This window comes from Alexandromys fortis, unplaced genomic scaffold, assembly GCF_014885135.2.
Source record: "Alexandromys fortis isolate MF-2015 unplaced genomic scaffold, M_Fortis_MF-2015_v1.1 scaffold_1, whole genome shotgun sequence".
NCBI lineage: Eukaryota > Metazoa > Chordata > Mammalia > Rodentia > Cricetidae > Alexandromys > Alexandromys fortis.
In genome coordinates, this window is record NW_026067927.1 from 29,066,151 (window position 1) to 29,136,455 (window position 70,305).

At 50.5% G+C, this 70,305-nt stretch overlaps 2 protein-coding genes across 4 annotated transcripts; one reads left to right on the top strand and one right to left on the bottom strand.

Annotated features, from left to right (window-relative positions):
• The first annotated feature begins 9,295 nt into the window (after positions 1 to 9,295).
• Card19 (caspase recruitment domain family member 19) lies at positions 9,296 to 22,315 on the top strand. Of its 3 annotated transcripts, none has more exons than XM_050144369.1 (6): positions 9,296 to 9,438; positions 16,304 to 16,446; positions 19,835 to 19,988; positions 21,245 to 21,304; positions 21,474 to 21,545; positions 22,026 to 22,315. In XM_050144369.1, exons 1-6 carry the CDS (start codon positions 9,432 to 9,434, stop codon positions 22,139 to 22,141), a joined length of 552 nt encoding a protein of 183 aa, XP_050000326.1. In that variant the 5' UTR covers positions 9,296 to 9,431; the 3' UTR covers positions 22,142 to 22,315. The 3 variants fall into 3 exon arrangements, with proteins under 3 accessions (XP_050000326.1, XP_050000327.1, XP_050000325.1); XM_050144368.1 differs by lacking the exon at positions 9,296 to 9,438 and adding an exon at positions 15,231 to 15,383; XM_050144370.1 differs by lacking the exons at positions 9,296 to 9,438; positions 21,245 to 21,304 and adding an exon at positions 15,218 to 15,383.
• Positions 22,316 to 28,534: 6,219 nt separating this feature from the next.
• Positions 28,535 to 37,803, bottom strand: Ninj1 (ninjurin 1). Its single transcript, XM_050144294.1, has 4 exons — positions 37,639 to 37,803; positions 30,983 to 31,211; positions 29,734 to 29,897; positions 28,535 to 29,194 (listed from the first exon to the last, which is right to left on the bottom strand). Exons 1-3 carry the CDS (start codon positions 37,711 to 37,713, stop codon positions 29,743 to 29,745), a joined length of 459 nt encoding a protein of 152 aa, XP_050000251.1. The 5' UTR covers positions 37,714 to 37,803; the 3' UTR covers positions 28,535 to 29,194; positions 29,734 to 29,742.
• Between the last annotated feature and the right edge of the window lie 32,502 nt (positions 37,804 to 70,305).

The window sequence follows — 70,305 nt, forward strand, 5'->3', positions numbered from 1 at the left end:
TGGAAGGAATCTACGCATGGGTTCCCACACTCAACTTCAGGCTGGGTCTGCCTCGCTACAATGGATCTCGACATTGGTCAGAAACAGCCCAGCTTTTCCCAGAACTTCGCCCACCAACTTGGACTTGGACAGCAAACGACTGTTCGGCTAAGTTTCAGTCCCTGTTTCCTGGTAGTAATCAGGATGGCAGAGGGTGGACACCCCTCCATGTGGGTACATAAAATTTTTTTAAAGATTTAATTTTTTTTGGGGGGCTGGAGAGATGGCTCAGCGGTTGAGAACATTGTCTGCTCTTCCAAAGGTTCTGAGTTCAATTCCCAGCAACCACATGGTGGCTCACGGCCATCTGTGGTGAGATCTGGTGCCCTCCTCTGGACTGTAGACATACACACAGACAGAATATTGTATACATAATAAATAAATAAATTAAAAAAAAAGATTTAATTTTTTTAAATGTGTATGAGTGTTTTGTCTGTATGTATGTGAATGGACCATATGTGGGCCTGGTGCCCACAGAGACCAGAAGAGGGCAGTGGATCTCCCTGGAGTGGCACTTAAAAGAGTTGTGAACTATGTGGGTGCCAGGAACTGAACCCAGGTTCTCTGCAAGAGCAGCGGGTGCTTTAAGGCCCCAGCCTCTTTTTATTTTTTTAGTTGAAGGCATTTTTTCACTAATTTGGCTCACTTGCCTTGCTCAACTCCTTCTTCCTCAGTTTCCCAAATGGCTGGGATGATAGTCATAAGTCATCAGGAACTTTACTATTTGATTTTTAGTTTGTTTTCGAGATGGGGGGTCTTACTGCCTTGCCCAGCTGGCCTCCAGTTTGTGTGTTTGAGAGACTGCCCTGCTTCAGACTACCAACTAGCTGGTATCATCCTCACTGTGTGACAACAGAGCTAGCCCAGCTCCCCACCTTTTAAAGTTTGTTTGTTTGCTTATTTATTGATTTTTGAGGCTGGGTTTCTTGAAGCTCAGGAAGCCCTGAACTGAAGTTGACACTGAACTGCTGATCTTCCTGTCTCTACCTTCTCCCAGCATTCTGTTTAGTTTTCCCCACCTAGCTCTGTTTCCCTATAGCTCTGCTATAGGCCGAAAGCAGCTTCTTTATTCATTAATGGTAATCACAGCACACATAGGGCAATCCCACATCACTTGCATGTACTGTAGAACACTTCCCTAGTTATCTTGTAGCGCCCTCACTTCAGCCAGCTCTGTGCTCTGATGTAGTCCAGTGGGAGAGCACACGTGAGTCTACACAAGGTCCTGTGTTTGTCAGCACCATGTGTGCGTGCATGCACAAGACGACAATTGTTTATCTTTGCTGGCTAGTGCGTGTTTAAACTTGCAAGATGACCACTCCATGGTATGGTTAAAGGGGAGATTTTTATTGTAAATATGAGAGAAAACAGAGGCATCTGGAAAAGTCTAAAGCAGAGAGAAAAAGTAGACTGAACATGGCCAGCAGACTGGACCTGGCCAGGGCTATCTGTGAGACAGGAGAATAGAGGAAACAGTGAGAGAAGACAGAACAGAGCAAGAGAGTGTGCACACATTGTAAGAAATAGCAGGATTATAAGGAGAATGAGGAGTTGGGAGGGAAGCCCATGAGCTGGATGGGGTTTAGGGGAGGGGAGGAGATGAGAAGGGTTAGGATGCTAGCTAGCATGGACTTTGGAGTGTGGAACAGGTACTTGTGATACTGAGGGAGCCTGGAAGCCAGCATGAGCTTTGATATGCTGACAGGAAGCACAGATAGCCATAACTCCCTTCTGCCAGAGGTAAGGGAAATGACTCCTTTTGGTAGATGGGAACTAGTTTCACAAGTTCTTGAGGGATGCTGGCTTTTACCTAACCATCAGAAATCCTATAGTTCAGGTTGAGCTCATTGGGCTTCCTTTTGCAGTCTGGGGAACTTGAGTTTTCTTTGGAACAACCATTGAAGCTTTTTGTTAATGAAAAGTGGTGATGTAGTCTCTTCTGTACCAGCTTCTCAGCTGAAATTAGGATGTTGTTGGGGCCCAGGAGTCAAAGGTCGGTGGGGGAGGGGATTCAGGCCATGGTAGGGGACATCTGTCAGAAGCATCTCATTTGCTGACCCAACCTGAAGAGACAGGGAGCAGTCTCATAGGCTTTACATAGGCTTCCAGCAAGTCCAGGGCCTGTCAGTTCATACCTGGGGCTAACATGTTGCAGGCCATTTTGGAGCAGCCTTCAGGTCACAATGGATTCCTGGATGGTGTCTGTCAGCTGAGTGGAAATTTTCTGGGACAGATATACACTAGGGACTGAAGGTAAAGTTCAGGAGCTTAGGGGAAAATCTTTATTTTGGGTGTGTACTGTGGTCTCAATAGTTGGGGGTATGGAAGGGTCCCAAGACTGGGGGAAGGGAAGAACCCACCCTCAGGGATAGGCAGTGGGTGGGAAAGCTTAGGCTGTTGATGACAGGAGGACTTACCTGGAATCAGTTTCGCCTGTGACAAGTGGATCTCCAAGTCGCGACTCCCTGAAGCTTATATGAGCTTTTTCACGTCTATGAAAAGATAAAAGTTTTAGATGTATTAGCATGAACACTGTCTACAATCTGCACTGAAGTCCTCACTGTTGAAAAAGCAATTGACAGTGTCTATAAACAGCTGTAGTAGACTCACACCTTGGAGTCAGCAGAAGTTTGAAGACCCAAAAGGATATAGTTCTGTGTTAAAAGCATAAACAGAGGGCTGGATATATGTTTGCAGCGCTATGGGAGGACTTTTAAGTCTACATTTAGAAAACCACCAAAGGAAATTTAAAAATGTGAGCCTGTGATTATGATAATAGTAGCGAGAGCTTTAACCAAGGCTAGATTAATAACTCATCAGCACTACATTGATAAATACGTTAAACTCTGAACTTTTGGGGCCTTAATATCATGTATCATCTTTAATTCTCTTTTTTTCCACATAGCTTAATTTGCTTCCTTAGATCCTCACAATTTACATAAATTCTAAACCTTTTTTTCCACTCAATCATTTACCACAGTGTCATAGGTAGTTGGCTATCGAGAGCAGTCATTGAAAAGCAAATTCCTTTTGTAAGAAGAATTCTTAAGACAAGCCTCTCCGCCGATGCAAATAATTCCAATCAGACCAAATTAGACTGAATAAAAGATACCCATGTTTAATGCAGCGCTCCCGGGTGGCCAGGAAAAGCATGGCGAGGGGAAAGAGAGCAGGGAAGACCACGCAAGGCCCAGAGGCCACGCGTGCCTTTTCTGGGGCGGCAGCCTAAATAGCCTGTGGGAGTGGTCCACCGTTTGGTGGGCTTTTTTTTTTTTTTTGACCCTCCCTGGGGAGGGGGGGTCACTGCTTGGTGGGCTTTCCTGGAGGTGGAGTCCTGACCAAGGCAACTCCCATGGGGAGGGGACTTCCAAAGGTGGATGCCGGGTATTACACCTTTAAATAGAGGAATAGTAAAGAAAGTTTTTTAATTAGTGAAAGCAGCATAATCACTTGAGTTTTCACATGGAAACCCATTTTGTGCAACTCTTTTTCAGTGGGAAGCATGTCAGCAAGGTAAACCCATCAGTGAGTCTGCCTTGCTCAGAAGGGGACCTACTAGTAACTCTAGAAAAACCAAAGCCTGAATTTTACATATGAGATGGACAAGGCAGCTGCAGCCTTGCGGGAAGAAGCTGTCTGGCTCAGGGCTGCTTGCTGCTGCTAACCTGATAAAGCTGTATCTTTCCCAGGTGCCATCAGCACCATCACAGAGATTTGAGGAGGTAAATTTGAGTAGGGAGTAGAATCCAAATGGCCTCTGTATCCTTAAAATGACAGAGACTTGCCCTCTACCTGGAAAGCCAAGGGGTCCTCCATTGTAATCACGCTGGCCCTGGGGCACAGGTCATAGGTCTTGGGATGTCACACAAGACAGCATTAAGCCTTCTGCTTACAGACAGAGCAGAATCGGCTTTCAGCCTCCAGATCCAGAAGGTCTGAGAGATTTTTCTCTGGAGGAGGAACTTGGGGAAACTGGCCTACGTTGGTAAGGCAGAGTAGGGCAGTAAACCCAACGTGTCCCCAGTTTGGCAGGGCCCTTGCAGCAGACGAGGCACAGGGCAGTTCTTCGCCCAGTGGGCAGCATTACCACAATTGAAGTAAATTTCAGGTGGAGTCCATTGCTGCCCTTCTATGAAGACAGCCTCAGCTGCTGCCACCAAAAGCTGGTACTTTTGTGCAGCGCACAATGCCTGTCTGTGCTCTATGCGCTACCATACAGTTGCTGAGCTTCGGGCAAGGGCCTGGAGGTTGAAACACACAGAGACACAGAGACAGAGAGACAGAGACACAGAGCTCTAGTCACTGGTAAGAAGCCCCTCTATTCAATAGCACCACGGAGGCTTATATACCCAACAGTCAGGTGAGCCAGCAGGTGAAAACCTTATCCTCTGATCAAGGCCAAGGCAACACGTGCTCGTGCTCGTGAAGCAGAGCTGGTAAACAACTTTGACACAGCCTTTAGTAAAGATCTCTAGCAGGAAAGAGCAGCTGGAGGACAGGACTTTTGTCTATCAGGAAAAGTCTTCTTCAGTAAACACTTTAAATGCCATATTCATCGCATCTCTCGAGGGGTTTGAGAAGGACATCGTCTAACCAGTATACCTGGTTTTAAACAAACTTATTTGTTTTTAGTTACCTTCTTCAGGCTTAAGTTTCACACCACAAATCCTGGAAATGAGAGTATTTAGAGACTTAGACAAAATCAAGAAAAGGAGCGTGAGAGAAGCAGCTGAGACCCCTACTGGGAATAAACTTTTTGGCTGTTTTAAACACATACTGTTTTTTCCTGTGCTGTTATGTTTTTGTTCTCCTCCTTGTCACAGAGTCAGGTGACCTACCTGACCCAGGACAGAGATTTTGGAGGAAACCTTGAAACAAGCATGCTGGGGTCTGGAGAGAAAGGGCCATAATCCAACTTTTTATAGAGTAGAACAACATAAAACAAAATTTTAGTATTATCTACACCCCAAAGACATCTGAATCTCTTAGAACTGAATTTAACAATCAGATGGTCTCTCCATCTGTGGAACAAAGAAGGCTTAGAGATAAGAGATTTTTGCGAGTGGAGAGCAAATAAAATTTAGAGATAAGGGACTTTGGGATCATTTGTCTGCATAGAAGTTGTTACAGTCTGTGAGAATTTGGAAATCTAGTGTGCCATCTTTGGCCACTGGGCTGTACTGAGGCCAAGTCATTTGCAGTAAAACAGCGAGGCTTAATGGCATCTCCGAGTTCAAGGAGGAAAAGAGATTAGAGAAGGCAGTGGGTATTCTGAATGGGAAGAGCCCATGGTTAGAGACAGGACCCAGCTGAGAATGGAACAAGCAGGGAAAAAGACATCTTTTAGAAAAGAGTGAAGGGAAGGTGGGAGAGGTTGAGTGGGGAAAGGGTCATGAACAGGAACACTGCTAGAGGAGGAATCCAATCTTAAGAAACCCAGGAGGACACAGTGAAACTGTCCAATGTCCCTGGGGGACTTAAAGAGCAGGCTCCAGCGAGCAGTTTATAGGGACAGAGACAGCTCAGGCAGCTCCTAGAGGGAGATGAAGATAAACAAGTGGCTAGCCCTGGTTAGAGACAAGAGAAAGTTCCAGGAGGGAACGGAGAGGCCAAGCTAGAAAGGAGGCAGCCAAGAGCAGAGTGAGCTCCAGGAGTGAGCTGAAAATGTGGGGAGGAGGATCAGGGATAGAAGAGAAGAGTAAGTGTCCAGGTGGCAAAGAATTCCAATCTGGGATGTCCTCAAGCGAATCAGGAGACTAGTCAGAGAGAAAAATCTCAAATCACAAAGGAGAGGTGTCCCCTTCTATATGATAGGTACCCATTAGGGTGAGACTGGGGCAACTTCTGTAGCAGTGGTAGGTGCCAGGAGCCAACTGAGACAGAGCAGGCAACTCCAAGTGACACTCAAGTACCAGGAAAGAGAAGGTGGAGGGAAGAAGCAGGCGAAGAGACAGACTCTGATATTTGGAGCTGATTATGATGGGTGGTAGAAGGCAGAGGGAACAAACAATCCGTTCCTCGGGAGAGTTAAATCAGCCGCTTGGTTCAGTTAGGAGAGGCCCAGTTCCTCATCCCCACCCCACCCCTGTGGTGTCTGATCACCCTGGCCTGCCCTCAGCATCTCCTGGGCCCCTAGCAAGAGTCTTCCTGCTGGGCAGCTCAGTGGAGGACAGAGTGAGGCAGCAAGCTTTCCTTCATTACAAAGCCATTCCTCATAACCCACAAATCCCCTAATCCACTAATTCACAGATGGATTAATCCATTTGAGAGGGCAGAGCCCTAATCACCCCCTGGCAGTCCAATCTGGTCACACCTCATTGTGTGAATTAATCTGCATGAGTTTGAGCCGCGCAATGCAAACCCTAGCAGTTGCTTTACCCAGAGTCTCCCTTATACTTTGCATGTTTGTGTGTGTGTACATGTTTGAGGATATACATGAGTTTGTGTGTGCATGTGAAGACTAAAATCTGCATTCAGATTACAGGCATATGGTGCCATTCTCAGGTTTTTTTTTTGTTTGTTTGTTTGTTTTGTTTTGCTTTGTTTTTCGAGACAGGGTTTCTCTGTAGTTTTGGAGCCTGTCCTGGAACTAGCTCTTGTAGACCAGGCTGGCCTCGAACTCACAGATCCACCTGTCTCTGCCTCCCAGAGTGCTGGGATTAAAGGTGTGCAACCACCACCGCCCGGCCCTATTTCCAGATTTTTATATGCATGCTGTGGATCTGAACTCAGGTCCTCATGCTGTGGGACAGGCTGACTAATCCCATCTCCCCAGCCCCATTCCTCCCCTTACTCCAGATGATGCCTTTCGTTTTATCTTAATTTTTGAGAGAGCCTCACCTATCCCAGGCTAACCTTGAACTATGTAGCCAAGAACGACTTTAAATTTCTGATCTACCTGCCTGCCCCCTGAGTACTGGGATTACAGGTATGTACTGCCATGCCTACTTTGTTTGGTGCTGGAGTTCTAACCCAGGGCTCCGTGTGTGCTAGGCAAGCAAGCACTCTACCAACTGAGCCTCAGCCTCTTGGTATCTGCCAAGCCTCCAAAGCTGCCTCCTTGGCTGTAAACCCCATACTAATCTTACTGTATTCAGACCAGAGTTGTCTTCTGCACCTGGCTTTTATTCTTTCCGTCTACTACAATGGTCCTGAGTAAGTCTGGCCTCACTGGCTGTGACTCTAGCCAGCTCTGGCTTTCCTTTGGCTGTCTCAAAGAAAAAGGACTTCCAGCTGCTTGGCAGGAGGTCGGGTTAACATCAGCTGGCACCCTAGAGTCTGCATAGACTTTCCACACTCACATCTCTTAAGTCCACAGGTCCTGCCAGTGGGAGAGCAGCAGTCTGTGCCCATCTCCCCCTCCCTACCTTCGAGAAGAGGCGGGAGTACCCAGGGCCCATCCCTGATTGAGGGAGTGCCTTGCACCTCGTGTAGATCCTGGTGTGGACATCAGGTGTGGTTGTAGCTGTCCTGTCATAGACTAAGGCCTTCTTTCCCTGCACGCTTGGGGTAGCAGGGCCTCCTGTTGGTGTCACTGGACCAAATGTTGTACAAACTCTCGAGTGCCAACGAGCAAGAAGCCTGCAGTTGGAAGGCCACATCAGGCTGCTAGACCTAGGGTGGGGGATTCTACACTAGGCCTCAGCTTCCATCATGGGATCTAGGAAGGTTGGGTGCACAGGAGAAGATGTAAAGGCGGAAGGCTGGCCTTCCCGATGGTGAGTCTGGCAAGGGATGCCTAAAAATGGGTGGTACAGGGAGCCCCTCAGTCCCACCCCACGACTATAGCAGTGATATATGTGGAATTATTGGGTCAATCTGTACCCAGAGGCCCTTCAGAATGGTCCCAATGTGGTCCTAGCGGGGCTCTGGCAGGACGTAGCCCGGATCTGGCCCAGGCACATGTGTAGGTCAGGTGCACACTATCTCCTGGAACAAGGTCTGTCCATGCTGTCTGTCCCTCTGCCTGCTGGTGGTGAGGAGCTCTCCAAACACCTGGCCTGTGGGGAATCTGAGCTAACCTCGCTTTCTGCAGTGTTTAGCAAGGGGCAGGAGTGTAGCGACTCCTACCACTCGGTCCAAGATTTTGGAATTTCCAGCGACCTTGCAAGTCATTCTCCAGATGCCTTTTGAACCTCCCATTCCCAAGATGAGAGTTTACAACCCTGGGGAGAACTGAGGAAGAGATGGAGGGCTCAGGGACCCAGGGATTCCTGGGCTGTCCCGGCAGTGCATCCAGACCTGGGGCCCTCAGCAGTCCTGGTCTGGTTCCAACGTCTCAAGTTACGGCTCTAAAATGGTGCGGTAGCAGCACCAGCAGAGACAGGTAAAAGCTGGTGCCTGCCGCCATTGCCGGCTGTGAGGGTCTTGCCTCTCCCACAGACCTCCATTTCCTAGCTGGGCCTGGGCCTGGGGACTTCTTGTGGTGAGCACAGGAGCTGGAAGGGCCAGGCCTACCTACAACAGAAGGGAAATAAGTGGGAGGTTGAAAGATTTGCCTGAGGCCGCGTGTTTTATAATTACGAAAACTGAGGCTCAGTCAAGATAAATAACTTCCCTAACTAGGTTGCAATGCCAGGCACTTGTCCCCTTTCGTAAATAGGGGACTTGATAAAAGGATGTCCCACCAAGCTCACTGTTAAGTCTCAATTCCTGGGTGCCAATGAACGCTCACCGCCTTTTTTTTTTTTTTTTTTTTTTTTTTTGCCAGTCCTGACCTGCTCTGTGACTTTGGGTAATTCACGTCTCTTTTTGAAAACTCAGTTTCTTTATCCGGGAGATGGGGTGGGGTGACCAGGGCGCAGCTGCGGAAAACTGAGCCACCGAGAAGCACACACCTACCTCTTAACCTCCTAGAGCAGCCGGCTCCGTGGCGGAGGAGGGGCGGAGCTTAAGGGGCGCGGACCCCAGGAGCTATTGGAGAGGCCGTGCGTGGGGCGGGGCTTGAGGTCTCTGATCCTTACTGGGACCTGAGCCGGACTGGGCTCCTCTGCCCGATTACTTAAACTGGAGGGGCGGGGCTCCGGTCACCGCTACTGCCTAAACTCCTCAGAGGCGGGGCTCACTGGGGCGCGCAGTTCGGAACACCCGGGGGAAGCCTGAGTCTAAGATGACAGGGGGCAGGTTTCGGTGAGGGGCGTGGTTTATAGTAGCGGACAGTGTTTAGCGTCTCGGTCCCGCCCACTGCTAACGCAGCCCCGGAGCTCGGCACGGAGAAGGGGCGTGGCTAGTTGGAGGGAGGGGCTTGAGACTGGAGACGTTGTCGCCGTAGCTGGGCGGGGCCTAGAGGGTAGAGGCGGGACTTAAGGCCCGGCCTGCAGCGGCGGTCACCGGAGCCGTCGGGCCGGGCGGCGGACAGCCGAGGACCGTGGGGCGGCGCCGTGTCCTCCGCCATGACAGGTGGGCGCAGGGCCAGGCGGGCGACGGGAGCCGAGTGACCTTGGTGTTAGCTGGCACGGACGACTCGGGCGTAGCGGCGCTCGGTGGCGGGGTGTCCCGGGCTCTGCGCGGCGGGCCGGGGGCGCCGGGGGTGTCGGGTGCGGAGTGGGGTCCGTCGCGGGCGTAGGAAACAGAGCAGCAGGTGAGCGCCCGCAGGGTGCACGGCACCGGCTGCACCTGCGGAGCGGGGCGGTGTCCCGGGGCGGGATGGGTCTGAGAGAGGGAAATGGTGCTCACCGCCAGTCGGCTGAGACTCTAAAGCGGTCGGCGATGGCACTCACCCCCACGGAGGCGGGACCGGCGCTGCGCTTCAGGGCTGCTTGTGGTACCAGTGAGACGCCCGTGCTTCCCGCTTGCTCGTGAGCCTGCGAGACTCCTGCTACGTTCCTTACTCTAGATGGTTCTAGTGAATTCGGAGCAAGCAATTTGCTCCGGGGACTCACCCACTTTATTTCTGATCCCAGCCAGACACAGTGACATTGCTGTGCTGAGTTTTGCCTGTAAAAGAATGCCGTGAGGATGAGTCAGCGAGGGACCCCCCTCCGGCAGAGAGCCCGGGAATGTGGTGGCTCCCAGACGCCGCACTTTTGTTCCTGGGAGTCTCACTCTTATGCTTCTTGTGGCAGAGGTCACCTGGGATGGCCCAGGGAGTCAGGGTAGCCCCAGAAGTACCCAAGGCTCTCTAAACTGGAGTCAGAATTGGTGGTGCCCAAAAATAAGACCTTATTTGCTGGAACCTGATGACTTCGTAAACAGACTAGAGGAAACCCCAACTACCACGTTCTCCTTTGTCATCACTCCGTGCCCTTTTTGTTTGGGGCTGCAAGTTCTGAGCATTATCTATGTATAGAGCCCTGCTTGTGTCCCTAATATGCACTCTTATTCAGAATGTCTATGTGGAGACATAAGGAACATTAAGCCTGTTCAGGGATGGAGAGATAAAATCTGAGGCTGGGTAAGTGCCCCCAGACCACTCTGCTGGTCAGTGGTAGGAGCAGAATGGGGGGCCTGGTCTCAGCATTCATGCTGGGCCCTGCCCTGCCTCTGGTTTACCAGATCCTCTAGTAAGTTCATTAGGATGTGTGGGACAGATCTCAGCTGTGTTGGTCTCCAAGGGCCCACTGCAAAGATAGGGTACCGGTAGAAAATGAGGCATCCTCTAGGAGAACAGGTGGAACTGGGGTAGAGGATGGGGTGTCTTTTAGCTGGGAGGACACAGCCAGCCTGTGGCCGGTGGCAATGACAAACACTTTTTCTCTATCCCATCTACTTGCTGGCTTTTTGACACCTCATCGCCCTTTTCTGGTGGGAGATGAAGACGGCAGGACAGAAGCCTGAGAGGATTGGATGGGCAGCTCTGGGGCCACAGATCCATTGTTCTGTGGTCCTAGTGCACCTGCTGGGGGCCTACCATACAAATTAATCTTTGCTTCCCCTCTCTCTCTCTCTCTCTCTCTCTCTCTCTCTCTCTCTCTCTCTCTCTCTCTCTCTCTCTCTGTGTGTGTGTGTGTGTGTGTTGATGGCTCTAGAACACTGAGAGTTGTGTCTTCACAGAACAGATAGTCACCCATGCAGTGATGACACAAGCTTCTGAAAGAGATTCAGGGGAAGTTGATGCCCAAGTTGTAGACCCCAGGAGAGTGAATTCCCAGAAGAGGGTTAAATATGCTGGGCATGAATCAACCAGGTTTTCTCAGCCTACTGCCTGGGTCCTGACTCTGTGGTTGTGAGCTGCAGACAAGAAGGCTTTGGGACCCCTATGGCAGAGTAAGGGCTTGTGGAGCCTGCAGCTTCAGGATCTCAAATGCCAGAGTAAGGACTTCGGCCTGAGCTGCAGAAGTTCAAGATGATGTGAAGGGCCATACTCATGGTACCAGCTGGCAGGGAGGGGATGTACAGGCAAAGGCTCATGGATTCTGCACAGAGCAGTTTATCTGCTTTCATCTAGTAAAGGCATTCCAGGCCTTGTTTACAGGGGCCTGGTATCCAGGCAGAGCCTTGCCGAGTCTCCGTGATACACAGTGGCTGCCTGTATGTGGTTGCATGCATAGTTTACAAGAGCCGCAGGAAACACAGGAAATGCCTTGCTCTGGTGCAGCTGGCTTCAACCCTTGGGCTGGGCCACCCATGGCAGGTGACTCAGGGCTCCTGTGACTCATGACTTGTGGGCAGCAGAGTCCCATCTTGGCTAACTAGCGGCTCTCAGGGTGGGAGGAGGCCGCTATGAGGCTCTGGCCTCTATCTACGGGTAGACCGCGCCTTTGGACCTTGGACTGGAGCCCGTTCATTCCAGAACTCTTCTGTGAGTGCCTACTGTGTGTTCAGCCCTGTACATGTTGGCACAGTGTGGGGACAGCAGACCCCTGAATTCAAAGTGATCCATATGTTAGTGACAGAACAGAATGTACCAGGGGTGTCTACAGGCATCCCCAGTGTGGCTGTGTCACCTCCATGCTAACTGCAGTTTTGTAAGTTTACCACGCCTTCATTTCCCTACCTGAGAGGGTGGAAGCTGTAGAGCCAGTGGGAGGATGGAGGTTATAAGTAGGTGTAAATAGGACCAGAAAATGCCTGGCCTGTGGATTGTTTTTTGAGTCAGCTCAGTGTTCATCTGAACTCGTTAATGAGATGCTGCAGGCGTTGGAGCCAGCCTACTTAAGGCACCTGGTAATATGGCAAGTTACTGGGTGTCCCTGGGCAACTGTTGGTAAGTCTGTCTTCTACACAGAGTTCAGGGGCTCTACCAATATTCCCAGTCCCCAGCAGCCATGATGGCGTGGCGCTGATGGCCGCAGAGAGGGGATGGAATGGCTGATGACTGGGCCTTGGGGGAGCAATGACTATCAACCAAGACAACCCTAGCCCTAGCCTCTGAGAGCAGGCTCCTGGGCTGAGGATGTGTTTGTGGGGTCTTTGGTGAAGGCAGCCCTCACTGTTATACTGTGAATCCCTGGAAAATACCCCCAAGTTCCTGGCATAGGGTGGGCATGCTCTTAGGCTATGCCCACCTGGGTAGAAAGGACACCCCCACAAGCCACCATCAAGGATGGGAGGGTGCAGGAGTCAGAAGACAGACCAGCCAGGAGGAAGGAGCAGGGGATCAGAGGTGTGAGGGAAGATCCTCTGGGCTCCTCAATGCATTCCTACTCAAGAGTTGCTCTGCTTTCCATGACTCCCCCTCCTGCCCCAATTTTTCCATAAACATCAACAATGGAAATTTCCAAATAAGTTTTCTTAATAGACTTGTTAGTTGAATTTATTTTGAGCCAAAGTCTCTCTTTGTTGTTCAGGCTGCCACACCCTTTCTCGTAGCTAGGACTGCAAGTATATACTGCCTAAGTACATACTGTCTGTGTGTATACTGCCTGGGTGCATACTGCCTGGGTGCATACTGTCTGTGTGTATACTGTCTGTGTGTATACTGTCTGGGTGCATACTTCCTGGGTGTATACTGTCTGTGTATATACTATCTGGGTGCATACTGCCTGGGTGTATACTGTCTGTGTGTATACTGTCTGGGTGTATACTGCCTGGGTGCATACTGCCTGGGTGTATACTCTCTGTGTGTATACTGTCTGGGTGCATATAGCCTGGGTGTATACTGCCTGGGTGTATACTGCCTGGGTGTATACTGCCTGGCCTTTTCGGGGGGGGGGGACAGTTGATTGAAGATTGAGCAGATAGTGCAGAGATTGAGGAAATGGACTCCCCTTCCATCCCTCATATCATTACCATTTTCTATCATTTTGTTATTGTTAGCCGAAGCCCAGAATCTGCACTAGCATCTCCTCCTTGTGTTGGACGTTCAGTGGGCTTTGACAAATGCTTTATGCCATTATACAGAATAGTTTCACTGCCTAACCCTCCCCTGTGCCCTGCTTACTCATCCCTCCCTTTCCACTCATGTCTGGCAACCCCTGATTTTATTGTCTCCTTGGTATTGCTTTTTCTGTAGTGTGGTATAATTAGAACAATAAGGCTTTTTCAGACAGGCTCTTTCACTCAATGACGTGTGTTTAAGGCCCCTCCACATCTTTTCATGTCTCTAGTTTATCCTTTCCAGTACTGAGGCCCAAACCCAGGACCTTGTGCATGCTAGGAAAGATACCACTGAAATGTATCTTTAAAATTTTTATTTTGCCACAGGGCTTCACTAAGTTGGATAGACTTTGGTTTTGTTGATTTTTCTCTCTTAAAAATGTTCTTGAGGTTGTCTTCACTCTAATTGGCTATTCCCTTCTTTCTGTTAGCTCTGTTTGACTTGTCTAGTTGTTCTAATCCCTTCCTCCTTCCCTTCCAATTTAGTTGCCGTTTTTCTTTTTTAAAGTTGGTGAGGTGTAATGGTTAGCCATTAATGCTAACTTTTTTTTTTGACGAGGTTTCACTATGCACTATGTAACTCCAGTTAGCCCAGACTCTCCATAGATCAAGGTGCCCTCAAACCCATAGAAATCAGCATGATTCTGCCTCCAGAGTGGTAGGAGTAAAGCATGTGCCACATCTGACCCAAGCTCTCTCTTTGTAAACGTGTGTGAATGTATTTATGGCTATGGCTTCTTCCTCTCAGAGGTATGCTTGCTCCATTCCTTAGGTCTCGGTGTGTTTCTCATTTGACTCAGGTGGCTTTCAATGTATTTTGTGGTTTCATTTTTGTTGGAGAAGGGCTGCTTGTTGGTTCCCAAATGATCACACAGAAACTGTATTAATCAAATCATTGCTTGGCCCATTAGTTCTAGCTTCTTATTGGCTAACTCTTATATTAATTTAACCAATTTCTGTTAATCTGTATGTCACCACGTGGCTGTGGCTTACTGGGTAAAGTTCCCAGCGTCTACCTCTAGCTGCTCCATGGCTTTTCTCTAACTCTGCCTTCTTCCTCCCATGATATAGGCCAAGCCAGTTTCTTTATTCATTAACCAATAAAAGCAACACATAGACAAAAGGACCTCCCTCGCCACATTTTGACCTGTTAGTTTAGTGGTTCTCAATCTGTGGGTTGTGACCCCTTTGAGGGTTGAATGATCCTTTCACAGATGTCACCTGAGACCATCAGAAAACACAGATATCTATATTACTATTCATAACAGTAGCAAAATTACAATTATGAAGTAGCAGTGAAAATAATTTTATGGTTGGGGGTCTCCACAATATGAGGACCTGTATCAAAAGGGTCACAGCATTAGGAAGGTTGAGAACAACTGTATTCCTACAGATCCGTAAACTCTGTATCAATTTCTAGCTTCATGTCATGTGATCTGAAAAGAACCTTCAGTTGAAATGCTTTTAAATATTTTGAGACTTATTTGTGGCTTAAGATCTGTATGTTTTGTGATCGAGAGTATGTTCCATGTGTACTTGGGAAAGGTGTTTTTTTTTTATTGCTGGGTAGTGTTTTCTGTGTGTGACTTTTAGGTACAGTTTAGATACTGTTCAAGTCTTCCATTTCCTTATTGATCTTTTATCTAGTTGTCTGGTCTGTTGTTTAAAGTGGTATATGAACATCTTTAAATATCATAGAGCTGTCTCTTTCCCCCTTCATTTCCATCAATATTTCCCCATCGGGGCTCTGATACTCGGTGCAGGTGTGTTTATAGTTGTTACATATTCTTGATGACTTAACCTTTAATCCACATATGCTGTTTGTCCTTTAATCCCTTGCACCAATTTTGACTTAAAGTCTATTTAGTCTAATTCTAATCCAACCACCGTGTTCTGTTCTGGTTTATGTTTACAATCAAGTGTGTTCAACCTGCTGCCTGGGACCACATGTGGCTGGCTGAGGACAGCTGTGACGGTAGCCAGCACAAAACTGCAAGCTGACTTCACAAGAGGAAATTGCTCTTGAGCATGATGTTTGTAGATGACAACTTCCCATGCTGAAGTGTCAAAGGGTTGGACACGCCTAGGTGGGCTGTCTTTTTCCTCACTTTACTTTCAACCTGTTTGTGTCTTTAGGTCTTTAGTGAGCGTCTTGTCAGTATTTAGTTGGAGCATTTTTTTTTTTAAGTATATGTCACATTTTATTTTTCCAAGGTATTTTTTTCTTTCTTCTGTCTTCACAAAGCTGCTTCTTTACATGAAGAATGGGGTGTAGCACCAGCAGGTCTAAACCGTGGTGGGGTGTTTGGTCCTCGCAGGCTTCGTGAGATCGATTCCCGACCACCTTGCTATGAACAGTACAGCTCACGCAGTAATGCAGCCTGACACAGAGTTTGGGAAGCACACAGGCGTCAACCTTTCAGATTAGCTTCTGACAGCAGCGGTCTCTACAATATTCTGGTTTCAAATGACAAACTTCTTAATGGCCTTGTCCTTGGGCATGCACCAGGTCCAGTTCATGCAGCAAATTGACCGCACATGGCCACAACTCTTTTTGGCATGACTGCTGTTTCTTCTTTTGGTCACCTTGGAGCCAAGACCAGAAAGAGTGGAGCATGTTTTTAAGGCCATTCTGCCAATCTTTGCCTTTTGATTAGAGAGTTTATCCTATTTACATTTAAAGTAATTGCTGAGAATGAAAGATTTGTCACTGCTATCTGTATTTTGTAGGCATTTTAGCTTTTACAGCCCTTGTTTCTACCTTTGCTGATTCCTTTTGTGTTTAGTTAATGTTTTGTGGTAATATTTTGATTCTCTTATTTATTTTATGTGTATTCTGTAGATTTCTTCGTTGTGGTTAACACGAGAGAGAATTGTAGCTGCACCCTCCAGAGAGACTGCTGCCCTTCCAGCAGGTGTGGGCCTCCTGTGGTCAGCACCAAGGACGCCGTATTTGGTGCCTCTTAAGGCTGCACTGGCTCACCCATGCTATCCATATGTGTTCCAGATCAGACTTACTGTGACCGGCTGGTACAGGACACACCTTTCTTGACCGGACAGGGTCGACTGAGCGAGCAACAAGTGGACAGGATTATCCTCCAGCTGAACCGCTACTACCCACAAATCCTTACCAACAAAGAGGCGGAAAAGGTGCTGAGGGGTGAGCGGGGCCAGGGTAACCACTTGGGCATGCCCCCTCTGTAACAGGTCTTTCTCTCTCCCTCTAGTCAGGTCTCAAATAAGAACACAGAGACTTTTGTTAATTATGAAAGCTCGGCCTTAGCTTAGGCTTGTTCTTAACTACCTCTTATAGCTTAAATAAACCCATTTCTATTAATCTACATGCTGCCATGTGTTTATAGCTTTTACCTCTCCTGCATGTCCTGCTTTCTGTGTCTGACCGGCCACTCCCCCTTTCTTCTTCCCAGAGCTCTCTCTGTCCGCAAGTCCCACCTATACCTCCTGCCCAGCTGTTGGACATTTAACTTTTTTAAAAACCAGTCACAGTGACACACCTTAACACAGTATAATCAGATATCTTGCAACACTCCTCTCTGAGCTGGGAGAAGCTGGCATAGGCCTTGAATTGTTTTAGTGTAGCAAGAGGCTACTTGTTTGTTTCCCAGCCGCCCTGCAGCTCAGACCCGAAATAATCCCACAGAAACTATATTATTTAAAACACTGCTTGGCCAATGACTCTAGCGTATTTCTGGCTAACTCATATCTTAAATTAACCCATCTCCATTAGTCTGTGTATTGCCACGAGGCTGTGGCTTACTGGGTAAATTTCTAACGTCTGTCTCCCATGGGGCTACATGGCAGTGTCTCCCTTGACTCTGCCTTCTTTCTCCCAGCATTCAGTTTAGTCCTGTCCTCCCCAAGCCCTGCCTAGCTCTACTCTGCATTATAATGGGAAGCCAGTTTCTTTATTCATTAACCAACAAAAGCAACACATAGACAGAAGGACCTCCCACACCATCTCAGGAATGGGAGTCACAGCTGCACTTGGTCAGCTGCAAGTGGCCTCCTGTCATCAGATCTGATGCCTCAGTTTCTCCAGATGGTCCTATGGTGGCTGGCCCTTCCAGAATTATGAGAAGGTTTGCAGGAGGTGATACACAGTATCTTAGAGTTGCTCTTGCTATGATAAACACCATGACCAAAAGCAATTTCGGGATGAAAGGGTTTATTTGGCTTATGCTTCCACATCCATAGCTGAAGGAAGTTAGAACAGGAACCCAAACAGGGCAGGATCCTGGAGGCAGGAGCTGATGCAGAGGCCCTGGAGGGATGCTGCTTACTGGCTTGCTTTTCATGGCTTGCTCAGCCTGCTTTCTTATAGAACCCAGGACCACCTGCCCAGGGATGGCACCACCCACAATGGGCAGGGCCCTCCCCCATCATTGCTCCACAGGCTTATCTTACAGCCCAATCTTATGGAAGTATTTTCTCAGTTAGGGTTCCCTCCTCTCAGATGACTCTAGTCTGTGTCAGGTTGACATAAAATTAGAACACACAACAACATAATAATAGAAGGAGGGCAGAGGAAGGAGGGATCGGAAGTCTGGATCTGGAATTGGGCAGATAGCTCAGTTGGTAAAATGCTTTCTGTGCGAACACAAGGACTTGAGTTTGGATCCTGAACCTGTAAGTGCAGCAGACACAGAGACATAGAGCCCAGGGGCTTGCTGGCTAGCCAGTTTAGCCAAATTGTGAACTCCAGGTTCAATGAGAGATGCTGTCTCAAAATAGTCAGGTGCAGAGCCATTGAGGAAAGCATCCTGATATCAACCTCTGGCCTCTGCATGCACCATGGGTGGGCACCTAACCCACACGCACACCACATGTGTACTCACACACAGAGACACAAGCACACACTTATCTACACCCACTCACACCTCACATATACACACATACACCCCTATACCATATACACACCCCACACATGTGTAGACACACAGACACACCACATACACATTCCACACACATGTAGACACACACACACAAACATGTAGTGATATTTCATTTGTATTTTAATAAATAAAGCTTGCCTGAAGATCAGAGAGTAAAACAGATGCACTGATCAGCCTTACAGACTAGGCAGTGTTGATACACACCTTTAATACAGTAGCCACACTAGTTTGCTATAGAAATCAGGCAGTGCATGCCTTTAATCCCAGCACTAGAGAGGAATATAAAGCAGGAGGAGACAGCTCTCAGACACAGTCTCATTCTGAAATTCCTGGAGGCAGGATTGCCATTTTGAACTAGGTAGAGGTAAGAGCCAGTGGTTGGCTGCTTTGCTTTTCTGACCTTCAGGTTAAATTCCAATATATCTCTCTGAGTTTTTATCAATTGTGTATCACAGACACACACAGATTACACACACACACACACACACACACACACACACACACACACCAGAAGTCTGGACCTACTGGTACCCTGGAACCACACCATGGCTTTTCCAGAGGGTCAAAGTATGAAAAGACTCACTGTCTTTTGCTCGTCAGTCTTCCTTGCATTTGTAAGGCCAAAAGGCCCAGCCTGTGATAGGTGGGCAGGGGAAGCTGACCTCATCCCACAGCCAGGCTTGACCTGCCTGCTCAGCAGGCTTGAGGGAGACTGGTCCCACTGGGAGCTTGAGCATCTGTGGAAGAAGCATGCTATCCACTTGGCTCAGAGACCGGAATGTGACCTGGTTCCCCTGAGCCAGGTGAATAGCACACTCTCTCTGGGTCATCTCTGCTTCTTACCCACAGCCCTACAAATAGTTGAAGTCATCACGCCATTTGGCAGAAGGAACTACTGAGGCCTGAGAGGCATCACAGCGCAGACACCATGACTGTTCTGCCGGAGATAGCACTTTAGATACAGTCCCTGGGCTTTGTGTCAACTTAAACACTTAGTGTGAGCCACCCAGTGATTTTAAAAAGTGACAGGCTCAAATTCATCTCATTGTTGCAATAAGAAATACATAAACTTCAGATGCTTATACCTCAAAGGGGGAACTTGCTTCTCAGAGGCCCTACTGCTCCCCTTATCGCTGGTCAGTTTTCAGCTGTAGCCACCAGGGGGCAGCACAGACCACAGCCTCCGGGTTCTGGATTCAGTGCCAAGTGGTCTGTCCACTGACCTTCACAACCTCATCAGAAGAAACTGTTCTTTCTCAACTGACTTTTGAAATACTAGACTCTTGTTCCCACAGTCTGAAAAGTAAGAGCAACTGTCACAGATGCCGCCATTCGTTCTCTGTAACCACCCACCACGGGGGATTATTTTCTTTTTATGAAAACTGCGTCTCAGGGGGTTGAAGTGACTCACTGAGGCCACATGGGAAGAAGCTACACCGAGTGTAGCCCTGGAGACACAAGGATTAACCGAGACTTAGCCGGCAACTAAGTACTCCTGTGTTGGGTGCCACACGGGTGCTGTGAGAGATTGAGAGCGTTCTGAGGTCTGTGGTACTGAGGCTGGGGTTCCGAGGGGACCACCTCACAGCTGCCCCCCTTCAGCCCACCTTTTCTTCTGCCCCCAGTTCCGGAACCCCAAGGCATCTCTGCGTGTGCGGCTCTGTGACCTTCTGAGCCACCTGCAGCAGCGTGGGGAGCGGCACTGCCAGGAATTCTACCGAGCGCTGTACATCCATGCCCAGCCCCTGCACAGCAACCTGCCCAGCCGCCACTCTCTTCGTAAGTCCCTCCCCCGCATCCCTACCTGCAGTACCTCAACTCACCAGGGAGGGCGCCAACTGCGAGCAGCATGGTGGTCCTCAGAGCCCACCTGGGCTTCTTTTCCCTCTCCGTTCCTCCTCAGAGACCACCTAGGGAGAATAGCACAGGCTGGATATCAGTCTGTCTCTCCCTCTGTCCTTTCTCCCTCTCTGTCTTTCCCCTCCCCCGTGCCAGTTTTCATACAGAAGCCAGTGCTCCATGTATCCTGTCTGACCCCCTTGTTTACCATGTCTGTGTCTTCATTTCTCAGTTCATAGCCCCGTGCTGCTCCTTGGTCATCCCAACGGGGAGTTACCAAGCCCACGTAGACCCCAAGGCTGTGTCTACCTTTTGTATCCACCGGTCTGCTCATGTGGGGTTTCTGTAGGGCATCCTTGGTTATAGGTGTGAGTGGTTGGTGACAGACAGAGTGATCTCATAGCTGTAGGTGACAGGTAGGTCCCAAAGGTCTGGGATCACTGGAGCTGCTAGGACCTGGAAGTTCACAATAAGGCCAGTGTGGTGGCTCAGCTCCAAAGTTCTGTGCTTAGGGACCTGAGAGGAGGCTCTGCTGCTCCAGACAGACAGATGAGGTGACTCTGCCCATGCACTCAGCTGGAACCCTGGGCTGGTGTTTTTGATCCCAAGGAGTCTTCCCCAGACCTCACATGGCATAGTGGGAACAGTTGAGGACAGACTGAATTGGCTTTCTCCCCCATCTCTACGAAAACTGCTTCCCTGGGCTTTATTTAGAACCCAGCTGGATCTAAGCCATGTCCCTACTGGAAATGGAGCACTTTCTGTGGTCCGTGGGTGCCCCAGGGTCTGTGTGGCATGCCATCTGTCTGCTAACCCCATTGGGAAGTCTAGGGAAAAGCTCTGGCCTCCTCTGCCTGCCATGACAGTCCCTATGATGCTAGCAGGTGGTTCTTGATAGTAGGTACTTGTCCTGCATTTGATGATGTGTGGCCAAGAGGACACAGTAGCCTACTCCACACCTATGATATCCTAGAAACTGGACCAAAGAAAACCCAAATTTATGCAGAGTTCTCTGGAGAGCTGATCTCTCTATGTGACCAACTGGGCCAGTCCAGGGCACCAGGTACAGTGCCAAGAAGAAACATGTGTGAGCCCAGCACCTTCAGGAGGCAGAGGCGCCTCCTTGGGCTTCCCTGGGGACAACCCCGCTCTCAGCTTAGCCCGCTACTAATTATGCTCTGTAATTTTGTTTCCAGAAAACTCAGATTGCAGAGAGCTCGACTGGGGCAGCGAGAGCCGTGAGCTGAGTGACAGGGGTAACGCCCCTGCCACCTCCTTTTCTTTCCCTTTTCCCTCAGGGCTCTGTCTGTGTCCCAGGGGCTTCTCCATCCCACATCGGGTTCTATTCCTGGCTTTCTGTTGGGGGACAGCCCCCCTGTAGTCCTCAGCCACTGCTACAGGCCATTCACACTCCTTTCTCCCCAGGACCCATGAGCTTCCTGGCAGGCCTAGGCCTGGCGGCAGGCCTGGCCCTCCTCCTCTACTGCTGCCCTCCAGGTGAGTGCAGGCCCCCAACGCTCTAAGCAGGCTGTGGGAATTGGAACTGGACAGTGACGGCTCATCAGTGTCATGGGCAGCCACAGAGCTGAGAGTCGGAGAGCCCTGCCCTTTCTGTCATCTAGGCGTACTCTCTCGTGAGACTTGGTCTCCCCACCTGTGGCCACTTAGAGGCCTGCAGCTTGCAGCTAGCCTTGCCTGCTCTACCCCCTGCCCTGCAGTGCCTGAGTCTGGCATCTGGGAGGACCTTTGGGATATGGGCTCACACAGCCTTATGCACTGAAGGTGTGGGGGGTCACCCGGGCAGGAGCTAGTGGGCTCTGGGGTCAGACCCAGTTCTGATCTCTAAACCCAAAAGTGAAGACCATGTGTGAGTAGGGGTGAAGACAGGGCCAATGTCCAGCCTGCTCCAGCACTCCCAGAGCCGAGTCCCCCCTCATGGCTGGTCCTTGGATTATCATTTCTCCCTTTGTCTTCTAGACCCCAAAGTGCTTCCTAGGACCCGTCGCATCCTTGCCTTCTCGCCCGTCATCATTGACAGGCATGTCAGCCGCTACCTGTTGGCCTTCCTGGCAGATGACCTCGGAGGGTTTTAACAAATCCAGACGCTGGGCCTTACCTGCTGCTTAACCAAAGACTCCCCTGGCCACCCACTGTGGGGTCTGCACTTCTTTTTCTAAATACTTATTTTTCATTATTTATAATTTCTATGAGAACACATCACCTTCACTCTACAAGGTGCTTAACATGAAATGTTCCGCATCTGCCTATCTCATGTCCTCTTCTTGAGCTGGTTTTGTGTGTGTGTGTGTGTGTTAATGTTCTAACAGTGGCTGTTCACCTAGGACTGACCCAGATGCTCCTGGCTTTGAGTCCAGCCTTGGCCCAGTGCCTCCTCCAGGTCCCCATCCCCAATCCCTCCCTCTTCGGATATCCCTCTTCTCCATCATCTACACACTGGAGATGTCCCACACCCTCCCCACCTTTACCACGTAGGCCTGCTAGGCCCCTCCCTGCACAGGCCCCTCCTGTGCTGTCTCTTAGCCTTCCTGGTTCTTCCTGCCTGGATACCCTTGATGACCCCATCACTGTTTTTTGCCATCTAGCCCACAGGGGATGGGGAGAATGGCAGTCCCTCTCTGTTGCCGACTGGATCCCTGGGATAGTGGTAGTGACAAGAGCCCACGCGTGTCAGCACTCAGAAACACCATTTCCCTCAAAAGCCTCAGAAAGTGTGGACCTTTCTCTTCACTTTTCCCCTAAGGAGGTGAGCCACTGGCTGTTGCAGCCCGGCCAGGATAAAGGGAAATGGACAGTAGGTCAGGGCTGAGATCAGTCCATCCTGTTCTTTTCTGTGTCTAAGGAAGCCTCATGGGCTTACCTTCCCCAGAGCCCCTGTCCTCTGCCTGGTGGTCACTGTCCAGCCACTGTGACCTGAAAAGGAAAGCCCTAATGGAGCCGAGCCCTGGAGCCCAGATCTGGCCAATATCCAGTGTGGGGATGGGGTCGGTACTGCCACAGACGGGCTGGGTGTGGCTGGAGACCAGGCCTCAGCTGTGTGTGACTCTGTAGGAAGTGCAGTCCTTGTCACTGACCTACCAGAGCCACCCTGCCCAGGCAGGAGGACATCCAGTTCATAGAACCGTCTAGATCCCTTAGAGATGAAGAAAAGGCATGGTACATTTGAGGTCCTCAGCACTGGTCTCTGACCACAGCCAGCCCTCCTGAGACCACGTGTCATTAGGCAGAACTGCACACGTCTGGTGGGAGGGGTGGCTGTATACTCAGGGGCAGGTACCATGACTCCTCCCATCCTTTCTTCCATGAGGGAAGCCAACAGTCAACAAGCCAGCTGACCTTTTGTGAGCAGGCTCAGCCAAACTACTGAAGATGGTGGCAGTTTGGCACAGAAGACAGTCCTATACAGCAACATACGTACAAACTTACATACATGTTCACAGCACATACATGTTCATAGTACATCCATACTCATGCTGTGTACATGTTCACTCACATATATGCCATATGCACAGATACACAGGTCCATTTGCATGCATACTCTATACATGCAAGGCACCAGACACGGGATATGAGTCAGGACACTTACTGCGCCCGGGGCCGGTGCCTGAAGGGTTTGTTATTGAGCGGCTCCCAGCCAGTTCCTCCCAATCAGGCTTTTTTGAGGAAACAACATTGTCAACTCACAGAGTCATCATGAGTCTGTGTTTTCAAGAGTCACTGAGTTTCCAGAGTTACACGTGCTAGGTTGTGGAAGTTACCCAGGCAGGTGCAGACTGAGATGACCCAAACGTAAACGTGGGACGACTGGGGCACGGTCCCCAGGGAGAAGTTCCACTCAAGTCTCAAGCTCATAGAGCACATGAGGGCTCTGGTCGCCAATCTGCTGACTGCCTGACCCGGGCCCTAAAACTGGTGCTTTGCAGGCATAGAGCACATGCTCTATTGGAGAACTGCCGGCAAAGGCGAAGGAAGGCTGTTTCTTCAGTGCCTTTCCGTCGTCATCCGGGACACACTGTGCCCGGTGAGAACATGTGGCTTTGGGGCCAGTGCTCAGTTACCATCTCGCTGCCCCACCTCAGAGCTGCAGGAGCAGGGAATGTATTTACCAGCATCCAAACTTAGTTTGTACCCCTGTAACACAGGAACCCTACTCTGGGCTCCTCCTTATGAGAACCATGGCCACAGAGAGCGCTGGGTGAGCTGACCACTCTACTCGAGGCTTGCCCAATATATGACACAGTAAAGGTGACAGATGCCTGGGTAGAAGTGGCAGCCCCTTGTGTCAATTGTGTGGACAGGTCCTGGAAAGTGGAGGGGGGTCTCTTGGGGCACTGAAACCCTAGCTTCTGTCAGCCAAGGGCTGGGAATGGTGTCTGGGAAGGTCCTGGGCCTGGTCTCCATTTGACTCCACTGTGATTGTCCTTCCTTAGAGACACCTCGAAGACCTGTGAGGCCTGGTCCCCTGGCTGTACAGGAGGCCGATACCCTAATGTAGGCCTGCTTAGCTTTCCAGGATTGCTGACTTCCTTCTTCTGCCCATGACCTTCTAAGGGCCTACCTTGAGGCCCTTAGCCTGACAACCCCTGGACATAGGCTGTCCCTGAATGCCCCTCCCAGCCACTTGAGCCCCATCCTGTAGCTGGACTTAATGCCTGTGGCTGAGGTTTTCAACGTCCTGGACTTTAGTTGCCGCCTTCTCATGGGCTGGTTCTCCACAGGCCTTCTCCCTCAAGCTGTATCCCATGGAAGAGAGAGTACAGGAACTCCCTTACCTGGGCCTCAGCATCCTGATAGGACCCTGTCCTTCCTCCTTGTCACCTTGTGGCCTGGAATGAGTTAAGTCTACAAGGAACAAGGGCCACAGCTGGCCATTTGTTCATTGATGCCCCTTGAAACACAGGACAGTTGGGGTCATGTGCTGGCACACTACAGTGTTAGGGATTCCTGTAAGGAATGAGCCGTTCTCTGTGGGCACCCCTTGTCACCTGTCCTCTGATGCATCCTCTGTGTCCTAGGTAGGATGCCACTGTCTCCTCTAGGTTGTCTAGGATACTCAAGCAAAAACAGGGTCTGCTCCTTGGGCGCTGTTCCCAGAAGGGAAGGGGCTAGCGAGGGTAGCGGAGAATGGAGGAGTTAGTGGTGAAGGAACCAGTGTGTGTGTGGGGGGGGGGGTTCTGGAGTGGAGTGGATGGAATGGGACAGAATGCTGAGCAAGCTGTGCACAGGTCAGTGGGGACACAGGGACACATGAGGGTGGAGCCCAGAAATGCATCTGCAGCTTACACAACCCAAGCTGACGATTTGGGGGTGCGCTGACTCTGCTTCTGTGTGGTGGCATTATTTCTAGTTCCTGCTGGGTCAGCCGCTGCAGGCTAGGCCATCTCCCCTTTGCAGATGGCTTGTGAGGCCCTGCCAAGGTTCCCTAGCCACAAGTCCAATTAGCCATAGACCATGACTCGCTTGAGGGGGTCCTGGGCACTTACCCTCCTCCAGACCAGATGAGCTGGGACAGGCAGACCTGTTGTTCTTCCCACTGATTTTAGCAGCTGAAGGGCCCTCAGGGCGATGGAAAGCTGGGGGACACTGTTCTGTCCCATCATTGCTCAATTCTCTGTCTCTCACCTATATGGTGGGTGAGAGGGTGGGGGCATCTAGACACAGGAGGGTATGCATGACAGGCCTAGCTCAGGGAGGTACTGATTAAATCACTGTAGGGCACCCTCCCAAGGTTTTTACTTTTTTGTGGAATTTTTCTGTTTTTTTTTTCTCCTGTTGTTGTTTTGGCCTCTCTCTCTCTCTCTCTCTCTCTCTCTCTCTTGTATTTTGAGACAGGGATTCACTGTGTAGGCCTGGAATTTGCCATGTAGACCAGGTTGGCCTTGAACTCACAGAGATCTGCCTGCCTCTTCCTCCCAAGTATTGGGATCAAAGGTGTGTAACACCACTGCCTGGCTTTAATCTGACAGCAAGTCAAGATTCTGGTCCTATCTTGCTGATGACCAGGGCAGCAAGGAGGGTTTGAGTGAGGCTGTGTTAGAAGGATCCTTAAGTTCCATTTTGCAGTCGACCTGGCAGGTAACATGGGTGCGATGGAGGGTTACCTGGGCCTGAGAGTGGGTGGTGGCACCCACTGGCAGAAGACAGCCTCTGGGGTTCTTCCTTCCTCCCAGATTAGTGGCACCGGAGTCAGTGCTTTCCAAAAATTAAGTATTTTGGAAGGAACAACAGAAAGCTATGAAGGCAGAGGGGTAGGAAATGGAATTAAACCCCTAATGAAATCAGGGGGGAGGAAAGATACCTGGGTAGTTGGACAGGGGTAGGCTGAGCGTGACAGGTGTGGGAGAAGGAGACACCTGCAGTCCAGCTGGATAGGACCAGCTCACATTTCAAGCAGGCGCTCCTCCTAGTCCAGCCCCACTGCATAGAGTGCTTCTTAAAGGACACGTGGTAAGGACAGAAATGCCACAGCAACAGCGTGGGGACCTGATGCTTAGACACTGCCAGCGTTTGCCACTGACTCTGGGGGCAATGGTGGGTGGAGGGCTGGCCCAGGACAAGGTTTCATCAAGAGAAGCAAGGGAGCTGGGGAGATCCTCCGCTGTGCAAGTATGGGGACCCAGTTCCCAGCACCCCATACAAAGCTTAGCATGGCCGTGTGTGCCTAGGGTCCCAGTGCCGAGGAGCTAGAGACAGGATCCTTGGAGCTTGCTGGTCAGTGATAATGGAATCAGTGATTTCCAGGATCACTGAGGAACTCTGCTTCAAAAAAGGAGAGTGATTGAGGAAGACACCTAATGTTGACCTCTGACCTCCACATGTGCATACGCATATGTGAGCACACACACACACACACACACACACACACACATACACAGTCACACATGCGCATAGAGTAAAAAGCACAGAACAGGATATACCCATTTCTTCCAGCTCCAGCAGAGCTCCCTGGCAGAACTCTTATTTCCTGGGTGCCAGTGTTGGCCTTGCATCAGATTACATGCTGGTGGGGGACAGTTGGCATAGGTGTCCGGTGTGAGGGAGTCGTCTAGGACAGAGCCATGGGGAATGGGAGGAAGCACAAACCAAGGGATAGAGATGGTGGAACAGGGACACACCCACCACGTGATGGCTGTTGGGGGACAAGGACACACACATCAGGAGATCAGGCTGTGAGGGGTCCTCTTCTCACCAGGGGCATCAAGGTGGTCAAAGGTCAGCTCTAAGCACAGGTCCATAGCAGAGAGGGCTACGTGCTCACGCTGAGCCACCCTGACCAGGGACTCTGGCTTGGGTTACAGCCTAACCTCGGTGAAACCACTTCAGAGCCCCTCAGTCCCATCTGGGGGTTTCCTCTTTTGATGAAGAAGGAACTAAGTTAAACCATGTGTTGGTCAACATCCGGCTGCTGAGTCCAGGCACCCAGGAGGCTGCTGGCCAGTCCACATGGTGGAGGGCACACTGGGATAACGCCAGGAGGTATGGCCCTGAGCCAGGTCTGGTGAGACCCAGGCCCTCACACAGGACTCTGCTGACTACACTTGGCAGCCTTCTGCTTTGTGTGCCCGCAGTTTTTTTGTTACAAATGATACAGGCATGTTTGTTTACATGTTTACAACATGTTTAAACAGGCATGTTTGTTTACAACATGTTTGTTTACAACATGTTTACAACATGTTTTGTTACAAATGATACAGGCATGGAACTGAGGTTTACAGGGCAGTCATTGGGTGTATCAGACTGATGTTCATTTGGGAAGACCAGCAGTTTCTAGTACTTGGCATGCCAACACTGGGCAGTCAAAGTGCAGAGAGTTGCTGTGTCCTTCCAACATTGTACCCGGAGGCTGGCACACTCCTGGGCAGCTGGGGCCCAGGCACCTGCACTCCTCCCAAATCCTGAGGAGGCCAGCAGAGCAGGCTCCAGAACAACAGAGAATATGCCTAGTAAGACGTTCAGTGTGTGAGACTGTTCTATGAACTATTTTTGCAACTTGTGTGTGTGGGCGAGCACATACATGCAATATATACATATGACATTGTGCGGCATGCGTGTGTAGAGCCCAGATGTCAAAACCAGGTGTCACTTTAGCTGGCTGGTCAGTGGACAACAGGGCTCCTCCTGCTACCCCAGCACTGATAATCCCAGCACAAGCCACTGCACCTGGAATTGTACATGGGTGCTAGGGATTTGAACCTGGGTCCTCAAGCTTGTGCAGTAAGCACTCTACCATGGAGCTATCTCTCCAGCCTCTCCTGAAACTGCTCTGTGCATAAAGGCTGTTGAGCCTCAGATCCCAACTTCTGTCTCAAAACCTACCCTAGAAAGAGGGAAGGCTGAGAGTTCAATCAGGTATTCCAAAGAGGATAAAGACCCTGGCTAGAATGTGCTGATGCCCCTGCAGGGAGGGGCTGTCTGGGAGTGGAGGGTGCTGCCCCAGGAGGGGAGGGTGGCACATGGAACCCAGCAGGGAAGCATATAAGCTTTATTGTCGTTCCTGATTAGAAAAGTGGGGCCTAAACCCCTGAGTAGGGGGCTAGGGTTCTTCCCAGGTCACTGCTGGCAGACAGTACCAGCATGACCTGTAGCCCCCATTGGCATGGCTGCCTCTTAATGATTGGCAGCCAAGCCCAGGCACTGAGGCTTGTACTGGAGCTGACGATACCGTTGGCTGTCCAAGGTCCGGGGGTTAGGAAACAGCAGAGGCAGCAGTCTCCAGAGTGACCTGTGCAGGCTCCATGGGAAATAGGGACAGTGATGCATCAGCAGAGGGAGGGGCATATCCTGGTCCTTCTGGAATGTCCTGAGACAGAGGCCAGTGCTGGCCCCTCATCGAGCCCAATCGTGGACTTGCTGCATGTCCTTGGGTGGGCAGCGACCATTCTCCAGGCATGGGTTTCTGTGGGGCTGTCCAGTTCTAATCTTCATGGCCGTGCATCCAGATCCCACATGCCTTGGGTGGCTGCCCACACAGCAGTGACAGTTGGATGGAAGTCCATCCCTGTCCATGGTCCAGCGGTGGCCAGCGTGGGCTCTGGTGGTTTAAGGGAGTGCTGTGCACAAAAGGAGAGATGCCTGGAGGGCACGGCAGCTGCAGGGGTCTGGACAGCTGGGCTGCGGGTCAGATAACTCTGGAAAGACGAAAAGAGGCATGAGTGCTGCAAGGGCCAACTAACAGTGCCCCAGGCTGGACGGGGTGTTGAGTCCATGCCAGTGACCAGCTTGTGGGCATCAGGGCTACTTGGTCTTGGGTGTAAGGATCTATCCACCATGGGCAAGATGCTGCAGCCCTTTCACAGTGAATACAATATTCCTGGGTCTCTGTCGGGACTGAAAGACCAACCTATCATGGTGACCATGGTCACCCACCTAGCAGAAGCCACTACTCCAGCTGTCAGCAGCAGCAGCAGATCATGCTGTCAGCAAATATTTGAAACCTCTGGAGATAACCATGAAGAGTATCTCCAGAGCCAGGAGGACTGGGGCCAGTTTCCACAGGCCCTAGTACCAGCCTCCTGGCCAGATGACCTACATACTCAGGAAGCATCAAGGACTACATTCAGAAGATTAGTAAGCAGCCTGGCCATGCCACATGAGGGGACAGCCAGCCTAGAACCCACCACACCCTACAAGTCTCCCATGGTGGTGGTAGCAACAGGTAGCAACTCACCTGGGTGCCCTACTGCCGGGGTGCCACGTCCATTACAGGCTTCTGGACCCCAAAGGCCGTAATGAAGATGTTGACCACCACGATGATGAATACCAGTCCCGTGGCCAGGTTGTTAAGGAAGTCCAGCTTGGCGTGCTTGGCTGGGTTGTTAAGGTCATACTTGACTGTGGGCGAGAGGGAGTAGATGCTGCCCAGGGAAGCCTGGACCGGATCAAAGTGTCTCGGGAGTGTGCTGAGTGGACGGTGTAAGGCTCTTGGCCATATTTAGTGTTTTGTTCCCCATTCAAAGATTGCCTGCTTTGCTAAAATTAGGCATGGATGTCCTTACCTTCTATATTCCCCACTTTATCCACGAGGAAAAGAAGCCCGGCAGGTTATGTGCTAAGCTAACGACACTCTGAATGCCACCAGGCCAGGTTTTGCTTCAAAGGCAAAAGTGCTGAACTCAAGAGCCTTAGTTTATGGAGCCTCCGATCTAACCTAGGCTGTGCTACTATACCCATTGCACGGGTATGGACCATGGAGTCCCGGAAGGTCCCCTCATTAGCCCAAGGTCTCACTGTCAGAAAGCAAATCTGGAACCCTACTTGTTCCTGATGACATCCGCTCTAACCCTGGCAACCCCAGGCACTTTCCTATCTGCTATCCATCTGTGCCTACCAATGCAAGTGGGTCACCTGCTGAGGGCACATTCAGTGATTAAGTTTGGGAACTAGTGGTTACACTCTACACTTTGGGTTTTTACTTGGGCATCCTGTCCATGGAGACAGTGGTCCAGGTCCAAAGTCACCTTGTGGGCCCAGAATCATCTTATCTCCAGCATCCCCTCTTTACCTCATGCCCTAGCATCTCCTCTTCACCTCCCAAACCAGAGTCCCCTTATCACATCTTGACCCAAAGTCTCATCCCTGCTTCCTAGGTAAGGGTCTCTTTGTCTCCTGTGGAACTTGGCTGCTCTTTGTTACTGGACACAGGCAGCAAAGTCAGGCCTGAGCTGGTCTGGGCAGGGAGGACTAGCTGGCAGAAGCTATCATGGCAGGGAACCCACTCCCTCTTCCCTGCACTATCCCATCTTCCAGACCCCAAGAACCCTAAAGTTTACTCTGCTTTCAAAGGACAGGGTCAGAGGGGGAGAAGCCACAGCCTGGACCAAAAACCTGGCTACCTGAGGAGAAACCACTACCCCCCACCTACCCCTATGCATCTCCCCACCCATCCCTGGGGCTGTGCAAGTAGCCACGGACCCTACCCAAGAAGATGAGCAATACGCCCACTCCGATCTGCAGCACGAGGGAGATGGAGATGAGGACCACGAGGGGCACGAAGAAGGCAAAGTCATGGCCCTGTTCCACCACGGCTTTCAGCTGCGATGCGTTGGCCATGAGCAGGGCGATGTCTAGCATGCTCTCCGCAGCACTCTTCTTGTTGGCATAATGGTTTACATTGATGGGCCGGTTCCTCCAACCCCAGCGGGGTGGCTGTGGGGAGCAAGGCGGTCAGCAGGGCAGGGTCAACTTGGGGATCTGGGTCTTCCCGGTGCTGCGGGGAATTACCAAGGTCCCTGCAGGTAGGGCTTCTGATGCCCCAACCTTGGCAAGTGCTCACTACTCTAAGGAAATTCCCTGGAGTAATGTTCTAGAGAGAAGGAAGCCAGAACACCATCCTCAGCACACACTGGCCTCCAGCTGAGAAATACCATGGCCCTCTCTATCCTGTGCAAGAGCAGGTAGTCCTCCTTCCCTGGGAACCCTGGGCCTCCCTTTCCTCAGAGTCTACGTTCCTGACTGGTATCAGGAAGAGACACGAGGTAGGAGTAGACAGGCTCCTACATGCTGGCCCGAGGCTTGAACTAATCTTTCCTGGGCTGAGTTCAAAGGTCTGGTCAACCCTGCCTTGGCTCACCTCCCAGGCCCAGCCTCACTACCCTCAGTGCGGCTTCACATACAGACAATAACCCCAGCTTCAGCGTCCCCTACAGAACGGTCTCACCACCCAGTTTAGCTAAAGCTACTCATGGATATGTGGCACCAAGAGCACACAGCAGGTGTTCAACAGATGCCCCACCAACCTGCATGCAGTAGAACAGGATGTCTGTCTCCTGAATTTTCAGAGTAACAGCAGAGATAGAGTTCTGAGCTCCTTTCAGGGTGGGCAACCCTTGGTGGCCTTCTCTCTTCTCTTATGGCTAATCTCAGTCCCTGTTCCTCCCTGGAGGCCACTTCCCAGGTCACCTCCCACCTCTCTTTCATTGCTAGTCACAAAGGACCCTGTAGTCTCTCTCTACCCACAGGGCTTCCCCTTCCATGCTCTGAGGTTCTCTCTGGATGTCCCTGCTTCCAGTATACCTCCCTGATCCCCCTGGTAGGACCTGTCCCTCTCCTGTACCAACAGGTCACCTCTCTGGCTGGCTTGCTGCATTCTAAGGCACCTTTAAGTGGCTAGTTTTCTCTTTCCACTGAGCCAGTCAGCTCTCTCAAGCTGCCCTGGGCCCCTTCTCAGCTACCCAGGAAAGTCTCACCAGACCTAGGCTCAGCCTTTTGTCCGCTGGTGCCCCTGAGCCATCAAGGCCCGCATCATAGCCTCCAGGGATGGGCATGAGGCTCAAAGAGGTAGCCAGGACCCGCTGTTGGCAGTCAGCCACCTGGGGCCACCCTGAAAGATCCTGTTTCTAGACTCATGAAAGATACAGGGCATGGAGGCGGTGCTGTGGGGAAGGCGCTCACTGCACTCAGGTGACTATTTTCTTGCAGGCTGAGAAGCCCAAAGCAGATGCCACTGCACCGGCAGAGAGCAGGCCTCTACTTGGACAGTGTGCGTGCCTGAAATTTTTTCTGAAGTCATGCATTCAAGAAGGAAGGCAGTGTGGGTGGTGGGAGGAAGAGGTGGGCTCTGCTGCCTGAACCTGGGCTGGAACATCCCAACCCCTGCTTTCAAAGTAAGCTGCCCTTCAAATAGCAAGCTCCTTTTGGTAACAATTCTTACTCAAGGGCACATTCCTTGTGTGTGAGTATGTGTATAGGTATGGGTGTATAATTTTACATGCATATGCAGTTGTATGTATTGTAGAAGTTTACAAATGCATGGACATACATAGGTATGCACATGTGCTCGAGTACTGTGTGTGCGTGTATGTGCAAGCCCATGTACCTCATAACACATACATATACGTATCTTCACATAAGCACACACAGATAAATGTGCCTACACATGTATGCATACATACATAAACACAGAAAGTGGAACTTTTGATAGCTTAGCTGGAGGAGCAGAGAACTCCAACTCCAGAGAATGGATGAATGATGCAATAACAGCCGCAGGCTAAGCTTGCAGGCTGCTGGGCGGCAGGAAGAATTCCTTCTGATTCTGAACCATTTAAATACTTGGTGATCACATCATCACAAGGAACAGATACATGAAGGAGCTGTTTCATGTCCCTAACCTCCCCCTCTGCTCTCAGGACTCTTAGTCACAAATTCCTATGTCTCTGCTGTTCTCACTCAAGGGGTAAACTGAGGCTCTGCACTGGAAGCTTCTTTCCAAAGCTACACAGCAGTTGGGGGCCAGGCTACAATCTGAACTTTGGGGCTCAGAGTCCTGGCAGCTGAGACTCTAAGAGGACAGTTCTCAAGGGGCCCTGTGTCTAGTTCAGGACAGCCAGTCCTGGCCTGTCTGTGTCTCACATACGCCACGGGGCTTGTGGACCTAATAGCCTGGGATGGCTCACAGCCCCTGGGACTGACAGAGGCTATGATCCATCAGCCATCTGCTTCCCTCTCACCCTGTAAGATGATAAGGGCCTCAGGCTGAGGCACAGGCCCGAAGGCAAAGCAGGCCTTTGCATGGTGTTAAACTCCACCTCCCACAGCCTGGCTCTGTGCCCCCCACATTCTGTAGGTCTCCCCACCTTCACATCTGGGGATGCCCTCTGGGAAACCTGTCTGCCACTGAGTACTGGGACACACCACTCTTCTCTGGGGATCGGGAGATGGGAGTCTCTGGGGGCCTTGTAGGATACCTCCAGGGAGAGGAAGATCCACATTCAAAGCCAGGATAGGGCTGCACCTGCACACATACCATTGGTGTCCACCCTCTGAGGCCTCTGGGGCTTCATGCAGCTGGGAAGGGGCCCAATCTGGGGTCTGACCCTGAGTCGTGCTGATGGCCTCTCCCAGGATATACAATAGGATGGATCCAAGGGTGGCTGGGCCACTCAACCACAGATCAGGGAGCCCTGCGGGCCTAACTAGTTGCCCGAGCATGCTAGAAAACCCTGCCATGCCTGTGCCAGTGACCTGGGCAGATGAGGGAGAAAATATACTGGTTAATATGTCCCAGGGCTGGCAGGAGTTCCCTGAAGCCTCAGAGGCAGCTAGGAACTGACATCAAGTAGGCTGTTTTCCTCTAAACACCAAAAAGGAACATTGTGCAGTAGTCAGCATATACAGGGAGCTGCACTTGACAGGGCCTGTCTCATGGATGAGGTGGGAGGGGAGTGGGCACCTAAGGGCTGGCTTAGTCATAGCACAATGAATGCTATGGACCCCCCAAAGCTTAGATGGGGATCTGTGCCCATCAGCTTTATCCATAAAGCAGGGTGTTGTCCCTTATATACACACCCTGCCCTTCCCAATCTCGCCACACCAATGGCTGGCAAGGTGATTGTTTATCAGTAAAACAGATGTGAAAATCCAGGGGATTTTATACCATGATTTCAGAGGTTCATGATCTGCTGGGGCATGCTGCATCAAATGGCAGGGCCAGGATGTACCCTTACTCAGTGCCTGGTTCTCCCCGGTGACAGACTTAACTGTAGTCAAGGAGCAATACCAGCATGTGAACAAAAAGAGAAACAAGGAAAAGAAAGGCCAGGCTACACAGGCCCTCCATGAGGCCAAAATGTCCTAGGTGACCCAGAGGTCTAAGTCTAGATAGATCCTTGATGACCCCACCCTGGACTGCTCAGAGACCCTGTTACACACCAGCAGATGGTGGGGGTTACTGTGGCACAGGGGCAGGAGCTGCAGACCCACTCCTAGGCCAGATCCAGCAGGAAGCCACCTGTCCCTGTCCGAATCTAAAGCCCAGACTTCGGTGCCCCAGGCTGCACTGCCCTTGTCGAGGGAGCCTAAGTGTTTCCTGGTTCCACATATGCATTCTGGTCAGGAAACTCCAGTGAGGGAGCAGGAAGGATAGGAGGCAGGGTCCCCACAGCCTACTCACTTCCTGTGGCTCAGAACTGACCAGGAGTTACCCTGAGGCCCACTAGGGTGGCCTTTAGAACTTGGCTAAGATCCGACTGTCCCAGGATCTGCCAGGCAAGCAGAAATAAGGGAAACAGAAAACTTCTGGCAGCCGAGGCCAGGCAGAGGGAATGGCCGTGTGCATTGGTACAATGACATGGCCTGGAGACCTAAGATATGGCCATTGATACCTCAGCCTGGGTTCAGTGAGGGGCAAGAGAGCAGGGTGGGCACTGCAGGGCTACGGCCCAGCTCCACTCAGTCACCACCCCCCCCCCCACCACAGGGTCTAACATGAAGCTATCCCCAGCATCATCACATGGGCATGGTGTTTCTGCACTGAACTGTATTTACTGTTCCACAGCTGCCAGGCAATAGTGAGCTAACTCACAACAACTGCCTCGGTCTGGACATGAATGAGGCCTTTAGGCGCCTGGCTCTGGGGCACCTAGCATCTGGAGGGGCACGCTGAGTGATGTACTTCAGAGGACCCACCAGGGCAGCTCTGGGGAGCCTCTGCCACCTGGGAGGTTAGGGTGCTCCTTTTTTCAAAGGCAAAACTGAGTTTCCCTTGAGGTTCCACCCTAGGGACAGCACTGTCCTCCCCAAGCCTCTGTGGGTGTCACCATGAGAATGCCTCCGTAGCTAACACCACTGTGCGCTGTACTCTGTTGCAAGCATTTCCTCTGCATCAGCCATACAGTTCTTATTTAGCAGAAGCCCTGCTACCACGGCATTTCATAGATGATAAACTGAGGCACAGAGGGCTGACACGCCAGATATTTGGAGGTAGGGTCCTGAGGTTGGGAAGGGGGGCAGGGCATTGAGTGGGGCAGCCTTTAAGGCTGGCCACACACCAGGGAAGCATCCTGTCCCCAACGACCCTAAACAACCCCCCCCCCCCCAGCCCTGTATGTTCTCAGTAATCCAGACTCAAGACTCTACTTGTACTTGTACGGATCCCTCTTCCTGGGTGCTCTTCCACTCAACGAGAGGGCCAAATCTGTGTCCCTCCAGCAAGCCAATGCAGGCGACTCCGTCACACAGGAGCCTTCTCTGGCCGTTGCTCCCCACCAACCCCCTGTCAGGCAGTAGTTTTATTCCCCTACCTGTGCTCTTCAATGAAGCAGTGGGGGATGGGGGTATCTGTCTGTCTGTCTGTCTGTCTGTCTATCTATCTATCTATCTATCTATCTATCTATCTATCTATCTATCTATCTATCTCTATCTCTTTCCCAGAGCCAAGACAGGGACTCCCAAGCACCTAACCCATCTCTCCTGTGTATAAGCCCAGACTTCCCTTAGGAGGCACACTTCATCCAGCTGTCTGCAGAGTTCAACAGACATAGCGCTGAAGGGAAGGCACAGCAAGGCCCGGGGCTGGGACAGGCAGGGTTCCCTTCAGACCAGCTTCTAAACCACCTGTCCTACCCGCTCCAGATCTGCATCCCCTGGCCTTAAAGGCAGAGAGATACCATTGGTTCTTCTGGTTAGATGATGTTTTTTTTTTTTTTTTTTAAAAAAGCCCAGAGAGATTGAGGACCCTCTCCAGAACAGCCAGGTGTCCCTTGTCCCACTGCTCCCAGAGTGCTCGCAGGTCTCAGCTGTCACACCTGAACGAGTCCCAAGGCTCTTCTAGTCCCATTTTCTCCTCTCATCCAGGGACAGACGGCTAGGCTTCCACATCTTGCTCCTCTGGTTCCTCTTCCCTGAACAACACTGTTCCCACAGTATGAGTCTGAACTGGGGCAGAAGGTCCCTGTTCCAGTCTATTTTGCCCCACGGGGAATTGTGGAAAATCCCAGCCTGGTGCAATTCCCCACCCCCACCCCAGGGTGGGGTGTTGGAAAAAGAAGTAATGTCCAAAGTCAACAAGTCACAGAGGGCCAGAGGGCCATGCGGGGTGATACTAGTGAAGGCTGGGCCCTGGCATGCTCAGGCTCTGCCCTGGAGGTAGACTATGAGGTGAGGGGTGAGGAAGGACGATTCCCTCAACATGGGGCATCCGACCACTGCTGTAGCCTCGGCAGAACAAACTCTGGGCAGGTCCTTTCAGTCCTAGAGTGGACACCCTGAAGGCTGAGAGGGTGACGTTCTGTTTTTCATAGGCAGGTGACCGCAGCAGGGCACAGCCTCGGGTTTCCCCTACCACTGCTGCACGCAACCGTGTGGTCACCATGTGGTGACGTAGCTGTCTGCCTGGTGCTGGCTTCCAACCAGGAGGCGGTGACTCCTTCTCCCGCCCACCCCAGGGCACGCAGGAGGAGACAGCTCCCAGGCACTGGAAGTTGGAGGGCGGTGTGGGAGGAAAGGAAAGTCCGGGAGAGCGGGATGCCAGCCTCCTCCACCCGAGGAGTGTGGCCAGTCAGACGTGGGGTTCTGCACAGCGCGGCACGGCCCGGCACCGCACGGCAACCGCAGCACGCTAGACCTCCTGACGCCTCTGCCCACCTGCTGTGCTGGCCCCAGACCCCACCATTTGTGCTCCGGTCAGATTAAGCACGACTTTGCCCGGGGGCAGCGGCCACCACCACCACCCCGCAGTGAGGACGCCGGCGCGCACCGGGCCCGTCACCCACAGGTGCCCGCTGCTGAGCCGGGCCCAGAGAGGGCGGCGCCAGCCAAGGTCACACAGCGGCCGGGGCAGGGGGTGCTGGGGTCTTACCGAGGCGTCGGGGGAGCCGGGGGAGCCCGGGCGCAGGTCGCCGTTGAGCTCGTACTCCTCGGTGCCCGGCTCCATGGTGCGGCCGCCCGGGCCGCCCAGCACTCGGCCTAAGCGCGCCCGCGCCTCTGCCGCGGGCTGCGGTTGTGCGCCCGCCCCCGGCCGGTCCCGACACGCCCCCCGCGTGCGGCCGCCCCCAGACTCCGCCTCCACTCGGGGCGGGCCCAGGCCTAGAGGCCGGATGCTGGAATCGCGTTGGTCCAGGATAACCTCGCTCGCGTTTTGATGCCCGCAATTCTCAGGCTCCTCATGGATGTCTGGGACAGGTAGCCCGGCGCCTGTCCTCGCGATGGCATCGGAGAGTCCCCAGGAACCCCGTCTCAACGTAGCTGATCAAGCAGGCCCCTCTCCGAGCTTTGAATGTGAGCACTTAATCTTTAAAAAGTGAGGCCAAGGGTGTGCCCGTTGCTGCCCCCTGGTGAGGTTTTCCCCTGGGCAGGGCGCACCCTGAGGCTGTAAAGTCCCAGTATTTGCCAAGTACTCAACCCAGGAAAAGGGTGTCAACAGTCACTCTGGGACACCTTGGCACGTGGCTTTCCACTTTAGGGACCTCAGCTTTTTTGCCTGGAACATGGAGATATGAATGAGGGCCTCCTGCGCATTCTAGAAGCCCGAGGGAAGCAGAGAGGACCGGTAATGTACCAGCGTTAGTGTGCGGGGGAGCTGGCATCATGGTCCTGCCTGGACCTGGCACTGTGTACTCAAAGGGTAGAAGGAGCTGTTTGACTTCTGCAGGCTTTGGCTCAGTGGATCCTTGTGTCCCAGTAGCATGTCCTGAGAGTTCCCCTAGCCTAGAAGCCAGGTGGAACATGGAGGTGAGAGAACGTTGTCTTCCAAGGAACCACCCGGTGAGGGAATTGAGGGTATTGGCCTGCTGCTGTTTCTTCTTCCTCCTGACTTTGACCTCGCTCTCGGGCCCCACTTTGCGTTCTCTCCTGGTGTTTGCTGATACCTCCCTTCCCTAGCGTCCTAGAAGGAGTCAGCAGACCGTGGACCGATTAGAAAGATTAGTTGGGCCCAGAACTGGCATTCTGTGGCCAAGAGGCTCATTCTCTCTCTATGCAGCTTCTTTCCAGCTTGTGTTGTAGTGTAAGGCTGGCGTTTGCTCAAGGCCAAGTAATCCTGTTTGTCATTGTTGTCGTCCTACCCCCACCCCCAACACACACACCACCACCACCGCCACACCAACCAACACCACCAGGAGGAAGATGAGGATTAGAAAGGTGCCTGGCCCGTGGTGGTGGGTGCAGGCCTTTTATCCCAGCAGCGGGGGCAGGCAGATCACTGTTGAGTTTGAGACCAGCCTGGTCTACAGAGTTCCAGGACAGCCAGGGCTACATAGAGAAACCCTGTCTCGAAAAACTGAAAAAGAAAAACTAAAATATAAAAAGAAATGGTGTTTGTGTTGAAGAGATGGGTCAGTAGTTAAGCACACTGACTGCTCTTCCAGAGGACAAGAGTTTGATGCCCAGCACCCACAGCCATTTCTAGCTCCTGTTCCAAGGGATCCAACATTCTCTTCTGGCACACATGTGATGCACAGACATACATGCAGGCCATCCACATGAAATAAAATAAAAATTATTTAAGAAGAAGAAAGAAAGAAATGGTGTCTGAGGTTACCAGTATGCCAGGTCCTGTTGCAGGCATAGTGGAAACCTACCCTAAGGAGTAGGTGGACAGTCAGACACCAAGTAAGAGATACAGAGGACAGCGCTTTGTGAAGCTGGCGCCATTACTTCTTAAGAACAGGACTAAGGGCTGAGGAGCTAGATCTATGGCTCGGCAGTTACGAACCCTTGTTGTTCTTGTGGAGGATGAGTGTGGTTTCCAGCACCAATCAGATGACTCACAAGCACCTACAATTCCAACTTTATGGGGTCCAACACCTTCTTTTGGACATGCATTGATGTGTAATTTATTTATTTATTTAACAAATAGCAATTATTTAACTATTTACTTACTATGTAGCTCTGTCAATCCTGGAACTTACTATGTACATCAGATTGTCATCAAACTCATAGAGATCCACCTGTCTCCCGAGTGCTGGCCTTAAAAGAATGAGCCACCATGCCCAGCACAACTTTACACATACATACATACAAGGATGCAGAGACAACTCAGTTGGGGAGGTGATTACTTTGGGTGTGAGGACCTGATTTTGATCTCCAGAATCCACCTAAAGTACCTGGCACTCTGGTGTGTGCTTGTAATTCTAGTGATGGCAAGATAGGAGCAGAGAAACAGGTGTATCCCTGGAGCTCATGGCTAGCTAACCTAACCTTCTTGATGGATTTCCAGGCCAATGAGAGACGCTGTCTCCAACAAAAGTGCACAGGGCCTAAGGAATGACAGACACCCAAGCTTGTCTCCTGGCCTCTTCACACACGTGTGTCTGCCCTCACACAAGAACAGCCCTGGGAAGTAGGCACAACTCCTCCACACCTGGGAAAGGTCCAGTCAAGAGCTCTCAGGCCAGTAGGCCGTACTTGGAGCTCCTGGAGGCGCAAATGGCCTGTCTGCCCAGTCCCCCTCCTCAGCGAATATTTCCTAGCGGGACAGGTGGTCTTCCCAAGGGCATTGGAGACCAGTAGCTGCTCCCGAATGCTCAGCTCTCAGGTTAGTTTTAGAAGGGAAGCCGAAGGCACAGAGAGTGCGAATCAGCCTAAAGTGTTTATCTAAAAATGGGATTTTCCACTAACCAGCAGCTTCAGGCCCTGCTGTGCACCTCTGTGTCACCTGAGGTCACAGGGGGCTAAGGGCAGAGACTCGGGACAGCAAGGGGCCAAATTCTAACGTGGCACTCTCTGGTTCCATGACTGAGACTGATTGCTTGGCTTCTGGCTCTCCCAAATGTTCCCTCCTCAATGCTTTGCCCATTTGGGAGTCCTGGAGGTCAACACCACAGGTGCCTGTGGTGATATTTTGTTTGTGCTGTAAAGCTTGCCTGAAGATTAGAGGGCAGAGCTAGCCACTAATTAATTATAGAAGCTGGGCAGTGATGTCACGTGCCTTTAAATCCCAGCACTCAGGAGACAGAAGCAGACAGATCTCTGAGTTCAAGGCCACCCTGGACTATGTGAAATTGATCTAGTCTAAAAGGGAAGCAGAGTCAGGCAGTGTGTGTGTGTGTGGGGGGGGGGGTTACACCTTTAATCCCACCCAGTACTTGGGAGTCATACACATTTAATCCCAGCACTAGGGAGGTAGAAACAGGAAGAGATATGGCTGGGTGGAGAGAGGAATATAAAGTGGGAGGAGACAGGAGTTCAACGCATCCGGTCTGAGGATTTGTAGAGACAGGATCTTGCCCCCTACCCCCGTTCTGAGGATTTCGTAAGAGGTAAGAACTAGTGACTGGCTACTCTGCTTCTCTGATCTTTCCACTTTCACCTCCTAATATCTGGCTCTGGGTTTTTATTATTAAGACCAATTAGAATTCATACTACAGGCACCTACCCTGGGAGGCAAGGGAGTCACACTACCTATAGCACACCCTGGATCAAACCTGCAGCCTTGCGCGTGTTAGGCAAGTACTCCGCCATTGAACTATATTGCCAGCCCTCCTGGAAAGCCAAATCTATGGTGTGGACACCGGCTATGAGCAGACATCTCTAGTCCGTGTGTGGGACCAGCCGCTTCCTAAACTTGTAGGGCTCCAGGAGGCAGGGTGGGCGGGGTATGTGTCTGTCAGGCTGCTGGTGGTAGACAGGCAGGCAAGCGCCCCAGGCACCACTGGAACCTATTCTGTCCTTAGAGCCCCTGGGCAACTCCAGCTGAGCGGCCCTACTCCTGTTTCAGAGGAATACAGGAGGACTATGATGGAGCAATCCAGCATCCATTCGCACTCTGTGCAATCACTCGGTGTTCCACCCACAGCCTTGGGCAGTGCTTCTTCTCCCCCAGCCTCAGTTTCCCCATTCGTCAGTGGGACAGAGTAAAGGCTAAGACGTGTTAGCCGGCTGCCCTTTTAAGTAAGTCCGCAGAGGGATTCCCATGTCCGTTGTGTGATCCGTTCTTGCCTAGGACATGTTGCCTTTCCCTCTGGGCTCAGGGATGTTTACCATACTTTCCTCTGCTGGATCTGACCCAGGATGTGTCTTAAAGGGACAGCACCCGCTGTGTCCCTGCTCCCCATATGTTTTCGAAGCCTGAGTGGACAAGAACAGTGGCCTGAGAGAACGGAGCCATCTCCTAGATGCTGGCCCTGAGCTGATGGTCCCTCTGAAAGTGACCATTGCGAGTGTCCTCAGGAGAGAATCTGAACAGGAAAGGGACCGTAGATAGTGTGGCTGAGCTCTGTGGACACACAAGCCCCACACAGAAGCATGTCTGTATTTGTTTGCACAAGGGCACTGAGTCTTTGCCAAGTAGCTCAAGGCCAGTGTCTCAGGCTACATCCCTAGTGCTGGGAGACTCTCATGGCCAGTGTCTCAGGCTACATCCCTAGTGCTGGGAGACTCTCATGGCCATTGTCTCAGGCTACATCCCTAGTGCTGGGAGACTCCCATGTGTCATTCAGGGCTGATAGAAGCAGGAGGGTTCGTGTTGAGTCCAGTTCAGCCACCCCCACTCTGAACGGTGGGATTTGGGGTTGCATCCTAGTCTACAAAGCAGAACAGCTCTGAAGAGGCCATCTGAAGGTTTTCTGTTCAACTTTCCCAGTGGTGCTACTTCCAGCAAGCAGCTCTATCCTCCTAGCTGAAAAAGGGGCCTCAGGGCTGGGGTGATGGTTCAGTCAGTAAAATGCTCTCCTTGCCAACATGAGAACCTGAGTTCAACCCCCAGAATCTACTTTTTTTGGTTTGGAACTCTGTAGAGTACCTGCCTCTGCCTCCCAAGTGCTGAGATTAAAGGTGTGCGTCACCACTGCCTGGCTCAGAATGCACATTTAAAAAGCTGGGCACAGTTGGTTTGTAATCCCAGCACTAGAGATGTGTAATCCCCAAAGCGGAGATGTGGTGACAGACAGATTCCTGGGGCTCACTAGGTAGCCTGTCAGCCTAGCCTACCTGGTGAGCTCTAGGTGGGTGATAAATCCCGTCTCAACATAAAGGTTGCTGGTACCTGAGGCCTTAGAAGGCTGAAGATAGGGACAGGCATTTTCACAGTGAGCAAATGCAAGGTGACATTTCCGTGTGGAAATAGGGAGGCCAGAGGCCAAGATCTAACCATGCTAGCTTTGGGGGAGATGGGTGTGTCCCCCACAGGCCTTACAAGTCACTGCACTGTGCCACAGAGGCCTTTGCAGGAAAGCTGAGCCCTTCCCTCTTACCACGTGCCGCAGGTACCTGGATGAAATACTGTGTTCAGTCCTCAGCCCCACACTCCTGAGTTTAGCTTCCTTCCTGCTGTCTGGGAAATGACTGTAATAGCAGCCACATTGGACCTTGAGGCTATCTTGGGCCTGGAAGCCTTGGATAGCAGAGCCAAAGATAGAAGCAGCGCCTGGCGGTTCTAGCACAAATCCTAATTGGTATTAATAATAAAAACCGAGAGTCAGATATAGGGGCTAATACTGAAAATCAGAGAAGCAGAGCAGCCAGCCACTAGAGAGTTCTTTTACCTCTACCAGTGCTCAGGCCGAAGGGGTGATCCTGTCCTCATGCTGCATTTCCCGACTGCGTCAGTCTTCACCAGACCTCAGACTGCCTTTAGCTTATATATCTTTTCACCAGCCATATCACTCCTGTCTCCACCTCCCTAGTGCTGGGATTAAAGGCATGTGACTTCCAAATACTGGGATTAAAGTTGTGTGCCATCACTGCCTGGCCTCTAGTGGCTTAACTCTGCACTCAGATCTTCAGGCAAGCTTTATTTGTTAAACCGCAAACAAAATATCACTACAAGCAGTGAGGCACACACTTTAATCCCAGCACTTAGGAGGCAGAGGCAGGCAGATCAGGCAGTTTGAGGCCAGCCTGTTCTACACAGTGAGTTCCAGGACAGCCAAGGCTACACAGAGAAGTCCTGTCTCTAAAAACAAAAGAAAACAAAAGACAAAACCCCAAACAAGCAAACAAAAAAGAAGGCAGCCGCCTGCGTTCTCAAAACTCGGAGCACAGGTTCCTCCCAGCTTCCCCTCCCTAGCTTCTTACTGTAGGGAACACATTTTCTTGTTTTGAAGGTGCTGTAATTTAGTCTTCTTTTGACACTCATTGGCTGAACTCAGCTATAGTCTTAAAATCTAAAAGCTAGCAGGAGATGGTAGAGTCCTTCCTTAACATACATGCATGAGGCCTTAGGTTCGGACCCTAGGATTGTTATGTTTTTGGTTGTGAGCATAGCCTTTAACGGCTGAGCCATCCCTCCAGGCCGACCCTAGCATTGTTAAAATCAGTAGTGCATGCCTGTAATTCCGGTACCTGGAAGGTGTAGGCAGGAGGATTATAAAGGCCAGTCTGGGATATATGAGATCTTGTATAAAAAAAGCAAACAGAACAAAACAGAAAGGCAAGTCAAAACCCTCTGAAGGCTTGCTGGGAAAACCTTCCCATGCCTCTGAATACACCCTGCCTCTGTTCTGCTCTTTCTTTTGTTCCTTTGAGACCTTTAAACCTGAGTGCCATTGGGCTCCTGTCCAGTCCGCAATGTCTGGCTGTCACCTGATGGCCATGCACCTGTTCCCTGGGGACCTCCCTGCACCTGGGTATGGGCCTGAAAACACTGTAACTGTGTGTTTGTGCAAGTGTTGTGTGCCCCATCCTGACCAGCGTCTGGCCACAGCCTGGAAGGGAAGGCACCTGAGAGCTCAGATGTTGACTCTCCACCGTCTGGTATCTGCCTAGGGCATGGCTTGGCTACATCCTCCATCCAGCCCCAAGGCACGGCGCCAGGTGTCCCTTGGCCCAGGCTGTGATTAGCAAACCACTAATGACAGGGGCTGTCCCCTAGGCTCTTTATTCTTGGCCCTGACATGGACTGCGCTCGGGTCACCAAGCCACTGGTCAGAGTGTGGGAGTGATAGGTGGGTAGGTGGCCTGTGGCTTGGCAAAGGATCTCTGCAGGCAGGCCGTCTCTCCCTGTACCTCCTGCTTCTCTCCTGAAGATGCAGATTGAGCTGGGCATTAGCTATTGGACTCAGCCTGCCTGGGAGCTGGCCAGACTGGGCCATGAGGAGGTAGTGTCTCACTAGTAAACATGGTCGAAGTGCTCAGGGACTCACAGGAACTATGTCAGACACCAAGAGGAAGCCCTTGGCTGGCTGTCCCAAAAACATTCCCAGAGAAGCCTGGGTACCTGGGCTTGCCTCTCTGCGCATGGTCCTCCCCCAAACTCAAGTCCTTCAGGACTCAAAACACCTATTTTCCCATCAACCCCGTATCACTGAGACCCCTTCCACAGATGAGATGCAGGAGGACGAAGGGATACCTTCTTGCCTGACTGCAGCTGCGGAGTGTCTATACTATAATTGGCTTTCCCCACAAAAAGCTGAAACTACTTCCCACTGAGAAATGAATGAGAGGTGAGAGGTCCAGGCCTCATCATGGAGGGGTTAGGATGGACACAAGGTCAGATTTAGGCGAAGCTCTTTGCTTGGGATGGTTGTGCGTATACAAGGGGGAAACTGAGACTTGCTACTGAGACTGAGATCAGTTTCTTTGGCCTATTCTGGGCATGCCTTGCCTGCCATATTCAGTTGCTTGGATCCACCTCACAGTTCTTTCTGCCTCCCCCGATGGCCTGATACCCACCTCAGCCCTGAGAGTGTCCAGTTTGTGCTCCCACAGAACCCCCAGTAAGACAGGGCTTTGATCCAAGGCTGTGGACACCTACTGCCACCCTCTGCCCCTGTGCTGTGGCAAGGACAAGATCAGTTGACAAGATCAGCAGTGTGCCCTGTGCATGGGAACACCATCAGCCCTTTTCCTGCAGGGCATGTCTTTCTTAACCTGCCTTTGATTTGGTCTGTGGTTTTTAAGCTCAGCCGTACATCAGAAGCAGGCAACCCCACCACCACCAGGGGTGGGGACTGCACACAGGCCCAGCCCAGCAGTCATACTCAGTCCAGGTTGGGGTAACCACTTTGAGCAAGTGCAGCGCCTTAGCAGTCCCAAAGTGGAGGCAGGCCCGGGGCTCAGTCGGGGAAGGGCTTTCTCTGGGTCTACCACGGCAGGCAGGGCTGTGCTCCATGAAGCAGACTGTCCATGTCTGATGCTTTAGAGGAAGCAGGTGTCCCTCCGTGGTGGACAGTCAGGATTCATGGGTGTGGCCTGTTCGAGATGAATAGCCATGAAAGTGCCGTCATTGGTTACCTTACTGTGTTTGACTTGAGAAGGAGAGAACCTAAGGAGAGGCACCCATCCTAAGCTACACAGGTTGGCTGGCACCCTTGAATATAAGTTGGTGTAACTGGGACAGGTCTGGGACGCTGTTAAGGCTCAGGCTGATGGGACATGCAGTTTAGTCAACAGGCCGTGACTGCTATGTCATGGGTTGGGGGAGCCATCCTAGGATACTGTATGGATTGAGAACATGACTGCCAGGTGAAGGGCAGGGAGCTTGATCTTCAGTGTGCCCTTTGCCCTATAACCTTGGTATCACAACTGGGCTGCTCACTGTTATCTGAATGCTCATAGCTTAGTGGTCCCTGTCTCATTTCTTTCCCTCACCCCAAGGCTAATAGAAGACTTGGGAGTTGATAAGCTCAGACATGAATACAGAGGCTTTGGGGCCTCAGGCCTTAAGAAAGAGCTCCCAGAGGGGAGGCCAGGTGTACCCCTGCAACTCAGAAGGGTACAGAGCAGGCCTGAGTGTGATACACATCCAGCCTGTGGGTGTTGTCTCGCTCCTCAGAGCCCGCTGCCTCTGGGCGGCTTCCCAAAGACCACGTTTCCTGTCCTGGGCTCAGATGGCGTCGGCTGGCAGAGAGCCTGGCCCAGCAGGCCTGTTGCTGGGCATCTCCTGAGTGGATAAGAACCTTCTAGCACAAAGGGGCATTTATGGACAGGGATGGCATGTCTCCATGTGAGTACAGGGAGGACAGAAATAGCCTTTCACAGAGAACCAGCAGGGCTGGACTCGCCTGCCCTGGATAGGGGCAGGTCTCCAGTTCCTTCTTCAGGCTAAACATCTTGTCTGGGGTCACTCGTGAGATACTTGGCCCTGGGCAGGAGACTCCAGAATAGCATCTGCTGATATCGGGCAGGGTGCAGAGATAGGAGGGGAGGGGGGAGTAGAGGAAACACATAAGAGACGGGGAGGGGAAAGCAACAGAGGCCCAGGTCACATCTCTGCTGCGACACTATGCTTCAGTGATTCCGCATGACACAAATCACTTAGGTCTGGCCCTTAGGTTACCTCTCCTCTCTCTAAACTGAGAGCGGGTGTCTCACACTCTGGATGTGACGTCTGAGTCCCTAATAGTGTCAGCTTCCCTAGGTGTCCAACTTGGCCTGTGTTATTTCTTCTGCATTTATTGTTCCTCTGAGTACATCCAAAAAGAATGACATCTCCTTTGATGCCATCTATTGGTAACAACGCAACAGACTTGGAAAGCTGGGGAGAAATGGGGTTCAGAAGTGGGGTTCAGGGTTCTGGCTCAGAGTCATAGGGATGCCTCTGGTGGTGGCTTTCTTACTAGTAGAGTTCTGAGGTGGCCAGGACATCCCAGTAGAGGAAGGAATCAGGTGTGTGTGTGTGTGTGTGTGTGTGTGTGTGTGTGGCGCACACGCACGTGTGTATGTGTGTGCATGCATGCGTGCGTGCATGTGTGTATTCTATCTTCTGTCCTTCTTCTTAGAAACTACTGAGATTATTTGGTGGGGGAGGGGGACTCCACTCTGATGAGCTTTCGGAATGATCAGTTCTCAAAGGCCATGCCCCTAGCCACTAGGGTTGGATTGAGTTTCCACCCTCTGTGTACATATTTACATGGATGTATGTATGTGCAGGTACACATATGTGTGCACATGCTTATGGAGGCCGGAGGTCAAATTCATGTGTTATTTCTCAGGAGCTCTCTACATTTATTTTTGATGTTATTATTATTTTTGTTATTTTGAGACACATTTCACACACACCCCCCCATCCCTGGACCATGCGGAGTAGGCTAGGCTGGCTGATATTGAGCCAGGGATCCACCTGTCTCTGCCTCTTCAATCCATACCACCACCAATGGCTTTTTTACTTGGACTCTGGGGACCAAACTCAGATCCTGGTTCTCACAAGGCAAGTACTTTACCAACTTCACCAGCTGAGCCATGTCCCCAGGCTCTTTCCACCCTTAATAGTACCACACATTGACAAGTAGATTTCAGCACATGCAACCCAGAAACACACCCCAACCACAGCCAAACCATAGTCTATCTGTAGGGATTTTATAGCATCTATGTAATGATACAGGTCCTGATAGAGTGTGTGTCCCGATAGAGTGTGTGTCCTAATACAGTGTGTGTCCTGATACAGCATGTGTCCTGATACAGTGTCCCGAGAGATGAATAAGTTGTCTAATTCTTAGAAACAGAGACTGAAAACTTAAAGGCTTAGCTGGTTCAGAATTTCTTTTTCTTCAGTACAAATAGAGGTTTGTGATAAGCCTCTCCCCAGATCTGGGCTCTTCTCTCTGCTTTTGTAGAGTTTAACTTCTGCCCTCAAAGTAGCCTTAGGCATAACAACCAGGGAATAATTTAGGTTCTCAAGAGTGGGAGTGACTAAAGAAGACTCAATTATATATTATATTCTCCTGGTGGAATGTGACAGTTACTGTAAATGCTGGCCATTGAGAACAGGCAGCCGTGTAGATGACTGTTTACAGAAGACTCCAGGGAAAAGACAGGCTATCCAAACTCCTGTGGTTACTGCTGCATTACAAATGTGTGTGGGAGACTGAGAATGGATAGGACAAGGGTTTGTTTTCAATGTCATCCATCTATCTGTCTGTCTATATATATATATAAATCTACCTAGCATCTATCTCTCTGTCTATCATCAATCCGTCATCTATCTATCTATCTATCTATCTATCTATCTATCTATCATCTATCTATCCATCCATCTATTCCATCTATTAATCCATCATGTATCAATCATCTATTTATCTATCTATCTACCTATCTATCATCTATCTATCATCTCTGTCTATGTATTATCTATCTATATATTCTATCCATCTATCATCTACCCATCAATCAACTATTTATCCATCTATATTTTTTTCAGATGGGATCTCATTATGTAGCCTAGGTTGGCCTCAAACTCACCATCCTCCTACCTCAGTCTCTTGCCACCAAACCTAGCCAAGTTTTCTGTCTTTCTATTTGTATATATGTGTATAATGTGTGTGTGTGTTTGTGTGTGTGTTCAGAGGGCTTATGTATACCATAGAGCATTAGTGGAGGTATGAGAAAAGCTTTGGGTGTTACTTGGTCCTCACCATCTAACTCACTTGCGATGCCGTCTGTTGCATGTGTATAGCTGCATACAATTAGACTAGCTGGCTCTTGACCTTCCTGGGATTCTCACCTCTGCCTTCCGTCTTGCCATAGGAGCACTAGGATCCTAGATGTGAGCTACAGCCCACCGACTTTACATGGGTCCTGGGGATCAAAACTCAGATCCTGATACTTGTGAGTCAAGTGCTTCATCCACTTGAGCTGTTTCTCCTCAACCGCCCACCTTCTCTTCTTTATAAACTTCCCCAGAGCTTGATTTATATTTAGAAAACAAAAGTGAATGAGGGAGGAAGACTACTCCTGCCCAGGAATAACAGATGTCCTCATTCAGTAACCAGCACCTGGGCCTGGGAGGCGTCCTCAGCAATGTTTATGTCTGACTCTTGCCCTGTGGCTTGGCCAGAACGGCACTGATCTTGGTGCAGCGGGCCCCATGGTGCTTGTTCATTTGGCTGCGTTCTTCAGGTGGCTCCTCCTGCTTCCTGGACCACAGCATCCTAGACATGTTTTTTCCACAGTGGCTAACAGAAGCTCATAGAAACACAAGCAGAGCGTGACTGCGGTCACAACTGGGAACCAGATGCCCACTCTCAGCTGACACAGAAAGCCCTTCCCCGAAGGGCAAGAGGCAGGATACCTGCTGTTCTGCCAGCAGACCCAGAAACACCTTTTCCTGCCCAATTCCTATGCCTCCTATGAGGATCCATTGTAACACCAGAGTCCCTCCATAGATGCCCCTCTCTCCCTAAACCACGTCATGTGGCTGCATCGTTCCAAGCCATAACATTTATTGTTTTGAGACAGGATCTCACTGTGTAGCCAAAGTGGACTTAAAACTCAAGATCCACCCCCCCCCCCGGCCTCATCCTCTCAGAGGGATTCTGGGAATATCATGGTGGTTTCGCATGTCAGAAAACTTCGTTTGTGGCATACAACCACAGACAACTCCATTCTACGGTCATTTCCTGGCTTATCCAGCCTGGTTGTCATTGTTAGCATCTCTTTGTATCTTGTTTGTCTTCTGAAAATGATGCAGTGGCCATCTTCTGGTAGCTAATTCTTTGTACACATCCTTGACTGCTTTAAGAATTCATTTCTAGAAGCAGAGTTTTGAATGGGTGGCCGGTGGTCCTTATTCCTGTGTTTACACCTGGGGCATCTCCCCTTGGGGTAACATGGGGCTGGTCTGTGTGGCCATCACATTGCAGCAGAGGTGACAATGAGTGGCCCGTGAGGCTGGACCATGAAGTGCGCTACAGTTTCTGCTTTCTGTTCCCGAGTCACTGGTGCTGGTAGGATGAGCTGCCATATTGGGAAGAGACTCAGGCAGCCCTGAGGAGGCACCCAAGTGGGCAGAGCAGGAGCTGGGGCCAGCAGCAGCACTAACTTCTCCCAAGGAAGAGTTCCTGTGGACTCCTGGGTGATCAGCCCAAGGCTGTCTGACTGTGGCCTCCATGGGACTCTAGCCAAAGCCATTGGACTGAGTCTCTTTAAAACTCCCAGCCCACAGGAAGGGTTAGAGGTGGTAATTGATTATGGTTTTAGAGTGTGCAGCAAGAGATAATGAAAGCAGTGGGTGTTGGCGTGGAAGGAAGCCAAGCCAGCTGGAGTGCCAGCAAATCTAGACTCTCTGTGAGTGAAACAGCCAGGACCATGTGACCTGCGGGTCACAGCATGGGTAAGAGGGCTTCCTTGCTCATCTTCAAGACTTCAACCTGGATATGTACGCTCCTTCAGTACTCTGGAGCCCAGGTACTTGCTACTGCCCTATGGCTACAGGGGGTGGTGGGACTCCGGCCATTGCAGCATCCTGTGAAGGCCTCAGAAAGTCAGGCTGGGTTGAAGGGCTGCCTCTGCTAGCTAGCAGCGGGGTCCAGGTAGCTGAGGGGTGGGAGCAGGTGCAGACTGCTGCAGCAGCTCTTGAATTTGTCCCCAACCCCAGTGGAAGCTAGCAGCAGAGGGACCTACTGTTCAGGGAGGGCTTCTTCCAGTGGTGGATCCTTTTCCTGCTGGGCGGTGTCTGTAACCTGCTCACTGCATAGGCAGGTATATATGTATGTGCACAGGGGTATGGACACATACACATGCACACACATGCACGCACACATACACACATACACGCACACATGCATGTGCACGTGCACACACACACACACACACACACACAAACCTGTTGTTACCACTTCTGCCACTACCTGCATTTGCTGTCAAGGACACTAAGAAACTAAATCTTTAATTTGTCCCACGTGGTGGTTTGAAAGAAAATGGCCCCCATAGGCCCATAGGGAGTGGCACTATTAGGAGGTATGGCCTGGTTAGAGGAAGTGTGTCACTAGCAGTGGCCTTTGAGGTCTCAGATACTCAAGCCTAGCCAGTGTGTCTCAGCCTCTCCTGTGAAGCCCACAGAGGTGGATCTGTTCCACTTTGACTAAAGGTCAGAGAGTTCAGACCTATTCTTGCTCCTTCAAGGTTCTCTGACAGGAGGTTTGACCCAAGGTGTGCCTGCTACCAGGACGTTTTTTCCTAGGGTGTGGTTACTTGGTGTTTTGGGTACTAAGCAGGTTTGTTCCTTTGTTCCTTGTATCGTGGAAAAGAAGCCTCTTGCCTCCACCCCTCTTTGGATTGGGGTATATAAAGCCTATCAGAAATAAACACGGGGCTAATCTAGGCATTTACTGGATGCCCTCCCAACTCTGTCAGTTATCCCTTGACTGTTTCTTTCTTAATCCTCATGCTTCCCTCCAAACATGGATGAATAAGCCAGGCGGGACCTGGTAGTTGTCGCCTGGACTCAGGACATGGCAAATGACCCTCAGCATGGGGCTTACGGCATCTTCCTGCTGCCTGCCTATCAGGATGCAGCATCCTCAGCTCCTTCTCCAGCACCACCATGTTTGCCTGCATGCCACCATGCTTCCTGCCATGATGATAATGGACTAAACCTCTGGAAGTGTAAGTTAGCCCCAGTTAAATGTTTTCCTTTATAAGAGTTGCTATGGTTATGGTGTTTCTTTGCAGCAATAAAACCCTAAGACATTCCATGTATGTATGTATGTATGTATGTATGTATGTATGTATGTGTATGTGTGATTTATTTATATGTGTATGCACACCTGTGTGAGTATGCTCATACCACAGAATGGGTGTGAAGATCAGAGACCACTTTGTGGAGTCACGTTTCCCCTTCCACTGTGTAAGGGCCAGGGATTGAGCTTAGGTCATCAGGTTTGATGACAAGCGTCTTGTTGGTTCAAGAAAAACAGATCGGTAAAGTTTTTGTGGAGGAGAATGAAAACAAGAAAATGTGGAGTAGGGGAGGGGAATAGGAAGGGAAAAAGGACAGGAGGGTTTAGGTCACCTTCTTCTCAGGCAGGGACCCCCTCATTGCTCTGTAGAATAGGGCTCATCTCCTTCCTGGTGGCCACAAACTCCCACACAAGTGAGGTCTCCTGGACTGGTCAATTGCCCTTCACAGTGAGGGGCTGGGGATGGCTCCTGCGGACATTCCTGAGGCAGGTGGATTCTCCTACACCTCCTTGCTCATCTTCCCCTCTCGATTTTAGTAGCTGAATTCTAAAATTTTATGTGTGTTGATGGCTGCCCCAAATTCATACATTTCTGTGCCTCTCTTTCAGCCAGGCATTTCCACGTGATTAAATTCTGCTAATAGATGTGAACAGAAATGATGCATGACCTTCATTGCTCTTCCCTCTTCCTTTAACTGCTAGGAAGATGCAGTGGCAGGATCAGAGGCAGCCATTTTGGACAATGAGATAGAAGCTGTGTCTTAGGAGGCAGAGCAACAAGGTGGAAAGAACCTGGGCTCCCGTGACTTCCTGGGAGATGGCTGCCATTCTTGCTCAGACCTCCATGTGAGCAAGAGTGTGACAACACGCTCAACTTTTTAAAAAAAATTTTTTTGTTTTGAATTGTTTTTTGAGACAGGGTTTCTCTATAGCTTTGGAGCCTGTCCTGGAACTAGCTCTTGTAGACCAGGCTGACCTCAAACTCATAGCCATCCTCCTGCCTCTGCCTACCAAGGGCTAGGATTAAAGGCACACGCCACCACCGCCTGGCCACACACAACTTTTTACATTCATCCTGGGAACCAAACTCAGGTCATCATGCATGTAAGGCAAGCACTTAGCCAATAGAGCCACCTTCCCAGTCCCAACAGCATATTTTAAGACACCTGTGTGTAAGTTCATGTGCAAACCGTGTATTAGTACCTGAAAAGCTACTCAAGAGAGGGAAAGTTAATTTAAGATTACAACCTAAGTACACAGTCCATCATGGCTGGATAGCATGGCCACATGCAGAGAATGGGCAGGAAGTAAGACCTGGCTATCACACCTCAAGGCCTGTCTCTGGTAACACTTCCTCCACTGCCTAAAGGTTCCATGTCCCTGGTTGGGGGGGGGCATTTCATAGTCACACCACACACAACACATAATTTTCCATTTCTCCTGGATAAATGGAGTAACAGTTCTTGGTTTAATAGGAAACATGCCTTTAGTTTCATAAAAAATTGTCAGGGCACTTTCCAAAGTGGTTGTACCTCCGTAAAGCCTCAAGAAAGGAGCATCCCCATTGCTCTGCATGGCCTTACATATCCTTAGATGAGCTCCAGTTAGCACTTCCCTGGTGGCAGACGACACCAAGCCTTCGGTATTAGATCTTGGTTTTTGCTGTTGTTCATTTGTTTGTTTTAGTATGTGTGGGTGTTTTGTCTATGTGCAGGTCTTTGTAACATGTGCATTGCTAGTGCCCATGGAGCCCTTGAGAGGGCACTGGATCCCTTGAGCTGACATGTGGGTGCTGGGAATTGAACCTGGGTCCTCTGGAAGAGCAGCCCTGAGTCATCTCTCAGCCCATTAACTGTTCTTACAGCTGCTGCATCTCCTATTCCTCTTCTTTCTCTCATCCTCCTCCTCCTCCTCCTCCTCCTCCTCCTCCTCCTCCTCCTCCTCCTCCTCCTCCTCATTTTTCTCCTTTTCTTTCTCCTCTTCTTTTTTCTCCTCCCCCCACCTCCTTTTTGTTACTAGGTGTTGAACCCAGGGCCTCGTACATGCTAGGTGAGGCTGTATCACTGAGCTATATCCCCAGCCCCACCCCCACCCCTATTTTGAGGCAGTTCTTACCAACTTGTCCGGGTCTCCCATGAGCTTCCTGCCTTCATTGGGTACTGGGATTACAGGTGTTTGTCTCAGGCCTAACTTCCACGTCTCTCTGTGGCGCCTAAGTCTAAAATCTTTGTTTTACGTCTATTCTGTGCTGGTGGTTTCTTCAAGACTTTACTGACAAGTCTCTTTCCAGTCCTGTATCCTTCCATCCCACCCTCCTTGTGCCAGAGGCTAAGACTGGCAGCTTGCTTGCCTCCCTTCTCTCGTTTTCTTAATGGTGGCTTTTGATAACTTGAGGCTTGAATTTCATGAAGTTCAGTTAACCACATTTCATAGTTGCCCTTTCCGGAGGCCTCTTTCTCCTGCCGGCGGCTCAGTTCCAGGCCAGTTGGCCCAAGTCCTCCTGGGAGGTTCCAGGGTACTACAGTTACTTCCCGCTGAGCGCTTCACCAGGCTCTACCAGCAGAGGGCGCTGGGGTGCTGCGGGACGCCAGGCTGGGGCCTTTTCCCAGGGCTTCCATGCTCAGCGGTGCTCAGAGCAGTCCTGGCTGGCTGCAGGTTTCCTCTGGCAGAGAACCACAGTGAACTCCTCCCAGTCTGCCTGCCCCTCTGAGTGGCCTCTCTGTGAGGCTCCGTGTCGGGTGTGCTTACCACTTACCAAGTATTTTATTTTATTTCACAATTTTACCTTTTTGTGTGTGTGTGTGTGTGGGAAGCCTATCTCTGTACCCTTTCACCTTGCTCTCCTCGTCATCTGCTGATGGACACACGAGTTGTACGCATTTCCAGACTCTGTCATGAACACTGGGTGGACAAGACATGCTATTTCAGTGAGCGCAGAGGTGACAGCGAGGGTGTTACTCCCTGGCACCTACCCAGCGTTAAGACAGAGTGAAGCTCAGAGTGACTGGGGACGGAACCTTCCAGAGCCTGCGCACGTACTTAGAAGTCATGACTTTGGGACTTTGGCTCAGCGGGAAAGTTGCTGGTTCTGGCCTGGGGTAGCATCGGGCTGGGATTCTGTGCTCCTGACTCCCATCCCCCCCCCCCCTTTCAAATGTCTCTCCTTTACTGGTTGGCATAAACCTGTTTTAACAAAGAATTCACTCTGAGAGCCCAAGACAAGAGCCTCAGACCCTGGACTGGGAAACAGGGGGCTCTAGTCCCCACACCTGGCACCCTGTCTACCCCAGAGGCTGCAGTCCAGCATTGGGCCTCCCACACACAGCCCATCTTCCTGTGGAGCTGTTCCCGCCACTGGCTGCCATTCTGTTGGCACCCAGAGGGCTTGCCTGCCACCCAAACACCAGATGGCCCGGAAAAGGGGGCTGGTGCTCACATCACCCAGAGGAAAAACGAATGCAATTGGCAGAGTCTGTGGTCAGAAAGGCGTGTGGCCGACACATGGCATCTTGCTAGGTGATGCCCTGTGCCAGCTGGGACAGTCATTGTGTGGGCAGCGTGACCTTAGAAGGTCAATAGCCTATGACCTCACAAGGCCTGAGCTTTAACTGGGGCCAAGCAGGATTTGATGTTTCCTTGTTACTTTGTTTCCTAGGCTCCCAGGATTCCCAGAGATGCAGCCTAGATTCAACCCTCCCAAGCCCTGGTCATAGCTGTGTGGTGTGGCCAGAGGCTCAGCTGGTACACTACACAAGTCACGCCCCAGCCCAGGAATACAGTGTACTGCATACATGCAAATGGGTGAGGGAAAGCCATTGGGTTATCACTATAACACACCCCTGTTTTTAACAAGTTCTAGAAACTTCTGTAGCTCACATTGTGCATACATATTATAGTGTAATTATGCAGCATGGAATTTGGTGGTATGCTGTGAAGCTGTCATCTTGCTCCTGATGTCCCCAGTGCTGTCAGAGGCTGTGGAGGGCAGTGGGTCACAAAGTGGGCCCGGGGACACCATCACTGGGACTGTGTTCAGAATGTGTGTTGTCCCAGAAATCTGCATCTGGGAATCTCAGCGTGCGCTCAGTAACAGTCTGCAGGAGCTGCAGCACTGATTGATGCTCGAGAGCCCTGGTCTGCCCAGGGCCAACCTGATCCATCCTTCTCCAGGTCCCCAGCATACCGTGGAGACCCATTGCTCGTGCCATCTGCCTCAACTGTCCCTTTAACAACCCTCAGCCCAAAGGAGTTCCCCTCCCCCCCTTCCTTATCTCTTTTCCTTCCTTCTTTTTTCTGCTTGCAGTATTGGGGACCCAGAACTGCATACAAGGCAAGCACTCCACTGCTGAACCACACCCTAAACCTTCACTGGGTGATTCCAGATAGGTGCTCTACCTCTGAACTATACCCCAGTTTCTCTCTAGGGGAAGTGTTGGGCAGATGCCCTGTTGCCAAGGTACACCCAGCCCCTCGCTGGGGGCTCTTAAGTAGGTGCTGGCCCACTGAGCCAGCCTCCCGCCCCTTCCTTTTTCTCTAATAGCCAAGTTGCAGTGGAACTCGCATGGCCTAGAGTCCACCCACGCAGAGCGTCCCTTTGAATGGCTTTCAGTGTTCACACTGAGCTGTGTCTGCCACCAGTCGCGGGATGTGCTCAGCATCCTCCAATGCGATTTCATTTTTGGAATGGCCATGTCAAGTGACTCTTCAGATTCTAAAAGGACTCCACCTGCTCAGCCCGCACCTCCCCCAGGAAAGCACTCTTATTTTTGTATTCAGGTCTGCTTCTTCCCAGAGTCTGTCTGTGCCAATGTGTGAAACAAACACACAGAGAAATGTTCTTTCCATGTGTGCGGATGGAGGGAAGGCCTTCCTTACACTCCTAGACTTCTGAGTCCTTCCCGAGTGCCTCTGTCTGGTTATGCGGCTACCCAGATGCCTGCTGCAGGTTCCGCTCACTGGGATGGGACCAGGCAGCTCACAGTCCCCTCTTCTAGATTCCTTAGCCATCAGCTCCTAACTGGCTGCTGTAGAAGGGTGACTGCCATTTTCCTCCTTTGCTCCTTCAAACCCCTGACCTACGTGTCAGGGTGAAGGCCTCAGGCACTGACCTGGACCCTGTCTGACTCAGCTGACCTGGTTCCAGGAGCCCAGGAGTCCACTAGGGCAGTGCCTCTGTCCTTCTTTCCTAAGCAGAGGTCTGTCTGTGTGCATCCTCACAAAGGTTGTTGAGTGGATAGATGAATGAACCCCTCAGTCCCCTCATTTATCTGAGGCCTTTAATTTTCCTGAGCCTTAGCTACCTCTGTAGAATGGGACATGCTATGTAAAAATGGCCTGGGAGTGGCGTGGGGGCATCATATAGAGTTCACACTGCTTTTCTTTCCCATCTGGGAGCAACAGAGGCCACCTTGTCAGGTCCTAACCTGAATGTCCTGGAGCTAGGCAGCCCTATTATAGCAGTGCAGGGGCAGGAAGCCAGGCCCCACCTCCAAGGATGGGACAGCAGGGTCTGCGATACCCATGGCTGCCGGCAGGGGTCGCGGTGCATCGGGTTCTGAGGACTCAAGGCGGTCTCCGCAGGGGTGGAGAAACTAAGCCAAAGGCTTATGAAGCACAAGCAATCAAAGGGGTGGGTTGGGAAAATAAACTGGACTCCATAAAAATTCACAACGTTTGAAAAAGAAGGGTAGCAGTATTTGCAAATATAATATCTGATAAGGATTCATAGCGGGGTTTACAAGGAACTCAGAAATTAACAATTTAAAATAACATTTCTTTCTTCCTTCCTTCCTTCCTTCCTTCCTTCCTTCCTCTCTCTCTCTCTCTCTCTCTCTCTCTCTCTCTCTCTCTCTCTCTCTCTCTCTTTCTTTCTTTCCCAAATCAGAGCAGAAGCAAAGATGGAGGGCATGTGATGCTATCATTTTCCTGTTCCAGCATGTGAGAATACATTTCTGTCCGTGAAGACTGGGGATCATAGTCTCTGTGTATAAAGATGATGTTTATGAAATACTTGATGCAGGATATCCNCTCTCTCTCTCTCTCTCTCTCTCTCTCTCTCTCTCTCTCTCTCTCTCTCTCTCTTTCTTTCTTTCTTTTTTTTTGATTCTCTGTGTGGCTTTGGAGCCTGACCTGGAACTAGCTCTTGTAGATCAGGCTGTCCTCAAACTCTCAGTGATCTGCCTGCCTCTGCCTCCGGAGTGCTGGGAGCTAAAATAACATTTCTTTTTGGGGAAGTATGGGGGCACATTGCATGCCACTTGGTGCACATGTGGCTGTCAGAAGACAATTTGTGGAGCCAGTTCGCTCCTTCTGCCATGTGGGTCCCTGGGATCAAACTCAAGTCTTTAGGTTTGGCAGCAAGCACTTTCCTCTGCTGAGCCATCTGGCCGTTCCTACAAGGACTGTCTCTGGAGCTGGAGACGTTGTTGGACAATATGTAGACAGAGTTCACTGTTGAAATAGCATCGTGGAAAGCTGCTCATTCTGCTGACATTCTGAAATCTTTCATCATGTAAATAATTTTCATGCCTTGCTCTTATAATAAACGATGGTATCTAAACTAATGAAATATGTATTTGTGCATGGGCACATATACATAACACACTCATGTGCACACACTCAGGTGCACACACACACTCATGTGCGCACACACACTCATGTGCACACACACACTCGTGCACACACACCTTAAGGACCAAATCCACTTGTGGACATAGGAGCCAAATAAAAATGGCTCCGATAAAGATTTGCAAATTGAACCAGCTTGGGATGTGGTGGGGAGAAGCTGGGTATCATTCATCACAGAACAAAGAACACAAAAGCACAATGCTACCACTTCACAGATGGCAGAATGGCCAGAATACAAATGTAAATAAAGCCAGGCAGTGGGGGCACATGCCTTTAATCCCAGCACTTGGGAGGCAGAGGCAGGGAGATCTCTGTGAGTTTGAGGCCAGCCTGGTCTACAGTGCGAGTTCCAGGACAACCAGGACTATTACATAGAGAAACCCTGTCTTGAAAAACAAAAACAAATTATTGCAGATTTATTCATAAGGCATCAAAAAAGGAATAGAAACAACTGAAAATCTCCATCATCTGGTGCGCGGGTGCACAAAATGTGGCGTAGCCATCGTTATCATATTATTCAAGCGTGAGAAGTGCTGCCATCCTGATGTTTTATTGGCGGGTGAATATGGAGGTCTTGAAATCATGTGACCTAAAAGAAACTGAGTGAAGAAAAGAAGTAAAAAAGAAAGGACACGACTGCGCCTAGATGTGGTGAAGGAGAACTTTTGTTGTCGATAAAAGGGAGAGGAAGACAGAGGGGAAGACAGCAGGGGTGTCCAGAGTGGACATGACCCTGAGCTGGGCCATGTGAGAGTCGTGGGGAGGAGAGACAGACAAGAGAAAAAAGCCTAAGAAACAAAAATGGCTGGATTCTATAGGGAAGAGCAGCTGCGGGGAGGGCAGTCTAAACTGGAGAAGTTTAGGGTAGGGGGCAAGGTATGTCAGCCATACCCTGTAAGAGGTAGGGGCTGAGGGATGTTGGGAGAACCTGGTGGCCAGTGTCCACTTGGATATGTTAATAGACACCTCAGTTAGCCATTTGTCCCCAGTCTGAGACCTAACAGAAACCAGACACAAAAACTTATGTTGTGTGGTCTGTTTACACAAATGTTCAGAACTGAGAGTTCCATTGAGGAAGCAGGATAGTGGCTGTCAGAGGCCAGAGGGGGAGCAGAGGGTCTTCTTTTGGGGCGGTGACATGCCTTGGTCTTAAGCAGTGGTGATAGTTCCTCGGCCTTGTGAATGTCCTATAACCCAGCGAATTCCTTTCTTTGAAAAGACACAGGCTGTCTGTAATCCCAGGGATTGGGAGGGTGAGCAAGAGGATTTTGATTTAGAGACCAGCCTGGCCTACATAGCAAGGCCTCCCTGTCAGGTTTATTTTATGATGTCTGAATTGCGTCACAATCCTAAAAAGACTTGTTTAACGTGAGAGCGTGTTGGCTCATTTCCGAGACACACAGGACTTCTGGCAAACCCCAGTACAATGGCCGGCATTTCTGTCCCATTCCCAGGCATGTTCCTCTTCCCGGCCGAAGCCTCTCTCTGCAGCCTACGAGGCTGCAGCCAGGGACTGACAGGGCATCTGGGACAGGGCCGTTCCCTGTCTTAGGGCTGTGATGTGGGTTAGTAACACACACAGCCATGTGTTGGGGTCTGGGAGGGGCTTCACACACCTGCTAGACTGGTGGTTCTCAACCCTTCCTAATGCTGTGACCCTTTAATACAGTTCCTCATGTTGTGGGGACCCCCAATCATTTCATTGCTACCTCACAAATGTGATTTTGCTACTGTTATGAATCGTAATGTAAATATCTGTGCTTTCTGATGGTCTCAGGTGACCCCTGTGAAAGGCTTGTTCAACTCCCAAATGGATTCATTGAGAACCACTGTGCTAGAATCTAAACTTCCCTTCATGCTCACACGACACAGGCACATTCTGTGTGTGTGTATGTGTGTGTGTGTGTGCGCGCGCGCGCGCGCGCGTGTGCCACGGCATGCTTGTAGAGGTCAGAGGTCAACCTTGGGTGGTGGTCTTCCCCTTCTGCTTTGTTTGAAGCAGGGTCTTTTGGCTGTTTTGCTGCTATGCTGTGTACTTCAGGCTAGCTGGCCCTGGCACTTCAGGGATTCTCTTGTTTTTGCCTAACATTTTCACGCATGGGTGCTTGGATCGGATACACGCTTCAGTAGCCAGCTTTTACGTGCTTCTGGGGATTTGAGCTCGGGTCCTCGCACTCTCACAGAAAGTCCTTTTCTACCCCCTGAGCCATCTCCTCAGGCTGATGCGGGCAGGCTCTTAGAACTCCGAAGTTTGAGAGTGTGCCTCGGAGGAGTATGAATATATGCCCCTGAGCCTAGGGCGGGGGCTCAGAGGCAGGGTGCGTATGCATGCCTGAGTGCTGCCGGAAAAAAACAAATCCCCCAAAGGAATGACGCCCCATGTTGCAGCCTGCCCTCCTGAAGGCCCACCCAAGACACCAGCTTTCAGCAGTTTTGATGGGTTTTGCCTCATCGCTGGCATGACCCTCGCTAGGGCAAAGGGAAGCCTGTGAGGACTAGTCCTGGGGACCGAGGCCTTGAAGAGAGTATGCCATAGTAGTGTGTCAGGGCTGGAGCCTCACAGGAGGCGGCAGGAGATGAGAGAAGTTGCTGGCATCTGGGCTTGACCCCCAGCGTGTCTCAGTAGGTCACTCATACTGCTCTGGTCCCTCCCCTCCCCACCCTACCCCTTCTCTCTTTCTTCTGTCTCTCAGCACACTGCTGGTCCTTTTATTCCCTCTGATCCTGCCCTGCAGGTGAGGAGGGGTTCTCCTCATAGTGGTGGGTGAGGCCTCCCCATGGATAGGAGGTGTGAGTGCAGGGGGCTCAGCTCTCCCATCTTGTTCTAGAGCAATCAATCAGCAGGATGGGAACACACCATGAGATAGCCTGGGCTGCATGATCAGACAGCTTCTTGTGGTCCCTGAACCATGAGTGCCCCTGTGCCTCCTTCAGGGCAGCATCCTCACCCATCTCCCCAGCCTCTGAGCTCACACTTCAGCCTGGCTAAGACCGACTGTTTAGTTAGGGTTTCTGATGCTGCGACTGAACGCCATGTTGGGAAGGAAAGGGTTAACTTGGCTTACACTTCCACTTTGCTGTTCATCACCAAAGGAAGTCAGGACAGGAACTCAAATGGGGCAGGATCCTGGAGGCAGGAGCTGATGCAGAGGCCATGGAGGGGAGCTGCTACCTGGCTTGCTTCACAGGACTTTCTCAGTCTTCATTCTTATAGAACCCAGGACCACCAGCCCAGGGATAGCACCACCCACCATGGACTGGGTCCTCCCCCAGTGATCGTTAGTTGAGAAAATGCCTTACAGGTAGAAATCATGGAGGCATTTTCTCACCTGAGGCTCCTTCCTCTCTGATGACTCTAGCTTGTGTCAAGTTGACACACAGAACCAGTCTCTGGTATATTGTCTATGATAGCTAACTGCTCGTCACCTATGGGACAATAATGCCTGCCCTCGTGACCTCCCCTGCCCTGCTTTAAAGGCTACCATGAGAGGACAGTTGCAGCCCGTGTGTCCTGGGAACTGTGGTATTATTGCACCATGACACCAGGCTGGCCCCCAGCACCCACGGGAGCCTTGAGATCCATGAGAATACCTAGACCTGAATACTTGCACCCAGAGTGATTCTCCATTGGCATTGGTTCATGAGATGGGAGAACCTGTGGTCTCTGCCACTAGGGCTGGCCTTGACAAACATGGAGCTGGATGCAGGCAGGCTTGGGTCCCCTGCTTCTTGCTGCTTGCTGTTGGGCCCCCTAGAAAGTGCCTGGTGGCCAGTAGAGTAGGGCAGTGGCCAATGGGGACTAAGAGGCCATCAAGCCTTCTTCTGTCACTATGGTCCAGGAGACAAGGAAGGAAAGGGTGGTTAGCTAATGCACTCAGCTGTCTGGGTACAGAGGGGAAGACTCGGGGGAACAGAGGTCCTGGCTCCATGAAGATGTGATGGCTAAGGCTACAACCTGACCTGAGACATTGGTCCCAAGTTTTACAGACATTGCTTTGTTCTTAGTGTGTGAGCAGAGCCCAGGTTCTGTATACAGAGGGTAAACTGAGGCTCCATGGCATCTCTTCCGTAGGCAGGTGTAGCTAGGTTGGCCTGACCCTGAGTTAGGACTTAGATCAGGGCCATTGGGCCCAGAGGGAGGGCACGTGAAGGAAGGCCGCTACTTGACCCTGACTTAGGCTCAGAGGTCATCCTAAAAGCCAGCTAGGTCTCCACGTAGCTGAGACCCAGGAAGGTGGAGCCAAAGTGATTTGCCTCTAGTTGGCTCAAGTACCTGGGTTTAGGTGCTCTGTCTGACCTGGCATGGCCTTGGGTATCGTAAAGTTTCTGTGGTAGTGGTGAGGGTATGGGATCAAGGCTTTGGCCAAAGAGGTTACAGGGATCACAGAGGGATCTTCTGTGTGTGGGGTAGCTTTTGAGGCAACGAGCAGGAAGGGCATTGAGAGAAGAGAGAGGGGTAGATTCAAGGTTCCAGCAACACCCTCAGTGTCAGCTTCCCTGTATATCTGCAATAGCTACATAACGGGTGGGAAAGGGGCCCATCCAGTGTGGCAAGATGAGGGGCCAGGACTAGCCACATGGACCCCAAACCTCCCTTCTCCCTCCTCCCCCAATCAGGAGTGACCATAGATTGCATCCTCAGCACATGAGGAAGGGGCCTTACATTCAGCTTATGGCTGTCACCTGTCCTGTGGGAAGGTGCTGTGTCCAGTGTGAACTTCTGTGTTCTGGTTGTTGCCCTCCCCGACATGGCCAAGACTTTTGCTGGAGTCCAGAGCTCAGGGCAGGGTGGAGACAGGACAGTTTGCACAAGCAGTTGGCTGGGAGGGGACGTAAGAACGGCCCCTGACCCGGAAATTGCCTGCCGTGTTCCCTGACATGGAAATTGCCACTTCTTCTCCTAATCCCCAATTCAATTATCGCATTCTGTGGGCAGTACCGTGGAGACGGATACTCCCCGCCTTGCTGGCACACGTGCCAATTGGTATAACCTCTCCCAAAGGGCAATTTGGGAAAAATCTATCAAAATACAGCTGCATCAAGTTTTCAGCTTGATAATCCTGCTTCTGAGAATTCCTCAGATGGGCTCAGCACGTGTAAGCCACAGACTCACTGCAGACAGGCGGGTGACTGAAACCATTGTCTTTCTGGACAGCAGAATATTCTCAGCCATCCAAAGAACTGGGATTTACAATGGAGAACACAACAAGAGGACAAGCAGAGAATTCTGCCTGTTGTCTCAGGTAAACAAAACGAGGCAATTAAGAACAAACCAGAGGTGGAGCTGGGGCGGTGGTGGCGCACACCTTTAATCCCAGCACTCGGGAGGCAGAGGCAGGCGGATCTCTGTGAGGCCAGCCTGGTCTACAGAGCTAGTTGCAGGATAGGCTCCAAAGCTAGAGAGAAACTCTGTCTCATAAGACCCAAAAGAACCAGAGGCAGGGCCTGAAAAGCTTGTTACTTTTGCAGAGCACTGGAGTTTAATCTCCAGCATCCATGTGAGACAGCTCTTAGCTGTCTGTAACTCCTCTTCCACTGGAGTGGCACCCTTTCCTGGAAAAAAAATATATAATTATAAGTCCCAGTAGGCACTCAGAAGGCAGAGGTAGGCAGATCTCTGTGAGTTCAAGGCCAGTCTGGTCTACATAAAGAATTTTAAGACAGGCAGCCTACTAAGTGAGTCCCAATAAGGACAAAAACTCTTAAACAAACAAATGAAACAAAACAAAACAACAACCAGAATCGGTGCTGTCTGCCCGTGGCTATATAGTGGCAAACTGGGTGGGGGATGCCAGAAAGAAATCTCTATTACCCTTTTTTATATTTTGTTTTTGAGTCATGCGAACTATCTAAGTCTATTAGAAATTTAACATCAGTGACAGTAATAAGTGGAAGATTTCTCCCAGCTTCTCTTGGACTCTGGGAAATTTTACAGCAGATGTTCAGTGCTGTTTATGAACACACAGAACAAGGTGCAGCTGTGGCAGTCTGTCTGTAAACACTAGAATAGCTCACAGGAAGAAAATAGAACCCACACACACAGGAACAAGCCTTGCTGACATTCAGTGCATGGTCCTATAGCTCTTGTCTCTGAGCTCATTATTTTTTTTAATATTAACTTTGTTTTATTTCTGTGTGTGTATGCCATGCATGTGTGCAGCTACCCATGGAAGCCAGAAGAGAGTGTCAGATCCCAGAAGCAGGACTTAGAGGCATCTGTAAATCTGATGTGAGTGCTGGTGTCTGAACTCCTGTCCACTGAAAGAGCAATAAGCATCCTTAACAGCTGAGCCATCTTTTCAGCCCTGACATCGTTTCTTTTCTTTCCTTTCCTTTCCTTTCCTTTCCTTTCCTTTCCTTTCCTTTCCTTTCCTTTCCTTTCCTTTTCTTTTCTTCTCTTTTCTTTTCTTTTTTTTTAAGACAGGGTCTCACTATGTAGTTCTGGCTGTTCTGAAACTCACTCTGTAGACCAGACTGGCCTTGAACTCAGAGATCCACCTGCTTCTGCTTCTTGAGTTCTGGGATGAAAGGTGTGCACCAGGCCTGAGATAATTTTTTTCACCTGCCCCTTTGACTTTTTCCCCCATGGAGCTTTTCTTTTTTCTTTTTTTTTTCTTTTTGTTTTGTTTTGTTTTTCGAGGCAGGGTTTCTCTGTGGCTTTGGAGCCTGTCCTGGAACTAGCTCTGTAGACCAGGCTGGTCTCGAACTCACAGAGATCCGCCTGCCTCTGCCTCCCGAGTGCTGGGATTAAAGGCATGCGCCACCATCGCCCGGCCCTGGTGCTTTTCTTGTAATGCCAAGAGCCCAACTCAGAGTGTATCAGTTAGTGCTTGCTGTGTAACAAATGTCACACACACACCTGTGACTTAGGGCAGGAACAGTTTACTTCTGGTACACTTTACTGAAGGGCCATGTGATAGCCACTGTCTGTTCCCCTATCTTCCCATCCCAGAGCCTAGTCTGAGTACAGTGGCTGAGATAAATGCCAATGATGTCATAAGCTCTTATAGAACTGGGTGCACAGCCTCCAACACTCAGATCGCAGGGAACAGCAAGGGTCTTAATTGTCTCTTTTGCTGAGTTGAGGAGCATCTGTTTCAGAGAGGGGCAGCTTAGGGGTGGTTGACAAGATAAAATAAACACCCCCCTGGAGGCAGGGCATTCAGCCACTCTGACTCAGGGAGCAGGAAGTCCAGCGTGTACCGCTCTTTAAATCACAAGCCTTCTGGCTCTGACCAATTCCCTGGCCTTGAGAACTCAGAGGTTCCGTGTTCCAGCTGTTATGGGATGTGATAGCTCCTCCTTTCCCTGGAGCCTGAAACCACTCCCCACCTTCCAATCCTTTGAATAACTTAGGTTTCACTACCTTATGATTACATCTTTGCCTCCTCTGAGGTAAATCGCTAGAGATGGTGAAAAGAGCAGGCGCGGCTTTTACCAAATGACTCTCCTAATGAACTTACATGCCTAGGTACCTCCCAGCCCTGTTAGAACAAGATGCTGAGTTCATAGGTGAAGACACTGAGGAGCCACCTGGCCTTGGAAGAGCACCTGTGAGATCTCAGCGCTGTCTCCAGGGCATGGTGACTGTGGAGCTTGTGTGTGCATGTCCTTCATTGGGCATTCTGTAGATTGTGATAGCACCCTTTCCCACCCCTTCCTCTGCCTGCAGAGCCCTAAAGGAGCATCATATCCCTCTGGAACTGACGTTACACAAAGTTGTGAGACCAGCATTGTGAGTTCTAAGAACTATAACTGGATCCTCTGCAAGAGCAGTACCCACTTGTAAGTCCTGAGCCACCAGGGCACGTGAGCCTCGTTCTTCCAGTCAAAGCAGCTGAGACTTGCTTATGGTGATTGGCTCAGGGATGGTCACTTCATCTAAGTCAGTGAATGAAGACCTCTGTTGGGGCTACTCTGCTGCATGGCCGATGGAGGGGCATTTGTGAGACTTGTGTCTAGCAGGAGTCACTGGAACTGTGCCCTTTTGTATAAGAAACTGGAGCAGAGAAGGAAATGCAGAGTCCAGGAGCTGTAGGAGTTACGCTTAGGCGCTTGGATCCAGCTGTTCTTGAAAGTGCAGCTTCCTCGAGTCTCTATGAATCAGAAAGTCCCCCTTTTAGCTTCAGCTGGCTTGAGCCAGTATTTTGTCATATGCAAGGAGTATCCCTTTGAAGGAGGGCTCAATATTGACTCAGGCCCGTCTCCATGGGAGGAGCAACTGAGGCCAGCTGGAGACAGTGGACAGAGGCAGGGACATCCGAAGATAGTCATGATATTGTTTTGGGACTCCTGAAGAGAAGAACTCCCAAGAGGTCTGAATAAATTGAATGGAGTCTTTATTAACCATCAGTGGAGGGACTGTCCCAAGCAGATTGGCGGGAAGTAGCCTGGCCCTCCAGCTCTAGTTCTTAAGGGAAAACCAGTAATTGTGATGGATACAGAAAGGCAGCTCTGGACACCTGCAGCAGGCAAGTGTTATTTACTGAAGCTGAGAGTTAGTACCTTGGTGGTCAGGCAGTTAACCTTTAGTTCAGCGTCACCTTGTATAGGAATTACATCAGTTTACCTTAGGAATTTAGGGCTGGTCTAAGTTACCAGAAATCAGTTTTACCCAAGATAGTTTTAGCACTTAAAGTTTTCTTAGGAATACTTTCTTGAGATGGCATAACTATAGTTCAGGAGCCTACTACAATATTGCAGGATACGGGAGTAACTTGGAAAAAGAGAGCAAAAGGCCTAAATATCTTACAATAGCTCTTAAAAAGAAATTTATCATCATTATTATTTGTAGCAGGCTTTCTCTTGGGCCAACAACCAGCTTCCAAATCATGACATGGAAACTTATTATTAGTTATGAATGTTTGGTCTTTTCTTATGCTTGTCCCCCTAGCTCTTATAACTTAATTTAACCTGTTTTTCTTCATTTATGTTTTGCCTTGGGGTTTTTTACCTTTCTTTCAGTCTGTATATCCTGCTTTCTTGCTTTCTCTGTGTTTGTCTGACTGACTGGCCCCTGGTGTCTTGCTGGCACCTCCCTGACACCTCCCTGGTGTCTCCTCCCCCTTTTCCTCTTGTTCTCTCGTCCCAAACCTAGATTCTTTATCCTACTTATTCTCCCTGCCTGCAAGTCCACCTATCCCTCTACTGTCTAGCTATTGGCCATTCAGCTTTTCATTAGACCAATCAGGTGCCTTAGGCAGGCAAATCAAGGCACCTTTACATAAAAAAACAAATGCAGCCTAAACAAATGTAACACACATCTTTGCCTAGTTAAAATAATATTCCACAACATAAACAAATGTAACACATCTTTGCCTAGTTAAATATTCCACAACATAAACAAATGTAACATATCTTTGCCTAGTTAAAGTAATATTCCACAACATAAACAAATGTAACACATCTTTGCCTAGTTAAAGTAATATTCCACAACATAAACAAATGTAACACATCTTTGTCTAGTTAAAGTAATATTCCACAACATAAACAAATGTAACACATCTTTACATAGTTGAAGTAATATTCTACAACATAAACAAATGTAACACACGTCTTTGCCTAGTGAAAGTAATAGTCACAACAATTAAATTATTAACTATTATTACTCTGTGTGTGTGTGTGTGTGTGTGTGTGTGTGTGTGTGTGTGTGTGTGTGCAGGTCACTGCAGAGGCCAGAAGAGGGCATCGGATCCCCTAGAGCTGGAGTTGCAGACAGTTGTGAGCTACCCAAGTGGGTGCTGGGAAATGAGCAGTGCCTACTCTTAAGCACCAAGCAGTCTCTCCCAACCTGCAACCTTTCTTGCGAGTTTGAAACCCTTCAAAAGGAAGGTTGAGGAAAACAGAAGCAAAGTGTCAATACTGTAGCTCTGTTTAATTTTTGCTAACCCTACAGAATCTTGTTGGGGGGCTGAGGGACTGCTATTTTAGAAGCCCTGCCCCACACTGACAGCCACACTTAAACAGCCTTCACTTGTCAGAGCTCAGTTCCTCCCTAACCTGTGAGGCCCAAGGAGCTTGGTGACCTGTAGAGCCTGGCCCAGAGCCAGGCCCTCAGCTTTTGTCTGCTCTCTGGGTGCCAGCATGTGACCTGGGTGGTGATGACTTGTCACATAATCTGGCCTTGTTGTCACATCTAGAAGGCAGACATGAGGTTCTACTTCATGTGGCTTTTGCGGGACCTTAGGTCAGCGCAGGGACCAGATCTGGGCAGCCCTGGGCCAGACGGTGCTGGCCAGGACCTGCTAGACATTAGAATACCCCCTATGACCTGGCATCTGACTGGGACCTCCAGGTTGGATGCAGAGCACCTGGGCGAACTCTCCTTGCTTTACAGGCAGAGCCAGATGGGAGGACTTGGATCCTATCACTTCACATTTGGGTGGAAGAAAGCACACCCTACCCTGGCCTCAGGGCAATGAGCTCATTGTGAAAAAGCCTCTTTCTGGAACCAGTCCCTACCCCTGCTGCACACCTGTGGTTCCCTCTGGGTCACTGAACCCCACTCTCCACTAGAGACTCCCAGGTGGGTGGGTTAAGACTGCCTGAGAGTAATGTGTTGGCTCCACCCCACAAGTCAAATGCCGGGGACCTGGCTGCCCAGACACCAAAGTTAGCATATGTCCCCAAAGTCTGTGGGCTGGAAACTTAGTCTCCAGAGCAGCAGGAAGAATGGGGCTTTCCAGATGGAATGGCTCCATGGTTTACATGAGGTTTAATCACTCAGGGATTAATGGAGACTGGGTTGCCAGAGGTGTGGCTTTGTTAGAAAAAGCACTGTCTTTTGCTAGCTTGTTCAGTGTTGCCACATGTGATGACACAGCAAGGCCAGCATCTGTGGATGCCATGCCGCTAATATCCCTGCCAAAAAACAAAACAACAACAACAAAAAAACCAAAAAACTTTGAGGCAAATATACTTCTTTTTTTAAAAAATATTTATTATGTATACAATATTCTGTCTGTGTGTATGCCTGCTGGCCAGAAGAGGGCACCAGACCCCATTACAGATGGTTGTGAGCCACCATGTGGTTGCTGGGAATTGAACTCAGGACCTTTGGAAGAGCAGGCAATGCTCTTAACCACTGAGCCATCTCTCCAGCCCAATATACTTCTTTTTAAAATACCCCAACTTGGGTATTTTGTTACAGCCACTGGCAATGGAGCAGAGCCTGGGAAGTGAGGTGTGGAGACCACGGAAGCCCCAAATGTAGAACTCAGAGAACAAGGTCAAGCCCGGGATGAGGCAGGGAAAGGTTTGGAGTGGAATCCTTCACTGAGCCCAGATATGCAGGATCCAGAACACACGACTTTCAGCGTTCATGGGTGACAACTGCCCTTCCCCTCTCCCAGCAAAGGATGGGTGTATCCTAGCCTTCTCCCGGTGTTCTCTCTGTTCAACACTGCAGTTAGAACACAGCATGGCGGAGACACCCACTATAGGTTCAGTGTGCAACTGTCCTTTCATGGTTAAAGTTGTACTTTTTAAAACGTTGGTGCTTAGGAGCCTCTCATATCCCGTCAACTCTCTCTCTCCGTCCTCTCTATCTCTCTCTGAGACAGTGT

Bases quoted from the DNA above. Each gene is read 5' to 3' on its own strand.
- Card19 (XM_050144368.1), top strand. From the start codon at position 15,338: ATGACAACTTCCCATGCTGAAGTGTCAAAGGGTTGGACACGCCTAG. The intron at 16,447-19,834 runs GTGCTGAGGGGT...TTCTGCCCCCAG, and splicing joins CCAACAAAGAGGCGGAAAAG to TTCCGGAACCCCAAGGCATC. The intron at 19,989-21,244 runs GTAAGTCCCTCC...TTTTGTTTCCAG, and splicing joins GCCCAGCCGCCACTCTCTTC to AAAACTCAGATTGCAGAGAG.
- Ninj1 (XM_050144294.1), bottom strand. From the start codon at position 37,713: ATGGAGCCGGGCACCGAGGAGTACGAGCTCAACGGCGACCTGCGCCCG. The intron at 31,212-37,638 runs GTAAGACCCCAG...TGCTCCCCACAG, and splicing joins CCGGCTCCCCCGACGCCTCG to CCACCCCGCTGGGGTTGGAG. The intron at 29,898-30,982 runs GTAGGGTCCGTG...TCTCGCCCACAG, and splicing joins CGTATTGCTCATCTTCTTGG to TCAAGTATGACCTTAACAAC.